Genomic DNA, 72,089 nt, shown 5'->3' with positions numbered 1-72,089 from the left:
AAAATATGGAATATCCAGTTTTCATTCATCTACCATCATAAATGTCAATATAGCATTGAGGCAATGTAGTCAGAGTGCCCATTATTTGGAGATTCTGGCACTCATAGAATGGCTCTCACTCAATCACGTTACAGAGTCAGAACTTACTCATAGTTCTCTTTTATATCTAGTTTTTCTAGCCTTTTTTAAATGAGCCATTGCTGTTTTTCTGGTACACTTTATCTATGCCAACTTTTGATTATTCAGCCCCTTTTAAAAGCTTTTAAAGGAGAATTCTGACTTTTTTTTTTAAATGTCTGTATAATTAAATCACTAAGATGGCTTAAGTTTCTGTCGGTTCCTGGTGGTGTCCAGTAGTCTGTAAGGGTATTTTCTGTTTTACTGATGAATTCATGTCATAGTGTAAAGGACTCCAATGGTTTATCAGGTGTTCTGGGACTGATAAAAGATACATATCATGGTTTCCTGATTGGATCTTAAGGTGTCCTATGGGAAACGAGTGGTCTGTAGTGGTAACCCTTAAGCCAGTTCCCATTAGAAAGCAAAAATCACCAGGTTTTAATACTAATGGTTCTAAAATCTTTTTTTCAGCAGAGTAGACAATGCTGGTGATGGTAAAGTGTTGCTGTAGCTGTGGCAATTGGACACAAAGGACACTTTAAACATTTCGCCTTTGTCTATTACCACCATTCTTGTTAGGCAATTTTAGCTCTTTTTAAACACAACCACTTCCATAACATGGGTGAACACACATAGGCTAGCAAAATGGAGGCAAAATCTTGCAATTTGTAGTACCAAAGTCCATATATTCCAACTTTACTCTGTTTAACTGAATAGAATTGCGAGGTATAGAGATTAATATGTCGAGTTTTTTCATTGTCTTTGTAAAATAGGCTGTAGAGAGAACATATCGGCCTACCCATGTAAATCAACACCTGGTTTTGGTTTCAGTGCACAGTGTGGCACAAGTTAGCAAAGGTGCTATAGCACAGTTTCTCAACATGTCTGCTCGGTACTCAAACATGCAGCATGTTGTTTGGAAGGAAACAGCTTAATTGTCCATAGACAATCCTTACAGCTGTCTGTAGGGGTTGTGTCTCCTGTGTCTGATTTGGCCTATTCAAATGTGTAGTGTGAAATGTCACCAAAGAACAAGCTTTCTAAAATCCCACAGTGTATGACTGGCTTTAGAGCTAAAGCTCAACCAGCTGAATAAAATACTCTACTAAGATGTAAAACGTCACAGGTGAACTCTTTAGATGCATTAGCCACGCATATGATTCCTCTTGTCACTGTGCTACAGATACTGTTTGATACTGTTGTTGAAAGAGACAGATGGAGATCAAAACTATGAGAGATACTTTACTTACAACAGTACAGAAGTGCTTTTCTGATGGAAAACAAAAGCCACTTTTTTGTACTATAGCACTACTCGATACAAGATGTTTAATGTCGTGTAGCTAGCTACTGCAATCCGCTTGATTTTAACTGTTAAGGTATATCACACTCATTTACACTAACAAATACAACTAACCTACTTAATTCTAAGTAGGTTACTCATTATGGTATTGGCATAAAACTTTTTTCAAAATTCATTCATGTTGAAGTGGTAATCTGTAATTGTACAGCAACAAAATACAGCTAAAACTGATGAACATAAATATGATGAAATGGGCAATGAATGTAAATACAAGGCATTACAAGGCAAAATAGAGCCCAAAATAGATTTTTTTTTACATCTATCACAAATTTACCTTTATCAACATTACACATAAAAACTCACATGCAGGTTCACTTGTCATTTTTGATAATAGATCATTTTCTTTAGACATTGTGACCCCTGGTTTGTACCACAACCTCTGTAAAGAAAACTAGTTGGTAAGTTTATCTACAATGAACAATTTCACATAAAACCCACTCTGAATGATCTTTACATCTTAATGACCGAATTGTGCAAAAAATATATGAATTGGGTGGAATTCCCCTTTGATTGCTGCTGTTATAATGCCAGCTCCTTCACTGTCTTTCAGAGGGCACACACACCATGCGCTGGTGTTTTGGTTCTAAATGTCACCTTCACTTTTGTTGACTTGCTCATGTAGATAAATGAACTGGAAGTGTGTTCTTTCCACGTTTGAAAGCACTGAGCTTTTCTCACAGAGACGCCCAGAATCATCCAGAGTTCAGGGGCGTTAAGTAATCTCCCCCTCTCTCACTGCATGGCTCACACACTTACACAAACACAGTGTCACACTCTTTTACACAGACACACCCACACGAGGATATTCCTGCTTATGATTGTGCAAGTTCACAACAGTTCACAGGAAAAAAGGAGGGTTAAAGTGTGAGTGTGTACATTACTCAGTGTGTATGTATATGTGCACGTTAGTGTGTATAACCTGTATTTCTCAACATAAAACTGTTTGAAGACAAGCCAGTGTGGCCACACAGTTGAAAGTGACAATTAAACAAAACATTAAAGGTCTCCAGCTGTGGGCAGGTACAAGTTCAAACTGCTCAAGAGCTGCTGACTCCACTTTTTTACATTAGTTATACACACTCCCCATCAAAGGTTTGAGGACAACACACCTTCTTTTAAAATGTCTTGAATAGTTATAGACTGTCACCATTGCATTTCAATTAAGAGCCCAGAATTTTCTTCACTTTTTTAAATAATAGAGTTTGATTATACACAGATCAGGCATAACATTATGACCACCTCTTTGTTTCTATGCTCATTGTCCATTTTATCAGCTCCACTTACTATATAGGTGCACTTTGTAGTTCTACAATTACAGACTGTAGTCCATCTGTTTTTCTGCGTACTTTGTTAGCCCCCTTTTACCCTGTTACATACAATGTAGGTGTATTGAATAATGTAGCCAATCAGTCTATTTCACTGGAATCATATGTTGACACCTTCACCAAGTGAAATTACTAGTACATTCTGTATATGGAAGCATCCTCAGGCCTTCTGAGATTTGCCCCACTTGTTTACATGGGTCGAAGTTGCCAAGTGTGCCGTACCCCTGGCCACAACATCTCACATTTGACCGGTAAACATGCAGAGCGTGTGGCCTGGGCGGCCACTTGTCTTCTTTTCGACTTACAACAATCCTGCTTACTAATTGTATCAGATCAGGTTTTGTCAGAATTTGTTAAGCAATAGCTAATGTGATGGTGTGGTGACAGTGGTGGTCTGCCCTGTTGAGCTGGCCACCTAGTGTCATAGATGCTATTTCATTGGCTGAAGTTTGCGTATATCACTGTGAAATGAGGTCTTATATAAAATAAGGTGCCAACCCTTTTCACAGTAGCCATACAATGCAATTTCCCCCTGTTTTGGAGGGCCCTCAGTTTTTGTACTATGCATTTTGTGTCTTCAAGAATATGTATGAAAAATATTTTGATGTAAATGTGTATGATTTACATAAACTGAAGTGAGCTAGATTTTTAAGATCTAAGGTGAGGCATCAGTGTCCTAGTTAATCTGATAAAGTTACAGGGAAAAATAATTTTATTTGATCATATTAATCCAAAATATCTGGGATCTTTTTCATTCTTCTGGCAAAATGGCCACAAGAGCACCCACAGAAATGTGTTAAATAAGCTGGCATTATATTGAGAGGCCATCACTACAGTAGCTTACGTGCGCCTAATGACATAACCTAGATTGGATGACATCAGGGCTGACCAGATCGGTGGGAGGGACCACCATGGTCAACACAATAACAATGTTCTAATTAACATTTTTAAGTTTCTAATAAACGTTTTCTTTTTCGACGCAACACCTGACTTTTTTGGTACTGAATTGTCAATACATGTTTCTCTTATTGTGAACACAAATTCTTCAGTTTGGCTGCAAGACTCATTGGCTGTCTACTGTCTACCCCTGCTTTTTGCTATGCAGCCTGAATCTACAACACTAAGGAGCTTTCCACAGGCTTTTGGCCTTGACTGGAGGTAGAAATGGTGTTCTGACGAGATAAGAACCCTCAAGAACCCTCATGGATGTGCTGGGTAACAGTGAAATCAGAAAGACACTACCAGCACTCAAAGATCTCTGCACTGCATCACGACAAAGGGTGAAACACTCCTTTATATCCATGTTTATGTCTGTTGTACCCCACACACGCACACACTCTAACCTGGCTGCCTTGCCCTTCACTGATCTTGAGAACAGTGCTGCATACAAATTTCCATGTCACTGACCTTAGAGACTCTTTCTGGCTCTCTCACGCTCACTTAAGCCAAGCCTGTGATGTACCTGATGTTATGCAGATGCCCAATAGCTTAATAAGGCAGAATTCTGAATTCATTCACTTCACTTCACTGGAGGATAAACACTATTCTCAGCTACTCTGAGACAGAAAAAAAGACTGGCTTTTTAAAAGGCTAGCAATGCAAACATAGAGACACAGCATTTATGCAACGTGATCCAATTACATTAAAAGATGAGGGGAAAAAAGAGAGGATGTCTCTTACCTTCTCTTTCTCCACCTTTGTCAGAGGGGCTGTGCTGCTGGTTGGCAATTCTTCTACGTATCACCAGACACGTCTTTTCCCCTCTCCATCCCTCCCTCTCTCTCTCTCTCTCTCTCTCTCTCTCTCTCTCCCTCACACTCTCTCACTCGCACACCACGCCATCCTCTCTGGCCATTCATAATTTCACAGACATGACAAGTGCTCCCACCCACCAGCCCAGACATACACTGACTGTGATAGCTCCCACTGGTGCATTAGGTACGTCCCCTCCTACTTTCACTTAAACTGTGCATAACAAGTCACACGTCATGTGGGACCAAAATATCTAGCATCAGTTATACTGCTAAAAAAAATGAAAGGTTAATGCTTTCTTTAACAGTCCCTTAAGTTCTAAGTGTAGTAGATGGACTAAAGTATGTGGACACCCCTCTGAATTATTGAGTTCAGGTGCTTTTATTGTGAAATGGCAGCATCTAGGAGGAGGTTTGGTGTTGAGGAATTCTAGTTGCCTGCACAGATCCCTGACTTCAACCCCCCTGAACACCTTTTGGATAAATCAGGACGTCACCTGTGGGCCAGGCCTTCACGCCCAACACCAATGCCTGACCTCATGGATGCTCTGTTGACTGATTGGCAAAAATTCCCACAAACACACTCCAAAATGTTGTGGAAAGCCCTCCAGATGAGTGGGGGAAGCGGGGTATTAATTTAATAAGTAGGTGGTGCAGACCCCACATTACTGTGTAATTATTTTGGGTACTTACATGGGTAGTACCAGGTAGAGTCGTACATAATATGTACTCGTCTATAACCTGTACACAAAACTGAATCTGGGCTAGGCAGAAAGCAATGATTCTTACTGTGGTTTTATGAGTACCTTACTGTTTACTTCAGAAAACTATCCTTGTATTTTCTCACTCACTCAGTTTTCACACTCACTCAGTTAATATGTGGAACGTGTTTAACTCAACTAAGTGTAACTTGGTTAAACTTTCTCGGAGCTAACCATCATGTTACCCAAAATAATCACCTAGTACTTTAGAGTATGCATCTCACACTTATCTGGTTAATATCTAGAACTTAAAAGACTGTAAAAGAAAGCATTACCAGTAAAGGAGGACTGGTTTGGGAACCACTGCTTTAGGGAAAAATCTACTGAAATGTTCTTTAATGTTTTAATTGCTCCAACATGTAATCACATAGTGCAGTGTGTATACAGCAACTCTGTAGCTCTCTCTGTACGTCAATTGCTGACACAGTCATTAGATTACATACACACAGTTTGTGTAATCTTCATAGAAAAGCACTGGCCAGTAGAATGGGATGCCCTGGAGCAACTGCACGAGTGGGCATGGGCGGAGTCTGTGTTGGGAGGAGTCAATATTACAGAGAGGTTACAGGACTTTGTAAGTGAGCTGATATGAGAGTGATGAGTTAAATACCCACCACTGGGCTTTTGAATGAGTTGAAGTACCTTTTTTGTGATCCAGGACTAATCAAACAACATCAGAACCTGACCTCACTAATGCCTATGTAGCTCAATACAATCAAATTCTCACAGCAATGTTCAAACGAATAGTATACAGCTTTCTCAGAAGAGTACATGTTGTTACTATAGCAAAGGGGGAACAAATTCCCTGTTAACTTTTTAGTTGTCTACAAACCTTTGGACATAAATTGTATGATGCCAAGACTACAAACATTTTAAGAGGGTTTGACCCAAACTCTATTAATTAATGTCAAGACTGGGTGTTTTGTTTAAGTCAGTTCTAGATCACCCTGATCTTAATGCCACAGATACAAGCAGTCAGTGAGGTGGAGGAAGGGGAGTGTGGGGGCTGGAACTGATATAGTGTGTTGTCAGCATAATACTGCAAAATGAGGCCATAACAGCTAATTATGTGCCAAGGGCCAGAATATAAATGAAGAAGAAAGCGCTGGGGAACACCTTGGGCAAAAGTAGTGGGGGATTTATGTTAGTATAATAGTGATTAAGTTTCGCCTGTCTGTGAGACAGGAAGTGAGCCAGCAGACAGCGCACATGAGCCTAAGGTCAGCATGCCCAATGCCAAGCTACTGTTAGAGGAGTTTAAAAAAAAAAAAACAGCGGTGGAACTGCAGTCTCCAGAGTTTAATACCCTTGATTTCAGAAACATTGTATGCTGCAGGTCATCATCATCATCATCATCATCGTTAACCGCTTAGTCCAGATAGGGTCGCGGTAGCAGTTGGGAGAGCAGAGAATCCCAGGTGACCCTGTCCTCCGCAACTTCCTCCAGCTCATTCCCGGGGACCCCAAGCCGCTCCCAGGCCAACTTGGAGATATAATCCCTCCAGCGGGTCCAAGGACGACCCCGGGGTCTTATTCCGGTAGGCCGTGCCTGGTACACCCCCACCGGGAGGCGTCCCGGGGGCATCCGAATCAGATGCCCGAACCACCTCAGCTGGCTCCTCTCAATGCGGAGGAGTAGCGGCTCTACTCCGAGCTCCTCCCGGATGGCCGAGCTCCTCACCCTATCAAATAGAGTGTAGCCCGCCACCCTGCGAAGAAAGCTCATTTCTGCCGCTTGTATTCGCAATCTCATTCTTTCGGTCATTACCCACAGCTCATGACCATAGGTGAGGGTTGGGATGTACACCGATCGGTAAACAGATACACCACTACAGTCCGGTACAGCGACCGCATTATTGCTGCCGCTTGTCCCAGCCTGCGGTCGATCTCACGATCCTTCTTCCCATCACTCGTGAACAAGACCCCGAGATACTTAAACTCCTCCACCTGGGGCAAGTCCTTTCCCCCTACCTGGAGTGGGCATACCATCCTTTTCCGGGCTAAGACCATGGACTCAGACTTGGAGGTGCTGATCCGCATACCAACCGCTTCACACTCAGCTGCAAACCGCTCCAGTGTGCGCTGGAGGCATCCATGTGATCCAGCCAAAAGAACAACATCATCTGCAAATAGCAGAGACGCCACCCTCCGGCCTCCACACATAACGCCCTCCTGACCCCGGCTACGCCTTGACACCCTGTCCATGAATATCACAAACAGGAGTGGAGACAGGGCACAACCCTGGCGGAGTCCAATGCTAACACTGAAAGAGTCCGACTTAATGCCGAGTATATGAACACAGCTCTCACTCCGGGCGTACAGAGATTGAATGGCCCGGAGTAGTAACCCCGGCACCCCATACTCCCGGAGGACCTCCCACAAGATATCTCGGGGAACACGGTCGTAAGCCTTCTCCAAATCCCTACAACAAAACACATGTAGACTGGGTTAGCAAACTCCCATGCCCCCTCAACAATCCGTGAGAGGGTGAAAAGCTGGTCCATTGTTCCACGGCCAGGACGGAATCCGCATTGTTCCTCCTCAATCTGAGGTTCAACTATCGGTCGAAGTCTCCTTTCCAGCACCTTGGCATAGACTTTCCCAGGAAGGCTGAGCAGTGTGATACCCCGATAGTTGGCACACACCCTCCGGTCCCCTTTCTTGAAAATAGGGACCACCACCCCGGTCTGCCAGTCCAAGGGTACTGTTCCCGAGGTCCATGCACTATTGCAGAGGCATGTCAGCCACGACAGCCCCACAATATCCAGAGCCTTAAGCATCTCCGGACGAATCTCATCCACCCCCGGTGCCTTGCCACTGAAGAGCTTGCCAACTACCTCAGTGACCTCCACCAGGGAAATGGAGCTTGACACGCCAGAGGCCTCTGGCCCTGACTCCCGTGAGGGAGGTATGTCACCTGGATTAAGGAGTTCCTCAAAGTGCTCTTTCCACCGACCGACAATATCCTCATTTGAAGTCAGAGTTTCTCCACCCCTGCTGAATACAGCCTGGGCGCAGTCACCCCGACCACTCCTGAGTCGCCGGACAGTTGTCCAGAACCTCCTTGAGGCCGACCGAAAGTCTTTTTCCATGGCCTCACCAAACTCCTCCCACGCCCTGGATTTTGCTTCTGCCACCGTTGCAGCTGCCACCTTTTTTGCATGTTGGTACCTATCTGCTGAATCGGGAGTCCTTCGGGCCATCCAGTCCCTAAAGGCCTCTTTCTTCAGCTTGATGGCCTCCCTCACCACCGGTGTCCACCAGGGGGTTCTTGGGTTACCGCCATGACAGGCACCAACAAGCTTTTAGCCACAGCTGCGCCTGGCAGCTTCCACAATGGAGGTTTTGAACAGGGTCCATTCAGACTCTATGTCCCCTACCTCCTCCGGGACATGAGAAAAGCTCTCCCGGAGGTGGGAGTTAAAATCATTCCGAACAGCGGCCTCCGACAGTCGTTCCCAGCACACCCTCACTATTCGCTTGGGCCTACCGGGTCTAACCCTCAGTCTTCCCTGCCATCTGATCCAACTCACCACCAGATGGTGATCAGTTGACAGCTCGGCACCTCTCTTCACCCGAGTGTCCAGAACATATGGTCCCAAGTCAGATGAAACGACAACAAAGTCGATCATTGACCTTTGACCCAAGGAGCTCTGGTACCATGTACACTTATGAACATCCTTGTGTTCGAACTTGGTGTTCGTTATGGACAATCCATGCCTGGCACAGAAGTCCAATAACAATTCACCATTCGGGTTTAGATCGGGCAGGCCGTTCTTCCCAATCACGCCTCTCCAGGTCTCCCAGTCATTGCCAACATGAGCATTGAAGTCTCCCAGTAAGACTATGGAGTCTGTAGTCGGGACCCTTTCCAGAACCCCGCCCACTTGCTCCAAGAAGGCCGAATACTCCGACCTGTTGTTTGGTGCATAAGCACACACAACAGTCAGAGTTTTCCTCTCTGCAATTTTAATACGCATTGAGGCGACCCTCTCGTCCACTGGGACAAACTCCAACTGTACTGCCGCCAGCTGGGGACTCGTGAGTATCCCTACACCCGCCCGGCGCCTCTCACCTTGTGCAACCCCGGAGTAGAAGAGGGACCAACCCCTATCCAGGAGTTTGGTTCCAGAGCCGATACTGTGGGTGGAGGTGAGCCCAACTATATCTAGTTGGTACCTCTCAACCTCCCGCACAAGCTCCGGCTCCTTCCCCCCCAGTGAGGTTACATTCCACGTACCAAGAGCCAGTTTCTGCCGCAGGGGCCTAGGCCACCAAGGGCCCCCCTGCAATCTCCCACTGCCTGTACGGCACTGCACCACTCCCCCATGCTGGACCTTGCGGGTGGTGGGCCCACATGGTCCCCCCACGTTGCCTCTTCGGGCTGAGCCCGGCCGGGTTACGTGGGCTGCCCGGCCACCAGGCGCTCGCCGAGGGACGCTACCCCCAGGCCTGGCTCCAGGGGTAGGTCCCGGTGACCCTCTCCCGGGCAGGGTACACGATGTTCTATGCCTGTTTTTCATGGAGGTTTTTGGATCGAGTTAGTCTGGGTCTTCACTCCAGACCTGTTCGCCCTGGGAGACCCTACCAGGAGCATGTTGCTCCCGACGACTTAGCTCTGAAGATCCCTAGACCACACAAGCCCTTCCGCCACGACAAGGCCCCGATCCAGGAAGGGGCCCCGATCCAGGAAGCCTCGAAAACGTTCATCGATCCCTAGCGAGAAACTACAGTCTTTTTTGTATTTACATCTGAAATATTATTATTAACATGGAAAAAATGTTAGCAAAAAAATATTTGTGCACATTTTTCTAAAAACATAAAGTTATACTCTCAGTCCGTACAGACAATATTCCAGGACAATCACACAGAGAGATCCAATCAGAGCTCGTCTATGACATAGAATTGATATAATATAATAAAGTAATAAGTAATAAATGTCTAATAATAATAAATAAAGTAATAATGTCTATTGTTATATATTTAACATCTAATATGTCTGTGACCTGCTTTTCTCAAGCCACTTGTCTTGTCTACTGCAGTGGCAGCAGCAGTGATAGATAATGAAGGCTAAGGCATTTTTTCTGCTCATATATGTGTTTTACTTTTATATATACATAAAAAAAAGATGTCTGCATTCATGAGAATTTCCAGTTCACACGTAGTGTCTAACTGTACCTGTACAATATATTCTCAATTTCTCCAATTGTGCATGCTCTGAAAACAAACCTGTTGACATTTTAGCATGAAGAAGAGTTTAAGATGGACTGTTGCATGAAGCCTCCAGTACAAACGGCCCTGAATCAGTATTACAGAATAAAGTCAGACCAATTTTATATTTGCATTAAATGGATTTAATGTGTCAGATAAGGTTCAGGATGCACCACTAATATTGAATTCCTCAGAGAAAGTTGTAGACAATTCACAAAACAGACAGTCACAGATGAGGGAAGAAGACATCTGGAGAAACTGAAGTTTGTGTTTAGCATGACTTTCACACTACCTATTAAATATAACTTGCTGTTATGCTGTAATAATAAATCTGTGAGATTAGCGATGCCAGTGGTCTGTCTGCAAGTTAGCCTCTATTCAGTGGTCTTATTCCAACCCCTACGATAAAATGATAAAATTCAAATGAATTGTTCTAACTTTTATTGCACATTATGTGAAATATTTATTACACTTACACACAGTGTGTCTAAGCAGATGAAACTTCTGGGCTAAAACTGCTCTCGAGCTGTTTACCTCTGCGGTTTCCTGCGCTTATGGTGATTGTGAAACTTAACTGGTAACCAGTGTAAGGTTGATAAAACTGGGCTGATATGGTCAAACTTTCTGGTTCTTGTGAGGACTCTGGCTGCAGCGTTCTGGACTAGCTGAAGCTTGTTAAGGCTTTTGCTGGAACATCCAGCCAGCAGGGCATTACAGTAGTCTAGCCTTGGAGTAATAAATGCATGAACTAACTTTTCTGCATCCTGTAGAGATAATTCATTTCTTAATTTAGCAATATTGCGGAGATGCAGGAAGGCTGTTCTAGTAATATTAGTTATATGTGCGTCGAAGGACAGATCAGGGTCTATAATGACACCAAGGTTTTTTACAGATGAGCTTGGTGCAACTGAGAAATTGTTAAGTCGACAGTCTGTTTCTAGCTGCTTTAGAGCCAAGAAGCAGAACCTCTGTTCTATCCGAGTTTAGAAGGAGAAAGTTACTCGACATCCAGTCCTTTATGTCTTTTATACAGTCCTCAATCTTGCTAAGTTTAATTTTATCATCCGGGTCGCTTGCTAAATATAACTGAGTGTCATCGGCATAGCAGTGGAAATTTGTGCTGTGTTTACTGATAATGGTGCCCAGTGGTAGCATATATAATGTGAATAATACAGGTCCTAAAACAGAGCCTTGCGGAACACCATACTTTACTTTTGCGAGGGCAGATGATTCACCGTTTATATTAACAAACTGATAGCGATCAGTGAGGTAGGACATGAACCAGGAAAGAGCTATTCCTGTTACCCCTACAAGGTTTTCTAGTCTAGGAAGCCCAAGCTCCAAGCAGGGACGAAGCCCAACAAGGACAACGGAAATACGAACACTGCGAGGAAGTGGGGCTCGGGGCTCGGCGTGTTCCTCTCCCAGCCAGGCTTCATCCCCGGCTTTCGCAGCCATCATCGGGGCCTGGTGGGTCGGACAGACACCACAGCCAACAATCACTGTTACAATCAAAAAAATTGAAGGGTGTAAGAGCGAGGCATTCTGAGCCAGGCATCTATCAACTCAAAAACTAAAATAGATAGCGAGCCTTGATCCAGCACCTATTGGATGAGCAAATGTCTACAAACTTTTGACGTGTGCGTCTGTTGACAGGTACAGACAAAAAAAAGAAAAAACTGTTCAAATTCCAACCCTCTCCACTGTAATGACCAAAACCCTTATTTCCTTTGTGCATCGAAGTTTCATGTGTTGCCAGTCATTCAGTTAGGTGGGAGTTATGAGTCAAATCAAGCTCCCAATTTGCCCACCCTCGGTTCTAACTAAAGAACTGTTGCACACAGCTATAGGCACGATGCTTTTGAAACACAGCCATCAGAGAAGAGGCAGAATGTTCCTCACACCTATTTAAGTGGGAGGTGTCAAGCACCAATGATGTCATCAGTGTGTGCCAAGACCTATCCGAGGGCCTGATGGAAGTCTAATAGGAAAAGCACAGAAACCATGCTGTCATTGGAGGAAGCCTAAATATAGTGAACACAATAGACAGCAATAGAACAGCGCAATTGCCCAGATATCAATGCTGTCTGACAGACAAGCCTATTGATAGTCCATAGGTGTAATGCAAGTTAGCTGAAAAATCCCCCGTACAGAAGTTCTGTTAGATAAAAAAAATGCATTGTTAGCTAGGCTTTTGTTTTTGTTGTGTTATTGCTTTACCTCCAGATGTTGAAAGAGCACATGACAGAAATTTGGAGGGGAGTTTTAGGAAGGGTTGGAGTTTAAACCAAGTTAACATATTGTAAATTAATTTAAGCTTCAGCAGAGGAACCAATAAAGGGAGCTTTGCATTAGCCAAGACCATGACTACGTTCATGACAAGCTCAAAACCATGACTAGCTCTGTCTGTTGTCAGCATAGTATTGAACAAAAAATGACCATAATAGCAAATTGTGTCAAGGGGTAGCACGTAAATTATGAAGAATAGAGGGCCAAGAACAGAATCCTGAGGAACACCTTGAGCAACAGGAGTTGTGGAAGATCTGTGTTGTCTGACAGTAAAAATGTTGACTTCTTCTCAATTACCACTTCTGTTTTTGCACAACAGGGTCAAACGTATGGAGACAGTTAAAAGAGATCCTTATCATTTGCTTTTCTTGAGAAGACAGCAGGTTCAGACAGCAGAAGTGCTGTTGTCATGGTTTGTTCATTCTGCTGCCGCTGTTACCTCATGGTTTACAGTCCCTACACAGTTTGTTTTGCATTTTGTGGCCATGTCATTTACATTTATGCATGACAGATGCTCTTATCCAGAGAAACTTACAACTTAATGTAACAGAGGTAGGCGAAAGTAGCGTTAGAAGTCTTGCCAGAGTGTGTAGCACAGCATGAAGCCTTTGTGTAGAGGGTAGCAGAGTTATCCACTAACTGCTACACATTAAGGATACACTAAGAATGTGCATAACCAGCCCTCCAAATAAATGCAGGATACATGGGGCAGCAATCTTGGTTAACGTACAACACGGCCCAGAATCAGAAGCAATAAAAATGTCATTAATGACCTGGAGGGAAGCAGTCTCAGGGCTGTGGAGTGAATGGAAACAAGACTGGAAATGTGGATGAAGATTATTTGATTCTAAGTAAACCCGAAATTGGAAGGAACAGTTAGATCTCCGTATGTCAAACAAGGCACAGAAAGCACTCGAGAGTATGTAAACTGTATTAGATCCTGAACAGCAAAGGCAAAAGTGCAGAGAGCAAAAATCACAAATTACACAATGCAATTTTTCAACAAAGTTCGTGCTTTTCAACACAACAAATTCATGCAAGTGAAACAAATTAATACAAGAACAATACGTGAAAATCATGTAAGTGTAGCAAAATGTTCTAAATAAATATAAGAGCATCTGATTCTTGATAACAGTAAAACATTCCACAGTATAGAAAAATAAATACACGACAGAAATCTCTCAAACAATAAACTTTCTCTATATGTAGTTTTCTTACCTCTATAAAAATGAAACATATACATAAAGCGCAAGATAAAGAGCTATTAAAAAACAGATCAGCATCAGTGGGCAGTTCACAGTCTTTACCAATAGATCTCTGTTGAAGGACAGTGTGTGGGAATACACTGAGTATACTATGTCGAATATTGATGACGCACTCATTTATAAATGCATCAGTGCCACACAAAGAATGCATGCCCACACATGCTCACAGAGAGGTCCCATTGTTAGAGCCTATTCTGTCCCTCTCACAGTCTTTTACAGTCTTCTCTTTACTAGGGTCTTTATTAACTCCGTTAATTTTTTGTTTCCCCCTTTCCTCTGATGACCCAGCAGAGTGTGTGTGGTTGGAAGGGCTTTCTGGTCCCTCTTCAGGCCTTTGTTCGTCCTTTTGTTCTCCTGGGAGCTGCAGGAACTGGGGCAGTTCCAGCTGCTCTTTGGTCAGTAAACCACGCTGGTCATCTGCCCTGCTGCACTGAGCGCGGTTCAGCATCTCTACCAGACCTGAGACAATAAAGAGACAAGTATTTGAGAGAACTATAAGGAAAGAACGAATGCATGATAATTTTATCTGTTATTTGATGTAAGATCAAAAGCACACTTGGCAGTTAAAAACAGTAGAAACAACCATTGTGAAACCTGAATTGTCTCTACAATCTCAGTTTTTATAGATAATGGTCTCATATAGAGGGTCAGAAACCACAAAGTCTTACACAGCACAGTTTGCGTGATAATTTAGGCTGGTTTGATGCTAAAAGGTGGCTAAAAGGTTACTTGTTAGCTACATTAGCCTTGTCGCTCCAGTGTAAAAACAAGAAATAAACTTCAGACAGCAAACAGGTCTGGGCTGTTTGAGGTAGGCTCACGGGGTCAGGCATGATTTCTCATCAAGAATATAAGAATACATGTCTTGGGGCAACTGGGTAAAATTTTGGGTGCTGGATTGTGGGAAATATGCTGCAAACAAGAGTGTGTCCCCCTCTAACCCGCCCCAAATTCCTCTAGTCCATGCTCTTTTAACATCTGGAGTACAATCAACAACAGAAGCAAAACAAGCTTACTAACAGAACACTACTGTTACCTAATGGAACAGTTTTTTTTCCCTTGCAAGAGGTAATATTTATTTTTACAGCATGTAATGTATAGGGATACGCATTCAGAGTAATTCTGATATTTAAGTATCCTCAAGCTAATGAATGGCTATCTGGTTAACCACAGCTAAGGAAACAAGTGCTTAGTATGGTATGGCCAGAGGTTTACTCTTTTAGGTAAAAGCTCTGGTGTTAAGAAGCATAAAAATATCAATACAAAAAATCAGTTGCACAAACATTTAGCAATATATTTTGAAAACATGCTATATTATTAAAAAAAGCAGGGTTTTTTTTTTGCTGGATGAGTAACAGAGGCTCTTCAAACAAGCTAAAACTACAGCCAAACGCTACAAAACACTGGATGCTGATGAGGACTCGACTTCTACACAAGGTATTTGTCCTCAGTGGATCATGTGCTAACATGTTAGTTTGTCAGAAAAATGTTTCCACTGTTTCTGGACCCAGGTAACATCTCCTAGTTAGACTAGTTAGCAAAAGAAGGTTACAGTGCTACATCTGCCTTCTTAGCCACGACCTTAATGAAGCGTCCTTTGCAATGAACTCACGTTCAAAGCACTCCTGTTTTAGAATGGCAAAATGTAATATAAACACAAATACAAGCAAAACAGTAACATTTAACAGTCTTTTCAAAGCATAAAAGTGTCGATTCATTTAACTGTAAGTTTATGCCTTCATGAGGTTTATAAATTTCACTGTTTTCAAATTTCAGTTTTTTTCCCACCCTAATAAGTTTACAGTGCTAGCCACATTTAGCCCAAAACTTCTCATGTCTGTGATCAAACATTCTTGTTATGAGACCATATCTGATCTATGTCTGGGGTAAAGGGGACATAGTGTTGATTTTTCTAGAAAACTGTCACTCATGACAAACAGACACTCATGACAAAACAGCCACATACTACTGTTAGCAGAAAGTGGCCATCAGCTCTTCCTCTCAAGCACAGTTGAGGGATGTGAACATGCCAGAGAGAAATGGACAAGATCGGTGTCTCAAGATTGCAAAGAACCTTCTGCTAAATGTTCTGGGCCTGAAAACTGCTTTGTGACTAAATCAATTGGAAAATTCAGCTCAAAATTGTAGTAGTTTGGTGAGATTTATCTGGCACAGGGAAACACTGTGTGGTTTTGTGGCCTTGTAGAACAGGAGGTACAGAGACTGTTCACAGTTGTGGTCACTATTCTATTTCATTCAGGATAAACCTTTAAAATTAGTCAGGTGCTTACAGTACGTACCATCCATGTCATGCATTCTTTTGGGTCTCAGGCTTGTTCGGCCAGTCTCTACAACTGAAGCACCTTTCACCTCACCAGCACCTGCATCAATACAAAGAACACATCCAAACAAAAACATGTGAGAAAAGCTGGGTGGCATTCTACGTTACCGCAGTAACTGAAACCACTTCTACATGTAACACCCAGGACACTCCCTCATAACGGCATGGACATAATGGTTTTCTTGAAAACATATCTGGCAATTGCTCAGATTTTCAAGTGACAGACATTCGCCCTAAGGTGCTTGATGGGTGTGGCGGAAGCTCAAATGTATTTTGGAGTTTTAACTACGCCAAATGCCAATCTTAAGAAAATGTGTCTGACTATCTATGGCAAATAGGAACATAAATCATGTCCCCGCCCCCATAGCTTTCAATACCCTCATAATAAGGAAATAAAATAGTTATTTATCTATGATACTTTGTGACCTGCATTTTCTAGCATTAACCCCAGCAATAATGAAGTCCAGAGGAGTGTCTTTTCATAGTGGAGCTCAGGACTGAACTGTGGTTAGAGGCAGAGCAGACAGAAGTAGGTGGTTACATTTGTAACTGAAATGGGCCTCCACTTCTCTAAAACAGTGTTCCATTTCAGTGGTGCAACACATGCTTTGGTTTCCAGTGCAGTCTGGAAGAGAATGCTAGGTATGTCTGCAAAGGCCATTGCCATTTGGCTTTGAGCCTTCAGCCTGTTAACGACTGACCTTTTATATGTAGTAGTGGATGATATACTAGTATTGGGAGAATGTTGCTACATAATCACAACTACTGATTCACCATTTTTTTAATACATGTTGTATGCAAGGTGTATTACAATGTGACAGTCAAAGACCGAACTGCACTATTTTAACCAAAATAGGTCACTTTTGTTGGATTATATGTGTAACTCAATTCACATCTAAACACAGAAACACTCATCTGGAGCTGTGACGAGTGAGGCTGCTCACTGCGCAGTAAAACTGATTGGTCAGAGGGCTCATTTTCATATGGCAACATTCTGGCACATCAGCATTTCAAAGGCCAAGATAATAATGATTAACAAACGATATACTGCGCAGCTTCAGTCCATAGTCCTCAGTGGAAGTTCAAAAATAGTAGTATGAGTTGTTTCCCCCTCATAGAGAGGAATAGAAGGACCCCTGAAGTGAAGGGCTCTGCAGTGAGAGCGCTGCTGAGGCAGTATTAGCACACAGTAATTGGCCAGTGAGGAGCGAAAGACTCAGAGAGATGAAAAGGTTGATGGGATGTGAAGTGGCCACAGAGGGGCTTCGTGAACAGAAACACTGACATGACTAGACAACAAGATAAACAGAGAGAGGGAGAGAGATAAAGAGGTGTGGGGAGGGGGGCAGAGAGAAAAGAACTTAAAGAGACAGAGTAAAAAAAGGCAGGAGAAAGAATAGAGTGGGGAGGAATAGACGGAGAGGTTGAGAGGGAGGGAGGGAGAGAGAGATTGAGAGGGACAGATGGAGGGATAGATGGAGGGAGGGAGGGAGAGTGAGCGAGAGAGAGGAAAAGAAAAAAGAAAGAAAAAAGAGACAGGAAAAAGCAAAAAGAAAAAGAAAGAGAAAGAGAGGGAAAAAAGACAACATGGCAGGAAAAAGCAGAGAGAAAAGAAAAGAGCGAGAAAGAGCAAAAAGAAAAAAGAAACCTAAAGAAAAAAGCAGGGATAGAGAGAAAGGAATATAAAGGAAGGAAGAAAGAAGTAAAGACAAAAGGAAAGGAATGAAGGAAGGAAGGAAGGAAGGAAGGAAAGAGAAAGAAAAAAAGAAAGAAAGAAAGAAAAAGAAAGAAAGAAAGAGAACAGTAGATGGAAGGAAGGAAAGAAAGAAAAAGGAAAGAAAGAAAGAAAGATGTAAGGAAGGAGAGGGAAGGACGGAAAGAAAGAAAAAGGAAAGAAAGAAAGAAAGATGGAAGGAAGGAAAGGGAAGGAAGGGAAGGGAAGGGAAGGAAAGACAGAATGAAAGACTGAAAGAAAGATGGAAGGAAGGAAAGGGAAGGATGGAAAGAAAGAAAAAGAAAGAAAGAAAGAAAGAAAGAAAAAAAGAAAGAAAGAAAGAAACAGAAGGAAAGAAAGGGAAGGACGGAAAGAAAGAAAGAGAAAAAAAGAAAAAGAAAGAAAGATGGAAGGAAGGAAAGGGAAGGGAAGGACGGAAAGAAAGAAAAAGGAAAGAAAGAAAGATGGAAGGAAGGAAAGGGAAGGACGGAAAGAAAGAAAAAGGAAAGAAAGAAAGACAGAAGCAAGGAAAGGGAAGGACGGAAAGAAAGAAAAAGGAAAGAAAGAAAGACAGAAGGAAGGAAAGAAAGAAAAAGAAGGGAAGAAAACAAAAGAAAAAGAAAGACGGGAAGGAAAGAAAGAAAGAAAAAGACAGACAGACAGACAGACAGACAGACAGACAGACAACCAGCTTGGTCATTCTCTGCTGACTCACTTTTGGCTCTGTCCAGACTGAGGGTCTTGTTGGCCAGACTGAGGGTCTTGTTGGCCAGACTGAAGACGCTGGTATTCATGTTCAAAGGTTCTTTTGTTCCACTCTGATATGAACACAGAACAGCAGAACAGAGTCACCCAGTTTCACAAGAAAAATTACTACAAAATACTACAAAAATGATACAGAACTGTTATCAACATATTACAGCCACACAGTAAATACAGGATGATTTCAAACACGCACCACGGTGACGACGACATCCTGCAGCCGGAGGCTGTGCTTCTGTAGAACAGAGGAGAGGGCCTCTCCCAGAGTTTTACTGGACTTCGCCACTATTACTGACGCCTTCCCGGCAAACACTATCTCCAAACTACATGCACATATACAACAAACAAACAAACAAACAAGCAAATGATGACTGGTGGCCATTTGAGGGCTGTTTTAATAACCTACATGATTAAAAATAAAGAGAATAAGAGAGCCTCTACTTAATCTAAAGGTTTTACACAAAGTTTTTCCCCTAGAACTGTCCATATGAGTCAAGAAACATAATTGAACCTTGTGGAGAAAAAAAAAAATAAAAAGAAAAATATGACTTAGGCCAATTTACAAGGCTAACACTAATTGTAATAGTTTTCTGTTTTTAATCCAGTAAATACTGGGTGCTGATCAGCTTTTATTCTACAATATCATTTCATTATTAGGTGTTGTGATGATCCTGCACTTAATATCAAAATCAAAGTTCTGTGACAAAGTGAAAATAAATTTCTTTTTAATGTAAAGGGTTCAATAAACTAACCAACTGCAGAGCAAACATACTTGTGTATATGTGAGACCAACTCACGTAAATGTCACTCTAAGTTCCAGGTGGACCTGCTGGTCCCGCAATACAGAGCTGTCCTGGTCCAAAGAGAGAGGCTGCTGTAGAAGAAAACCCACAACATTACACAAACACACACAACGCCTGCCATAACTCAACATCTGCCCATGATTTAATCTCATAAAATAGCCCATTAGCTGCTGACTAGTAGGGCTATCGCAATACCCACAATATTGCAATACTGTACTATCGAGAAGCCAACCGCAGGGCACCTTCGACCACCATGACCACGATGTTCACGTTTTTTTTTCATGAGGCAAGGCTCTTCTTATTTGACACTTCAGTGCATGTGTAATGAATGTTAAATAAAATCATAAAGTAAACAAGAGTTTAGGGAGTACTTTTTCCTGCCAACTGTCTGTTCGCACCTGACGCTGCTTTCGATCTTCATTTTTTAAGATGGAAAGGTATGGAAATGGCAACGGCTCTGAAAACACATAAGGCGAACATGTTGGTTTTTCTAGCACGCAACAAGGACGTTAAAACCCGTGTCTAAATCTTATGTTCTTTATTCTTTATGATCAAGGAAAGGTTTTATTCATTTTTTTATTTTCATTTTTTTTTTTTTTTTACACATCTTGTTCAGATTCACAGTGTACATCTAGCATAGGCTGTAGACTAGGCTTAATGCTTTTGTCATAAAGGAGAAAAGGCATGCGTTCTTATCGGGCCTCATTGCCCATCTGTGTTCTGCATTTAACAATAAACAAGTATTTAATTTGTCTTAAAACTGTGCTCTTTGTCATTTAAAAAGCAACAATATACCTATATACAATAAATATACAATAAAGCTTATCATAAATCATAAATTGCTTAATTACTTAATCATAAATTGCTTAATTCCTAAAAATAACACAAAATGGCACTATTGTGTCATATTGCAGCGTTGAGCCACCCTAAATCACTGCAGGGCAAATTTTCATCGCGACATCAGCCCGACTGACAAGGGTTACAATTACATAAGCCATTACACAACCACTGCTAAACAGCAGTAACATAAAGACCTATGTAGGTATCCGTTATGTCAACTGTGTGTTGACAAAACAAGTATTGTGTAAAAAAACAAAAAAAAACAAAAAAAAACACTGTAATCAATATTTCCATGATTATATGAAGAGTTTCACCCCAAAAAGCTGTATATCCAGTAGTAACAATTTTGGATATGACAAGCTTTGAAAAGATTAACATCTGACGGATAAACGCAGACAGATTTTTATTTCTGTAATAAAGGCCTATTCACACAGAGTCTGGTATTACAGACAAAAAAAAACACGTCAAGTTTTGTAAACAAACTAAATAGAGAAGTAATTTCAGCTAAATTTTCTGCACTGTGAAGACGCATTAAAAAGCAGGCTGATCAATCAGAGCGCAGTGGTCATGGCTGCCCTCCTAACAAATGGCGGCAGCTTATCTTGTTCATAGCTGGGCATTAAAACACATCTGACAAGCAACAAGTTGACTATAAAAATTCAGAGGTTAAAGAAAGCTGAAAGGCTGGGACTGGCAGTGAGTACATCAGTGCAACACACAGCGATAAACAGTCACTATTTGTTTATCTAGATATCCTAATCTTTTCATGATCTGTCTTTATCGTAGATTGTGTGAGCACTTTTGGTTGCAGTGCTTAAATGACAAATCCATATTTGCCACTACTCCAGGAACCCATTCAGTCTTCTTCCCATTTTCTCCAGAGTGTTAAAAACACAAAATCATCAGACAAGGTGTGAAGGTTACAGTACGTTTAAAAATTGCATTGTTTTTTTTTTTCATCTGAAAAAGATGTACCTGGTGTGAATCTTAAGGTCTTATGTATTTATCATAATATATCATTGATATTTCTTGTATGTGTAAAAGGTCACTCCCAACACAGTATATAATTGGGAGAAAAAAGGTGAAATTGCTTTATAATGCATTTTGGAATGAAACCCTTCATACATTAAATTCTAAGTACCTTGCATCTACATCAGATTTTTAACGTATATTGATTTTATACCCTTTTTATTTAGACTTATTTATGCATCAGTGAGTAGGTCAGCATGTGTCCGACCTTGTCCTTGCCGTGGAGGTAGATGATGACGTCTTTCAGAGGGAATCCTCTCTTCTCACAGAGGCCGCTCAGCATGTCCCGCAGAGGCAGACCGGGCCGTGCCGGAGCCAGACTCGCTGTGCCGTCTGGCAGATACACACAGCAGTATTTATCCGCTCGCATAGGACCGGAGCCCGAGTCCGCATCCAAACCTACAGGGCTCGAACAGCCATTCTGAAAGAGGCACAATGAGGAGAGAGGAGGTCTGTTTAGTACTGTTTACAGTCTGTTTAGTCAACCTGAAACGAACAGTGAGTTTTAGACATTTTCACTTTGACAGTTTATGTCCCTGATCATGTTAAGCACAATTCTTCATAACATTTAATAGACAAATGTGTACCAGTGGGTGGGGAAAAATGATGATCAATAATATGTTTTACATCCCCCTCCCACCACCCATTATCCTGAGATAATGTTCAACTAGCTCAGACACCCTCCCTGATACCACGTGTCACTCAAAAATGCCACATTAAAAAGGAAAATGTAGTATTTCCAATTCCTACTTACTTTAAAGGAATAGCTCTAATCTAATTTACATAATTTCTCCTACACCCCAAAAGTTGCTCAAGACAAGCAATGCTTGTTGACTGCAGCTTGCACAATGCTAATGCTAAAAAAAAAAACTGAACAATTTCTTTAATACCACATCTTACTTAGTAAGTACTTAGAATAGGTGTAACTCATATCACAGTCACAGACTAAACTTGAAGGTACTAAGATCATCTTAAATCTCTGACCCAAACCTCAAATACTCAATCTGTATTTCTCAGTAGGATGCATTAATATTGGGTTACAGTGTTGCCAGCTCTTCCTCAAACATAGCTAGACTTGTGGACCCACCTCAGACCTGCCAGACAGGGAGCCCAGCTCCACGCTGCTGCTGGACTTCACTGAAATCTGAGATTCCTGTCTGGACACTGTCACCCGCCGGTATGACACATCCGCTGAAACAGCACACATGCAAACAAGAGAGTAGAGTTAGCCCAGCAGACAGACTACAAGTACTTATAAAAACATGCAAGTACACACAGATCTACGGGTGTTTTCATGTTACTTCAAAACCATTATTTAAACTTGGAATACAGTGAAGAAGAGCCCTCATTAACAATGCAGCCTAGTGCAACATTACAACCTCAGTTAAGCTTTAGAATGCATTTAGAAGGCCTGCCTATCTCCTGCCTAAGGCCTGAGTCAAAGCATGCACAGAATTTGGTAACACCTTACTGAAGCGCAGCATTCGTCAGGATACATGACACCTAAATAAGCCTCTCATGATAATTTGTACCTAAATAAACATTTATAAAGGCAGTTATTCCAACAAATGTCAGTTGTCATAAAGGCTGCTGTCTTTTTTTTGCGATTTCACCTCAGAAAGTCTTTTAACAACTGACACTTATCTATAAACAGTTGTTGTCATGAAAGGCTTATGTAAATGTTGTGTAGCCTTATGAACGATGCACAGACCCAGAGCATCCAGTTATAGGCTCAAATGCTTTGTGGGACACTTTTACAATATCACAGCCTGGTGGCAGCATGCCAACTGCAGTGTTAGTCATGTCACCAGCATAAACACCATAAACACATCTGATGAGACACATTTTATTCAGGAGAGAATCAATAGGAAACCCGCACTTACAGCAAATCAGCAAACACATTCAGAAAATCTACCTTCCCGTAAAATAGAGTACATCCCTATAATGCAGCCAACTGCTCCAATAACTGAGCCCCAGTGCTGGACCTGAGGGGCCCCTAGCGGCTTTGGCCCATGTACATGCACCCCAAGACCCATGAGATGATCTGGGCTGATGCTGCCTTTCAGTAATTTTTTAGTTACACAGAGCGGCTCTGCTAGTGTGCTATGAAGACTATAATTAAACTACACAGCACTTATGAAGTCCAATAACGCCTGAAATGTTTGTGTAATCACTGCAAACAGTGTATTGTGCTGCAGTTAGCAACTACTGCATTATTCATGCCCTGCACCACTCTTCCATAGCACCCCAGTGCCTTTTTTTGCTCCTGATAATCCCTCCACAACAAACGCCAGCCATGCATTTCATTATACTTTATCTACCACTTTCCCAGAGTTTGGTTATATTCCTTTACTTCCAAGGCACCCTCAGTGATTATGCTCTGGAACTACACCTTATTAGAAAGAGTACTGTATCATAATTTCATTACCAAACCAATAAATAAAACAAGAAAATCAAATGACTCAATGAAGCAAATCAACTTTCAAACACAAACTGTACACAGCTCAGTACCTCCCCACGATCCTCTCTTCTCTATCTTCTTCTTCTTGCCTGCTTTGCTATCCGACAGTGGCATCTTCACTTCCATGCTCTATTTCAGACACACACACACATACTTTTAGGTCTTTAGGGTACACATTAAAGGGCCAGTATCCTACATTTTTTGTATTTGAATTTTCCACTGAGGTCCACTTATGATGTCTGGAGGTCTTGTGTACCAAAAACAGTCATAATCCATTTTTACATTAACCTCTTTTCATCCTTTAGAGTTAAATAGGCTGTTTGTAACTGAGCCTTTAAGACTGATATGTAACTGACGTGTTGGCTGCTCTGCAGTGTTCATCATTTAAAAAGCATTTAAAAATGAAGCAATGTGTGCCAGGGCAAAACTGCTGAAGGCTGAACGCAGATACACAGTAATTCACAAAATGTCAGAGACCACCCTTTCTGCCAATTTCCAGTCAAAATGACTGGATCATTTTTCAGGAAAACTGCGGAAACATCAACAGAAAATCAGACAGAAGCCTTGTGGATGTATTCAGATCTGAAGCAAGACTGGAACTTGTTTTTCTTCTCTCTCTCTCTCAAAGATGAAAGCTGACAGGGACAGTTTTGCTGGTTTACCAGTCTATTGTTAGGAGTCACATTTTCTCTATAATATTTTTTTTAATTCTAGTTTTTGGAAGCTTGTTTTTTATTTATTTGACTTTCTTCTTTCTTTTCCACGTGGATTATCTTATATCTAATCTTTTTATATCTGACTTTTGCCCAGTATTGTATGGAACAATTAATTCCAAACAGGCTGTGTATACACATAAACATTTTATATATATGACATTGGCCCTTTAAAGCCAAAAATAATTTGTAACCTTATATTGCCGTACATTTCGGCCTGAATCATCATGACTCTTCTGCACTGTTAGTCAGCCAGTATACACCTACACTGGAAGGAAAGCCTTAACCTTTCACTGCCCACAGTATGGCCTTTCCCATTGGTTCACTTCAGAAATGCCAGAAATCTCACCCTTAAGGGTGTTACAGTAAATTTGCTACTAGTTATGGGTACAAAAACCCCATAAGCATTAAGAAATTCTGACTGCATGTCATCGCAGCATTTTATCAATGTCCATGGAGTCCTATCTCCAAGCTTTGACTAGGTTTTGGCAAAGACTGCAGATTCTAGTCTGCAGTTTCAAATGCAAGCCAGTTATTTTTGAATCAGATGTCCAGTCTTAATGAAGAGATTTACTTCCTTCATGCATGGTATGCGCAGTGAATCAGCATATTACCCTTCTTAATTGTAGTGAAAATCAAGAATCCAGATGTTATAGTGAAACTCTTAACAGCTCAGACCTGCTGAGATTAGATGATATGAAAAGCCATGTTCAAAAGAGCTTTTAAATCTGACCGTCATCTAACTGTGCTTCCCCCTGTGCATATCATTTACCTAACAAAAAAGTTTACCCAAAATATTTACGCTATTTGGCCCATAGCATTAAAGGAGCGGTTTGGCGAAAAATCAAATTTACAACAGATGTAGTCAATCGCCTGAGATACATTTGCAGTCTAAATTTTGCTTCTTTAGTTTAGAACCAGAGTGACAAGACTAATATTGCTTATATGCACTACAACACAATAGTCAACAGTCACTCATATAGCCCAAATTATTTCTGCAAAAATAAATCCCCAAAACTTTTCAACCGGCTCAAATCGCATCCAGGTCTTCATTAAGGTACAGCAGACTTGCCAATGTGGTTAGTATGACTTACTGTGAACTATAAAAATAAACAAGACAAAACTGTGACAGCGACCATCATAAATATGGAGGAAACTGATCCAAGATCAGTCTTGCTTTGTGAATACCAGCCCTGGTGTTGTTTTGTTTATTTTTATAGCTCACAGTGCTCTAAACCTCATCGGCAGGTCTGTGCAACCTTTATGAGGACCTGAATGTGGTTTGGGCGAGTAGAGAAATTGGAGTATTGTTCCAAGAACAAGTTCTATTGTTCATGCCTTGTAGCTTCAGTTGGAGAAATTGGAGAAATTTGATATTTTTTTCTATACTGTTCCTTTAAGGAGTGAAAGAAGCCTAACAGAGTTTGAAGAAATGAATAATCGAATGAACTGAGAACACTTACCTTCCGGTCACCAGCAGGCATGACGCACTCTCTAGAACCCTTGCTCTGGGGCTGGAGGTCAGGCAGTGGCCGTCCCTCCACACTGGCCAGCATGCAATTCTGATAGAGCGGTGAGCGCACAAAACGTGCATAGCTATCAAACTTCATCAGCTTAAAGATCTGACCATGGGAGGAAAGAAAACGTAGGACACAAAGGCATAAGATGACGCACATAACACAGTCTGTTATATTAACTGTGCACGTGTGTGCATTCTGCACCTGTTGCTGTGCTTTGCTGAACATGTCTGGTGTGGGTTTCTCTAGGTCGCTCTCTTCAGTGCGGGCCGTGTCGTCTATATTGACAGCATGGAAGGAAGTATCAGACAGATATAGATCATAGATGGTGCGTGCCTCCTTCTTCAGCTGAACAGAACACAGAGACAAAGAACAGACTCAAAGACAAAGGCCAGATGTCAGAGCACTGAAGGCTTCTGCTACTGCCCCAATTCTGAATGAATTTTCATGTCAGACATGAGAAAAAGAAATGCAGTCCAGAAGTACCACTACTTATGTTGCAGTTCCTACTTATATTTCAAATTTTGAGTATTCTTCTCTTAAGATTAACAGGAAGACTGATTATATCCAAAGGGTTAAAGGGCCCATTTTATGGCAAACTAAATTTTCCTCATTTTTGTGAAATTAAAATATATATAATTATTTATATATATATATATATATATATATATATATATATATATATATATATTTTTTTTATTATATATGTCATGTGCAGCATATGTAAATGCAAATGTTTCAAAAGGTACAGTTTGTTCCCCAGCCCACATATGGCAACTAAGCACTAATTTGTAATGTCACAAAATCCAGCTGATGAACATATATCTATCCATTCAGTCTATACACACATTTAGCCCACCCATTCATGCTGAAGTTAAAAGAAGGGCTTCAGCCTGGTCTGCATTTGGAATGAGATAATAGGTCAGCCAATCAACACATATTTCAAGTATTCAAGACAAGAAATCAACAAATGGACAACACGGATACATTTCAAGCGATGTTAAATAAGTTTTGGGGACATGGAGACAGCTCTGGTGGAACTGTGTAATTGCACACAATGCACAGAAAATGTGTAATGTGGGTTGGGCTTCAGAGCACTTCCCTGAGTGCATGAATTCTGATGAATCGCAACTACTTTTAAATCCACTACAAATAAGGAAGCCGTCCTCAAAAAGATTACAACACATACATGTCAAAGCATTTGGTTAGACAGTTGATTATCCCTCTCTAACCATTGTCAACCTACAGTCAAATGCCAGGGCCAAGTTTTTGTTTTTTTTTATTTAGAAATCGTTCTTCTTTCAGCCGTGCTGCCAAAATCACTCTGGTTCAGATGACTATTTTTCCTCTGAAAGATTACGGTGATGCAGCTCACAGACTGGCATGCAGACATGCACTTCAGAAGCTTGATGTTTATCATTCTGCCATCCGTTTTGTTGAAAATGCCTACACATTATTGCTCTCTTTACTTTCTGCTTAATTGTTATTTCTTATACACTCTGCAAAATATACAATGGTTTATATTAATTTATAAGACTCTTCTAGGCCAGACTTACAAACCCTGATACTATTAGTGTCTCCTAAGTATAACAGGTCATCCTTTCACATTCAATAGAAAGTCCCTAAAACACACTTCTTAGGGCTCCTCGTCAGTTCAGTCTGCTGCTGCATATGATTGGAACACTACAAAAACACTGAAACTGGAGTCATTTATTTCATTTTTTTTTAAAAAGTATTGTCTCACTGGGTTTGTCTGTCCTTCTTTTCTACTTCCCTTTTCTCAACTGGCTTTTGCTACTTGCCAGGCCACCACTGTAAATAAGAATATGTTCTCAGTGATTTGCCTGGTTAAACTGAAGGTTAAAAAAATTAAATAAATAAAAAAAGAGCTCTTGCTGTGAGGAAACTGTAGCACACATTTCCCCCCAGTTAATCAGAATGACAGCCAAGGTGAGAGCGTTTCTAAAAACATCAAGCCAGACTCAGAGCAGCCCTCAATGTCTGCACAAACTGCCCAACTGCAGATCTAAAATCTGTTTTCTTGTTCCAAACTGATGTAGTACCAGCTCTTCTTACTCACATTTTTAGTATGTTCTCCGAACAAATTACAGACTCAATTCTGATGCAGAATCAAGTAATTGTCAAAATAACTCAACAAGGATGGAACCCAACCTTTATCAAAATGACAACAGGAATTTCTACAGGATTCCTCTAACATTTACGGTTTGTGGCATATACAGAGGGAGGCGAATGTAGCATAAGTAGTCTTGCCCAAGGACTCATCAGTATAGCTTGGTGTGCTTGCCTGGGCACAGAATTGAAGCCCAGTCTGTCACATAGAGGGCAGAGGTGTTAACTGTATTTATAGTTGTATGCAAAAGTTAACCACTCCTGGTGAAATGACGTGTTTTGTTGGTTTTCTAAGTGAAAATGCAGAGAACACACTTCTGCGCAACTACTGTTTATTTGCTGAATTTAAAACATTATAGCAAATTGTGGCCTGTGCAAGAGTTAGGGCACATTTTACATTTTTTGTCCAATATGTTAAGCTCATTAGGTAAACAGAAATTGTGCACCAAATTTGGCACAAAACATACCATATTTTTGTTCATTCTCTGTAGACAATGCATTAATCTTATTTTCACACGCAAAATCAGCAAGACATCATTCGACCGGTGTGTTCAAATGTTTGCATGCAACGGTGTATAGATAGTAAATAACATATTACAGGATCCTACAAAAGAAGTATCCTAAGACTGGAATGCAGGGATATTATACAATGGTAAAAAAAAAATGAAAGACTATAGATCTTATCAGATTAAAGGAACTGTAAATCACTTTTACACTTCCTTTGAACTGTTCAAGTAACTGGTCACCAAGGGTGCTACCTAGTGATTACAAAATCCAGAACCTGAACCTGGTCCTTCAAGATCCAGGGTTTAAGAATTTCATTATAGATCTTTTTTTTTTCTGCGGAGGGAAGGGAGCAGTGCCAACAACGCCACTACCATCTGTGGCCGGAAGTCCAAGAGACCACAGTCAGCCCTGCTGCTCTCTGGGTGGGAACGAAGGCTTAGTTCCTCTCCTGTACATCTACAGCGGTGTTGGCCTATTTCATATACGTGTCAGTTCTCACATACAGATATGGGTAGTCAGCAACCTCCTCAAAGTGTTCAATGTCCTGCCATGATGCACAAGCAGCAGATCAAAAAGATAAGTCATAGAGGAAGCATATGCATGTCTTCATGTAGCTAACATTGGGGAGATAACCTTGGACTTCTATTCTATACTTTAAAAGGGCCTGTCTCCTACATTTTTCATACTTCTTTTTTTAAATAACCATTTTCCAAACTCTCTATGCCTTGTATTCAAACAGACTGTATCTGTTACTGTGCCTTTACGACAGATATATGTAAATAACCTCTGCTCTGACTGTGCCTTATTCAAAAAGTAGTCCAGGCTAAAACACTCCTTATTACTTCAGTGTTGAGTGGGGCTAAACTGCTTTAGGCTGTATAGATGCACATATATATACACACCTGTATATATATATATATATATATAATATATATATATATACTATATATATATATATATATATATACATATATATATATATATATAACATCATAAACAGTGATATCAAAATAAGCTGATTTTGCAGTGCAATTTCCATAAAATGATTGTATAAACTGTTAATGTTAAAAGTCCTGTAACTTGTAGGTCCCCAGTTTTGTTCCACTTTGAGTAGTAATGTCAAATGTTTGCACTGGAATTGTCCTTCACTTCTGACCATCGAAAGAATGCTGGTTAGCTTGAACTGGCGCAGGATATAACACAAGAAGAAAACACTGAGGCAGCAATGTTGGCTACTGTCATACAGATTCAACCAAATAAATAAAAATAATGCCTAGAGTGGGGCAGAATGAATGGTCTCTGTACAGCAACTGGTCACCTATGGTAACAGAGCAAGGAGTACAGACTGTAAATAGTTCCACTATCATTTTTTTTTTTTGCTGAAACTAACACTCACACATCTGTGTTTCTCTGTTTTACGTCGGCTGCTTTTACTGGATGTGAGACGGAGAAACTTATTTTAAACCTGAAGCATTAATCGTGCTGCACTGCTTGTGTTATACGTTCCTCACAGCCTTCATACCAATGTTCTGACAAATTGTGCTACCTTGTCGAAATGTTCTATAGGACATTATATATATATATATATATATATATATATACACACACACACTGGTATCTCCGCAAAATAATACTGCAGGTAGGATATTTTGATAGGCTAAATCACTATCAGAGAATGCTACCAGCATCAAAACTACAGGTAGGACATTTTTAAGGCCTTTTCACCCACATTAAAATAGTAATTAGGATATTTTGATAGCCTAAATCACCTTTGTAGAGGGTATGTAGGAATACTAAGCTGAGTCTGTACTGAATTAACATTAAAACATAATAAAACATTTACAAACATTTACCACGCTACACCGATAATACATGAACATATTTTAATATTTTAGGATATTTAACCCACATTGAGGTCCACAAGTCTTACTAGTCAGGGTTAACTTTAAAAAGAGCAAAGATAGTTAGCAACATTTCATTTAGCTGGTTTTGTTCGTAAGGGTGATGCTCCCTTTTTTTAGTGAAGTGTTGCTGTTTCCCCAGAGAGTTACAGTATTCACATTCATTGTGATCATGTTTTTCACAGAAAGAGCCAACACTGGTGTCTGACTGAGCCAAACGTGAGGCTTTCTACCTTGGTCAGAATTTCACAGTCGCACACTGCGGAGCCCTTGGTGTTTCTAAATACATTACTGCTATACCTCTAGTTCTTCTTTAAAGCTTTTTTTTTTTCTTCACTTGGCTTTTTTCCCTCTGTGTCTGTGTTCTGCACTGAGTAAATTAAACTTAATTAATCTAAGAGCTAAAGTTATGATAAGACCTCATCTTTTAACAGATGATTAAATCTCCATATAAATAATTGCAACAACATCTTTTCTTGTTTATTGTAAGCAACTATTAAAGTACGAGCTTAAAGTGGCCAAACTGGCAAATCTATCTATCTACACTAGATAGTAAAAAGGGTTTCTATAAAGTACCAAATACAGGATCTTTGGCTTGTAACAATAGAGGAACCCTTTTTGGTGTTCTGTATAGATCCACCTACAGCACATTCTCCATCAATCTAAAGAACCGTTTCACGATGCAAAAAAACCCTTTAATCATGCAAAGGGTTCTTTGAGTGTTCATGGTTCTATACTGAACCATTTTCTTTACTAAAGAAACCTTGAAAAAACATCTTTAAGAGTGTAGCTATTGATATTTAGTACCTCAGAACTGACAATGTAGACTACTCAAGCTCACATAAACACGCACTACTCACCGCTGCCCCTGAAAGGTGTTATAGCACCAGTCAATGATCTATCAAGACCAATCAAACTCAAATCCCTTTTTTTCTTCTTTCTTATATTTAAATGTACTTATTTCAACCAAATGAATGATAAGGAACCCAATTCACATTCTGTTTGTTGCACAGGAAACATATCGCTGCTGTTGGAACAAAACCTTGTTTATCCAAAATGGTAACTTTACACCAGAAAGAAAAATGTAAGTCAATGGAACCAGACTTTTTTTTTATTAATTATGGGGCATTTCCTTTGGTCCTTTCATCATGAAATGTATACACAATGTAAAGAGCAACAGGCATTTTCAAATTATGTCAAAAACTGAAAGACGACAAAAATGGAGATTTTGTTCTGACAGCAGAAAAATGTGAAAGGTAACAACTCTGGAAAATAGTAATCTGCTCAGATAATCAGCCAATTATTACATAATTGTTGCAGGCATAGTTATGATGATTGCACTGCCCAGTGGTCATATTTGATTGGTTCCATGCTAAATTACCGACCAACTGTTTTAAAAGGGGAATTCCTCCGAATTTTAAAAGTTTTAGTCTTTCAGGTTTCAGTTTAGTCTTTCAGATGTAAACAAACTCATTGAGAGTGCTTTGATGTAAAATGTTGCATTGTAGAGAAATGGACCAACTCAGATTTCTTTACAGTGGTTGTTAGAGGAACCTGTCTATAATGAAAATATCTTTTTTTGCTATACAAAATTGGCAAAAACCTACTCGTCTACTTTTATATGTTGTTGATAAAACATCACGCACACATACACACACATACACATTTAAGGACAAAACCTTCTCACAACGATCATTCAGCATATTCATAGCCATTTCATGTAATAATTTTCTATGAGGGAGCTTTTAGAGGCATTAAACTCTGTACATCCGGTTCCTATCACCACCGTTTTCTCTATAATTAACCGGTTCATTTATATATTGACAATGAAAAATCAGTGGGCTTCCTGTTTAACACATCAAGTCATTTCTTTTGGACTCTAGTGAGACTGGACGCAGTAGTAGGAAACACTGCCCTATACAAGTGTTTCAACAGGAAACCATTATTGACAACACAGCGCAAGACTAAGTCTGGGAAACTGGCCTATTGACTCCTGTGGTTCATGAAAGCCAGTCTGCTGGGTCACAAGACCAGCAAAAAGCAGCCATTAGAGCAGTTAAAGGCACCGGGCGTGATGGATTTTTTAGAAATCAATAGAAAACTTTTTCACCACGGAATGTCCCAGGTAACCATTAACAACGTCATTTAGGTCAGGACTTGACTTAGTCTGAGTGGGAAAGGATCCAGCATTCAAAAGTACAAATCTCTCTTACCTCATCCAGATTAGTAGGTGGAATCTTCCGGAACTTCTCACAGGCCTGCCAAAAGAGTATGTTCTCAGCACTCACTTCTGATTTGAGAAAAGCCTGAGGATCATCACACACAAAGAGATTTTACACAAACTGAGCCAAACATGAAATATTTATGAAAAAATGAAGCAGCAAAATCAGCTATTTACAACTACAGAACATCAAAAAACACTGTTTACAACAAATAATTTGTATTTTTGTTGTTAAAAAGCTACTTCCACACTGTCAACCTTTTTAAAATGGCTAAAATAATATACGAACAATTACACTTCTATGAGTCATGCAAAATGCTGATCTACACTTTATGAAAAAAGCCTGGGTTGTGCAACATTTCATGAGTCAAACCACAGATACACTGCAGACAAGACCAACTCCTACCAAACTGCCATCTGTCTTCCTATTCAAAGAGGCACGAATACACGTTTCTCTCTTTCTAACAAAATCACCACTGCTTAAAATACACAGAGGGCACAGCACTGTCAGGCAGGATTTCTTTATAGGCATATCAGCAAGAGCCAATCAGTTTGCTCCCCACATGTTCACACAGTGAAACTGAACTGGATCCAAACAGCATGTCAAGTCAAGTCAAAGTTTATTTATATAGCGCTTTTTACAACAGGCGCTGTCACAAAGCAGCTTTACAGAAAAATCCAGGTCCAAGCCCCCATGAACAGGCAAATGGCAACAGTAGCAAGGTAAACTCCCTCAGAGCAAGAGGAAGAAACCTTGAGAGGAACCAAGACTCAAAAGGGGAACCCATCCTCCTCTGGTCGACACAGGATAGAAAACAATAACACAACATGTGGTCATGTGGAGGGTACAACTCACAAACGTCAAGCTTCTGTTGAAGCATGATCTGGCAGATGAGTAATTCATTTAGTCATTTATGGACTGACAACATGAACAAGCACAAACCCATCTCTGAGCAGCTAGTGTCTGCTGTTTGACGCACATGATGTATGAACCGTACAAAAACACACAGAAATCTGCCATTTGAGAGACAGACAGTACATATTTACAAAGGATTCTGGGATACAGTATCTTACTGACTTCACTGAAGCCATCACTCAAAGTGATGGTTCGGTCAAAATTCAAAATTCATTCATTCATTCATTCATTCATTCATTTCTCAAATGTAGTCAATCAGCCAAAACATTTGGTGCCTGAAGTCTGCATGTTTAGTTTTGTACTGGAGCTACAAGGCTAATAACTAACGAGTCAGCAAGTAATGGAAGCTTATACCTACTAATTAGCACTGCGCAAACTGTACACGTAAATCATCACACACTTGCCTGAAACTTCAAATCAAGTAGTTAAAAGGGAATTCCACTGTTTTCTCCACATTTCTACATAATTAATTAGTTAAGATGTAAACACAGTCATTCATAGTGGTTTGATGTGAAATGCCCAGTTCATATTGAGTCAGGATTTTTCACAGTGGTGGTGATGGGAACCAGATGTCTGAAAAGTGCAATGCTTCTAAAAGCTACATCACAGAAAGTTATTACATGCAATGCTTATGAATGTGCTGCCTGATGCCTGAAACATTGTTTTATGATAGTTTTGAGATAAGCTTTTGGCTTATGCATGGAGGTACATCCAAGGCACTGTAAGGCAAAACTGCTCCCAAAGGACATGCGTTTTCAAATCTTCCACTATTTTACTGTCAAACTACATATAAAAACTCAGATGTGTGTAGGTTCACTGGTCATTTTGGATAGTAAATAAAATGTCTATATTTGCATGAACCATTTCACATCAAACCACTCAGTTTACATCTCAGTGGTTTCGTTAATTATGCTGAAATCTTTAAGTAATCTTAAGTATTCTTAAATAAACTTGCTTATGTGATTTCTGACACTGTGTGTCATACTGCTATCTACAACAATGTACAAATGTATGTTGCATAACTAAAAGTTCTATACTTTGGTGCAGTTTTAATATAGGCTGCCTTTACTTGTTAGCTACATTAGCTCCAGTGCAAAACTAAAGAAGCAAACTCCAGACACCAATCAGGTCTTGGCTGATTGGGCATATTTAGGCCCAGGGTGAAACTCTGTAGATCTGATTTCAGGTCGAAATATCACTTTAAGGGAAAAGGCACATTAAGCGTCTCTTAGCTCAGTGGTTCTCAGACTGGTACTTGGGGACCCCAAACAGTCCACATTTTTGCTTCAACCTGAGTTGCAAAGTTTTCAAAGTTCAGAGGTCAGTTGGAGGTTCTTACTGTAAAGTAGCGGACTCCAACTGGGTCCTCCAGCAGCCGCTCGAAGCACACCGCCCAGCTGACCACTCTGCTGGCTGGACCGTCCGCTCCAGGAGGACCTGCATTTCCAGAGGTGCCGCCATTCAGACTGGGGCTGCTACCTGTGCCTGATAACCTGGACATGTTCAGCTCTTAACAGAGAGAGAGAGAGAGAGAGAGAGAGAGGAGGGAAGTGAAAAAAACAACAAACAACAACAGTAATACTAATACTACTAAATCACAGTTTCACAAACCCACGACTTGTTCATATCAAGGAAAGAGAACTAAGACGGAGAAAGAAGAACAGAACAAAGTAAAGAGGACGGTCTTAAAGGGGAATTCCACCAAAGACTTCCTACATAATTAAATAGTTAAGATGTAAACAGTTATTTACAGTGATCTGATGTGAAATGCTGCATTCTAGAAAAACTTGCTGAGTCAGAATCAACAGTGGTGGTGACAGAAACCAAATATCTGATAAGCTTAATGCCTCTAAGAGCTCGCTCACAAATGTTACATGAAATATTACATGACATAGTTTTGAACAGGCTGGCTGATGCCTGAAACATTGTTTTACAAAGTGTGTGTGTTGAAATTCGATTTTGGCCTTAAATGTATTTTTAAAATAAAAAAAAGGATTTTTTTTTATTTACCACTATTTTACCATCAAACTTCACGTATAAAACCTCTGAAGTGTAGGTTCACTGGTGGATTTGGATAGTAAATAAAATGGCTACACTTGTGTCGCCACCACTGTAAATGAAAATTTTCTACAATTAAACTTATCAAACAATTACAATTAAACTCATATCAAAACACTAAATTAATTATGCAGGAATATAGAAAAATCAATGGAATGTTCCAGCATTTTTTTCTCCATCAACTAAATCTGTCACACAGCACACAGTTGGTTGGCACAGACAATGCTGATGCGATTTCTTACACTTAGAAAATAACCTGTTCCCTTGAACCAGACTTAATACAAGTTATAATACAAGTAATACAAGTTAAGTGGCAGACGTATCAGAAACACACTGAAAGGACTGTCAATGGTAACTGGCCATATGCTACAGATGTGGCAGATGGAGATTAGGTTGAAAAAGCTGGAGTATCCCTTTAAAGCTGCACTATGTATGATTTCGTGATTTGGAGACCACTCTGGTGAAAACATGTGTGTGTAAGCACCCTGCAGAGGAACACTTTGTAGCGTGGGTTGTTTTTCAGAATGCTTCCAAGCAGAACCTCATGCGTGTTAAAAGAGCATTCAAAGAGAATTCAGTCAAAACTTGGTGAAGAATGTGTCTTCTGAGGATGTAAGTGAATTATTTAGCACCGACGTCATGTCTTCATCAGCATAATGTTGATTTTGCACTTGAGACCTAAACATCGAACTGGAACCTCTTTTTGAGCCTGTGTGTGTTTCAAAACGTCAATATGTTAAGATGTATAACATGGTCTGGAAAACTACCGCGAAATCTGATACTCCACTTTTGACTTTAAAACGATTATTTCAGGCTTTACAGGGTGACTTGCACATGCACACATCACATTTTAGCATGTATTAGCAAAAAAAGAAAACATAGTGCAGCTTTAAGATGACTTTAAAAAGAACAGAAATGCAATCACACAGAGACTGTGGTAGAGAATTCCCAGAGTTTGCAGTCTATCCATTAATCACAGTGAACTTTCTCCCTCCATTTAGCATCCTCTATACTATCTGTCTGCTGCTAAAGGACTTGATGCAGTCCACCAAGACTAAACTTTTACGAGCAAAATACTCGGTGGACTTTTTTTCAACTGATTTTACATCCATCATTCCAGCCATCCATCATTCTCTCTGTTATGGTACAAATGCAGCAGAGTGAAATGTAAACAAACCCTGCTCATTTTCTCCATTCAGGCTGAAAGGAAAGTGTCATGAACCTTTTCACTTTTCACTGCCAGATTCCAGAACTCAAAGATTAAACATGTCAATCACCAGGGAAAAGAGAGAGATCAACAACAGAAATCACACTTACCCCCATCAGAAACCGCCTGCGTCTGCAAGAAGAGCCAACAAACAGACAAAAAAAAGTCAAACAGTGAAAAAACCTAAAAGGCCTATAAGACAGAGTGTGTCTATGGAGTCGTTCTGGGGGCGGGGAGGTAAGACGACAACAGCTGAACAGTTTGTTTTTGAACGTTGTTTTTGCACGGTCTGTTCTTGAATGCTGTTTTTGCACTTTGCTCACTGGAGAGTGGCAGCTGTCACACAGGAAACGGGTGTTTCATCTTCTCACTCTCATGACTTTGCCATATCTGACACTACTCTCATCACGGGTCTTGCACACACCTTCCTTCAGTCACATAAAATCTGTCACACTCTCAGCTCTCCAGCAGTCATTCATCCAAAAACACTGGTGGGCGTTCGATCCTAAAACTAGCATTTCGAAGAACGGCTCGGCGAGAAACCTAATTTAACCTTAACCCGGATGTAGTCGATCAACCAAGACATGTTTTGTGCCCAAATTTTGCTTTTTAGTTTAGTGTTGGAGCTACAAGGCTAACACTGTAAACACTAGAAGCCAGTAGTCACCCCGATCTTTTCTATAAACCTATTCCAAAGCTTGTCAAACCGCATCCAGCTAACCATGAAGCTCACACGGACGTGCTGACGTGTTTTACAAGCATAGTATTATTTAATGTAAACAATAAAAACAAAACTTCACTGAGTAGCTGGATGCTGCACTTATACATTGTAGACAACATGTGTTGCGTAGAATTCCGATTTCTCCACAGAATCCGATTCACCTTTACTCGCATACACATTACACAGGAACATGGCTGTTAGATTACTTGTACAATTTCTACTGTTTCTATTTATAAACATATCTTCAGTCTAACTGAAGATTAACAGTTATTTATAAAATTAAACAACAGAAAGAGCAACATAATCTGTAGCGTCCATATGACTGTGTGATGTGCTGCATGTGACAAGCAGGCACATTTCCTCATACCACCTGCCTAAAGTGGCTGCCCATATTGTTCGTTTCTGTGTCCAAAACCACAGCAATAAGTCAGCATGACCTTAATGAAGACCTGGATGCAGTTTCAGCAGCTTGAGAGAAGTTGTGGAGAAGTATTTACAGAAAAGATTTAGGTGACTACTGACTTTTAGTGTTCATTAGCAATCTTAGTCCCAGAGCTCAACCACTAAAAAAAAGAAAAAGCAAAATTTTTCTTTCCAAACACATCTTAGGTGACGAACTTCATCAAGGGGGGAAACTGGAATTTTCCTTGAGCCATTCATTGAATGTTGTTTATCATGTTATGTAATGTTCTATAGCTCAGCACTGTATTACTGAATTATAGCCTGATCAGTTTTACAGAATCACAATCTTTTTGGGTTTTGTTCATCAATGTTCTCTTCCTACAATACCCATCATGTATAACACAAATATGTCACACATAAACAACGGAAATACTGTCCACAGTGACAAAAATCCTGACTGATGTAGAAGGTAATACGTAAAAGCTGTTGAACACAGACGTGTAACATTAGCTATCTGATAATAAAAACACACATTTTAAACCACCTACCCTCAAATATTCACCCCAAAGTGCCTGTATTTTTTCAAAACTTCCTTTTACCCTCAAGATATCATCAGAAGGGGGTTTTGTAGTTTTTAAACCGGAAAGTCTCACTCTAGAGATTATTACAGCACCACTGTATGAGGCGAGTATACATGTTTACAACAGACGTAGCGATGGATCAACTAACTAAAAAAAAACGTACAATACAGCGTCAATACTTACAACTGGCTTATGTTGTCATAAAGGCACCTGCAATGTGATTAGGTTATCAATGACTGAGTCTTTTAACAACTTTGTGCTATGCCAGTTTTTATGGAGAGTCAACTTGCAGTTGATCATCTTTATTACAGCAATGCTAGCTGAGCTGGTCAAAGTAATTTCACAAATGACCACTGACAACCATATCAGTCAGTTAAGCTTGGTTTATTTAAAACTACTTAGTGAGTCAACAGTACTGTGCAAATGTCTTAGACTTTTGTTTGATTAATTTTGAGTCATAACAGCCATCAGAGGAAAAAGGTATGTGTCATAATATATCATAACATATATCACATCCTTCATTAATTTGTGTGTCCAGGGACACCTACAAAGTTCAGTCTTACAAGTTGACTGCATTTTCTGCTTCTCATAATCCAAGTAATTCCAACTACAAATTTAGACTCATCAGTATATAAAACCTCACTCCCCATCTCAGACGCCCAGTTGAGATCACTACTGTTGACGAAAATCAACTGGGCCTTGGGGTGAAATGGTACACACCGAGCCGTGACATTACAGATCGATGAAAGTAAACTTTACAGCCGCAAATTCCACCTGGAAACTTTAAGCTGTCTGAAAGCAAGTTAGCAACATGCCATGCTAAGCTTAGCTCATGCTGATTGGTGTCTGAATCAGTCACACTGTGGCGAGAGCAAACTTGCCTGCTTCCTTCAAATCAGCTGCCCGAACGATGTTACCACAGTTGTCAATTGGCAAAACGCTACCTGGCTGTATCTGCTGTCCTTCCCTGCTAGTGTTTTCCTCTGTCTTTTCTTTGTAAGGGTTGGGTTTAAGTTTTGAATATTTAAATATAGCCTAAGTAGAACCAATTAAAACACTCCTCCTAATGCACAAGTTTTATTTTTTTATTATTCTATTGCTTATGTACTTTTATAACATTGTCTTTTTTATTAGCCCTTCTTAAAAATATGACCTATGCAGGGGGTGTATGTTCACAGTTTACATTGCATGTTTTACTGCTTAACACACTACAGGCAGTACCAGCTGCCTCAGGACGACTACAAGACTCTAGGTGGAACAAACTGCAACCTGCACTACTGTCTGTTCAAAATAAATGAAATCCTAGCCTTATGCATTTGGGGGTTTCTGTTGTGTTTTACCCTGTTGTACTAAACTCGTACCGAACCGTGATGTGATCCGAACCGTGACTTCTGTGCACCGTAACATCCCTATTTGGGCAATACTCTGAGGCACAAAAGTTACTGGCCAATCCAGATTATCCTACAACCATTCATCTCTGCAGAGTTTCCTGGAACTTTTCCTGTACCTGTCCAGACAACTACGGAACAGGGATGCTCAGATTTCTAATAACCATAGCAACAAAGAGAGAAGTTTACTGTTCACTCTGTTCATGCCTACCTCCATCAGACTCCACCCGACACGCACGCAAGGTTTCTGAAGCATGATGTATCAGCGGCCCTAGAGACAACCCACATCTCTTCTCACACTCTGTGAGCATTACAACTGGGGCACAGAGGCTAAAAATCAGCAAGCAGGCCACAGGTATCTTATCAATCATCACAAGCCTCACTGCACCAGCTGTGGCTTTATGAGGAGAGTCTATCTGCAAAAGACCTTCCATATGAACAAGCAGTTTCAGTGCACAATTAACTGATAACTACAGATGCGCGATATGGACGAAATACTAGCATAAACATAGCAATATGATCGATATACTAGATAACACTACTACACACAGCTCTGTGCAAAGCTCTGAAGCAGCTATGAAGATTGTAGTAAGCGTGGTTTTTTACAGTAGAATAAACAGAAATGATATGGATATTTGTTCAATTCCATCAGCTGATTTTATTTAATGAAGGACTGACTAGATTAGCTACCACACCTCACATCACAACGTATTGTATGTTTGAATTTATTACAGACGTACATTGATCACAATCACATTGTTATGGGTATAAAATTGCTTTAAAAAAGGGGAGGGCTTCGAACAGATGTTATTTGATGATTTGGTTGGTTGGTATAGTGAAGTGTGTAACACCTCTGCCTTCTATGCTGTAGACTGGGGTTCAATCCCCGCCTGGGTAAGCACTCTACACTATACCAATAGGAGTTCTTGGGCAAGACTCCTAACACTACCTTCACCTACCTGTGTAAAATGATCAAATTGTAAGTCACTCTGGATAAGAGCGTCTGCCAAATGCTGTGAATGTAGTGTAATGATTTGTTTATTGTACTCCAGAAGAGCAGAATATTTAGGTGACACTGGGCCACTTCTTTAAAAGGCCTACACTGTACTACTATATTTGTCACCGGGGGTGGAAACAGCCAGGTTTTACTAAAAAGGTTATCTAGAACTATCTAGGTTATCCTAAAATATCTGTTTCTGTACATTTCCACATGGTAAAACACTAAGTGCTTCACAGATTTTTATATAAATCAACCAATAAATGCTTAAATCTGGTGCATTTCCTGTGTTAAAAACAATAGGACATTTCAAGAGCTGAAAGCTTGACTCCTTTTCTATATAAGCTTAACCTTAAATCAGAAGTCTTTGGACTTAACGGTATAAAAACACTCAAATTCTGCATGTCGTAAACAGTACTTCTGACTGATTACTGCAAATAAATCTAGGTCTATCTAGCCTAGGCATTTTCATTGAAGACCTTATTATCATTAACTAATTAAACACTGTGGACTGTCCCATACAAAACAGTATCAAGCCTGTTTAACATTATCTTTCTTCAGTACAGATGAGACCACTTGCAAAACAGAACAAAATCATCTGGCTGAAGGTTTAACAATATCACTGAATTTGTTTATAAGCTAAGAGGTACATATGTTTTCTAAAAAGTAAATTAACACCGTCACAGGAAAAACATCTACTAAAACTTAATGGCACAACTGCTGAGTTTCCTGTTATCTAGCAACATAAACAAGAATCCAAATAATTATTATTACTACCACTTTCATCATGTGATCTAGACCAGTGTTTAGTGCTTTTCCTGCTCTAACACAGCCACTTTAACCCAATAATGGGCTGTTAATGAGCTGATCCGTTGGATCAGGTGTGATGGGAGCAGGGAAAACAGTAAAAAGTGCAGGGCAGTGGGCCTCCAGGAACACGGTTGAGAAACACTGCTCTAAACTGTCCAAAACGTTCAGTAGATGTGTTCATATTTAGATATCTAGCTCACACTGAATGAATGATATCTGCAGGCCAGCTAGCTGGATATCAGTCATTACGCTACCTTGAGTTTCATTAACTAACATGCTAAATTATAGTGGACATTATAAACTGAGCCCACTGACAAACTTTCAGCAATAAACACACAAATCATCAAATAATATTAGTTACATTAAGTAGATTGGACATCCACTTGAACGCCTTATTGTGGAGGTTCTTGGCTGCCTTTACGTTCCAAACACACAGCATACTCACAGAGGTTACCATGGAAACCGGGTGGGCAGATCCTGCTACAGCACCGTAACTTTCAATTGGCTGAACAGGGCTGAACTTGAGGTGCTTTCAGTGACACTTCACCTCATGCACACACTTTAGAACAGAGTAAAACAACTATCCGCAGTTTCCCTATAAAAAGTTTCCTATGTTTTCGAGATCTGAGCTGGAACACTGTTCCATCTTGACTTTTATTCCCAGATCGATATTCCGGTGAATAAATGTTTTTTTAATGCTAATCCAGGATGATCCATTCCCAATCTATAATTTTTATAAATGGTTATGTATAAGCATCGGCAGACGTGTACATAAAAACTTGATATCTGCATTATTTCGCAATTCGCTTATTAGTGCATCCTGAGGACGGATTCTACAAATTTTTTGTTGTGTTTTTTAAACAAATGAATGCTTACTACCCAGATAATTAGCTTGACTTATTTTCTGATGCACTCTAGTATATTGCAAAGCACTAGTAGTGGTATGTAGAGTTATAATCTATAGAACACATATTTCATTATTCCAGTACACCTTGCAATTTTACAAATGCACTGTTGAATAAATAATGTAACTGTTAAAACTTGGCTTGGATTATTTTGACCACAACAATCCTCAAAACATACACAGAACCATGCATCCGGAACTGTGGTTGGTCAGGATGCTCACAGCACACAGTCAGACTGTTGCGATTGCTTTAGTGGGCTCATTTGTGCACTGATGTTTTCTGAGATATCACTATCACTATCACTAAGGCGAGCATCACAATAATCATAATAATAATAAACAAACAATACTGTGCAACCCTGCTGTTCACTGAAATCATGATTTGGCTTCTGCAGTTCATTGTAAAGAGATCTAATTTCTGCATTTAGTTGAGTAGTATGAGCTCTGTCACAAACCACTCTTCATTAGATGAGTGTTCTAACAAATCCCAGGTGTTTTTATGTCTGCTGTGACTGAATATTTTGACTAATCACTCGTGCAAGCAGAGTGAAAGCAATAGTGTTGGCACGCAGTGGGATGTAGCTGAGTAATGTCAAATCAACATTACGCGCTAGTTAACAATTATATTTTCTTTTTTTTAATCATGCAGTCCTTACAGGCAAAATTCTTCAACATAACACTATTCGACATACATAAAACATGACCAAAGAAAGCCAAAGCCAGGTGTCAACCTCCTCATCCAGACCACAACACTGGACCATGGTTTACCCTCTCCAGCCACCCAATTCACCTCATGAGGGCTTTTTTAATCAGCTAACGGGCAGCTATTACCACCTATGCTTGAGGTGATTCAACCTAGGCAGTGGTCCATCGTGAATGGAGCTGTTACCACACAGCCTTTTCACACCAACAAACCAAACCTTAAACCGACAGTTAGACTGTCATCACTCTAAACCAAACCTGTTCAGACCTTCACTAACTGCAGCTGATTAAAGCCACCATCCAGTAAACCTTACAGACAGCCACCTTACAAAAAACCTCAACAGAGCTCAAAAGAAAAGTTCAGACTCACCAGCTGACAGGCCGGCACTGCCAGAGTTTTCATTTTGCTCGACATGGCTACATCGGTGTGACTTCGATCCAGCCGAGAGTGAGGATGTCACGCCTGAAGCACGCATACCCTATGGCAATATTACTTCACGCCCCATTACTTAGCACTCCGTGTCATTTCCTGTTTCAAAGGGAAGTCTTACCATAGCAACACACCACAAGGGGAAGTGGTTACTCTGACTAAAAAAACCTCTTCTTCTTGACCTTGTTGAGCAACTCCGCTACATGAGCTGAACAATGGGCCTCCTCTACACCCCTCCAATCACACTGCACCTGGCCTACATCAAGAGAATCTACCCTGTCAACCACAAGCCAGGGCAGAGCCCTCCATTCAAATTAGAAATCACAGTGCACACATCCACACATACCTTACTACTAGTTCTGACATGAACAGCAGTGGCTTTGAAGAAATGTTTGGGGGAAATGACACAGTGGTCACATGGCGTCGCTGTCGACGAAAGATGTAACTTTACAGGAGAACATGAATTGCTAGCTAGTGATTTAGGATCGTTTATATCGGTCTGTTCATTACGACATCTGACCACAATGTTAAGTTGGCATATTTCATTTCTGTTTAGAAAAAAAAAAAAAAATGACAAAAATGGAGACATAAGGTTTTGTTTCAGCAGTGGCACCTCTGTCTTTTGGCAACTTCTAGAGCTGCAAAACTACAGAGGTGTAATCATGAATATTTTCAAGATCAATACAATTTTAATTCAATATTTTATGTGTTAAAAAAGACAGAGCTCTTATTATATCACTGCTGTCTGAACAAAACTTGTATCTCCATTTTTGTTTTTGTTTGTTTTTTAAACAGAAATTAAAAATGCCAGCTGCCCTTTACACGGAGTTAAACTGTACTGGAGAACAGAGCTTTATAAATGTTCCAAAATTATTCATTACAAAATAATTCACAGAGCATATGCAACACCTTACAGGAGATATCAAATGAAACGTATTCCTAGTTACACCTGTAATATTTGTAACTCGGCACTGGGTACAATTATGTATGTGTTCTGCGAATGTTCTAAAGTAGCAGATATATGGACCTCTACAGTAGATACATTATCTAAAGTACTTGATCTCAGTATTCCACTGTCACCACATTTATGCCTTTTAAATGAAGACTCAGCTCCTGATGGCAGGTTTTACAGCCACCAAGAAGACTGTCTTGCAACTTTGGATTGCCCCACATTGTTCAGATACAAAATTCTGGATATCTAGTTTTTAAAATATAGCTCGGATGGAAAATCTTACAGCTAAGCTTAACAAGGCAAAACAGTCAATAAAAGGAAACTAGGAGAATTTATATGACTCTATTCAAGAACTTTAGTTTTCAATTAAATTATGTGATGTTGTTTAGTGTGTAGTTGTTTATATATTGTATCTTGTATTATTTATATATGTACATATATATAAAATACAAGACACAACACACACACACACACACACACACACACACACACACACACACACATGTATATATATATATATATTTGCTTATATATATTTGCTTTATTTCTGCCTACCCCTCCCCACCCTTGCTGTAAAACATGAAGAAAAGTGCAACAAAAAGTTGATCACAAAAAAAAAAAATAATAAATGTTTCAAAATTACCTGGTAAAAATCTGGTCCCACTAATTTCCATTCAAAATTATAAAGGTTTTTTCTTTCTCCTGTAAAGTTACCCTTCTGGAGATGCAAGGTTTTGTTCCAACAGTGACAATATACTACAGTTTGGCTCAGAAAAATCCCAATTTTATTTCAAAACAAAAGATTGTAAAGTAGCAATAGGGTAATATCCTCGCACCGAATAAAGATCTTATAAAACATGCAACGGAGTTACAGACAATACAAAAATAAACTGGACGCACCCAGTTGTCTAGTTTAGAAGGCTGTGTCCCTAAAAGGCAAATGAGAGGCTGTTTATACCTTGTTTCAACATGCATTCTTAGTGATCAGATCATGTTCAGTTTCCACTTAACCTCATGAAAAGCCAAGCATAAACACACCCAGGACACAGCCACTCATATCTCATTCGGTCAGACACGTGGTTCTTACCATTTCTCCTACTTATCGAGCAGGCCTACTGTACATGCACAGATCATTAGTATAGTAACAGTTTTTCTAATGTTTTATTGTGTTTATAATGTTAATTTGGCCTTAATTGCTACCACATTTAAACCACAGGAACAGTTATAAGCAAAAGTTTGTGGACCCCTGGCCAAATTACATGTTCTGTTAATTTTCAGAGTGAAAACAAGTTACTGTGCCTTTAAGGTACATGTAAATGAGATTTGTTCTGATTAGCTATTGTGCCTCATTCAAAAACCAGTTCAGGCTGAAACTGATGTCAGTGGGAGTGGGCAGGGCTATACTTGAGTAGGCTGAACATGTGGATATACAGTCATATGCAAAAGTTTGAAGATAGTTATAGTTTTAAAACATAGCTTATAGTTTTAATGCTAATGGTAGTATTTTCTGATAAGATCATTTAGGTTATCCAAACATCTTTCCTATAGCTTTATGATGGGAGCTCTGTGTAAATGTGTTATTTAAGGACACAAGGGCGAGATAATATGTCAGAACAAAGATCTTAATGACTTTCAATACAAACATAAACAAAATGTATTTTCTGTTTCAGTTATGTTGGTGGAAATGCGTCTGCTGACTCGCAGATGAGAGGATAAACAGGGAAACACAAGACGACATGCCTGAAAACAAGTGCCATCATGCTCTCTGGCCAGACTGAAAGCATCCAAAAGATTACAGGTGGTGACAGGTGAGACACCATATGTACAGAAGGTTACCAGAAGAAAAAAGTGAAGTCAAGTCTTGTCTGTTTACACTGAGGAGACATTTTAGTGAACAGCGTAAAAGGAATTCTGCCAAAGCACATACAGATATGATCCATACATAAAATACTGGATGTGTTAAAGCAAAGTGTAAACAAGCTCTAAGAGACATTTCCAATACATTGTTTTTTATTTTTCTATTCTGTATCCATTTCATTACACACTTACATAGTTGTTACTGCCAGTAAACATATGGCAACTGTAATACGACAAAAACATAAATATGAACAAATGTATAACTGCTTCTTAACCCTAAACTTACCGTTACTACTTTCAAGATTAAATATGAATAAAATAGTACATTATTATAAGTGAACAACTAAAGCGTGGACACCCATAAGGGCCCTTTGTGCCTTAAAAGGGCAATTCCACCATTTTTCCATTTTTTTTGCATAATTCAATCATTGTAAACAGTCATTCAGTGATTTGATATGAAATGCTCCATTCTAGAGACACTTAGAGCCAGAATTGTTCACAGTGGTGGTGATAGGAACCAGACAGACGTCTGAAGAGTTTAACACCTCTAAAAGGTCCCTCAAGGAAAGTTATTACATTAAATGGTTAGCAATACACAGAGTGACGCCTGAAACATCGCTTTACAATTGTTTTGAGATTAGATTTCAGCCTTATTATTGTATTTTTTAAAATCCATTCATGTCAGCGACATATATGTAGGGCGTTGTAAGGTAAAATAGTACCCAAAGGAAGTATTTTTCCCAATATACCACTATTTTGTCATCAATAGAACATATAAACACTCAGAAGAGGTGCAGGTTTACTGGTGGTTCTGGATTGTGAACAAAATGGCTAGACTTACATTGGAGACAGAGCAACCCCTGGTTCCTCTCACCAGAAATCAGTGGGTGAAAACTGTGAGCTTCTCTAAAATGAAGCTTTTGACATCTGAATGGCTTTGTTTACATCTCAGTGACTGTGCAGAAATTTTGAAAAAGCGGTGGAACTGCCCTTTCAAACAAGCAAAGGCACGTTCCATCACCAAAATGCCTAAGAAATTGACTTTGCTTTGTTTTGTGTGGGGAGGGCCAGTCATTTTGTCTCCATCTTGTAAGTTTCAAAGAGATTAGCCTGGAAGCTAATTAAATAAACCTATATAACTTACTTGTACTCACCTTACGCTGAGTAGGAAGCATTTTAGGGGTCAACCTCGTGCTGACCTTTTTCTGGAAAGATCCTCCCAAGGCCCAGCGAGAAGCCAAGGCCTTAGCTAAACCTCTGACCGCCACCATTCTCTGTGTGGAGAAAGACTGAAAGGGCGGTTGAAATGAAGCAGTTTGTGCTACTAAGATGAAGGAGCTCTCTCTGACTGTGTCTCCAGATTGAACAGGCCACTTGTCTCGGCAGCAGGTGGTTCGATAAACGCTAATTAGCGAGAGCGGACCGCTAATGGGTTTTCCTGAAGGTTCTAGCGGCCTCTGGTGGACAAGTAGGGAAATTACAGTGTCGCCCTTTCAAATAGCTCCACACTTTTCCACAGAAAGGACTGGAGTTCGTTGCCTGAGGAACCTATGTCCTGTTGGAAAGAACACATGAAGAGCCACGTGTATGTGGTAAATAATTAGCATAGAGCTACAATAATAAGCCACAGCCCCTAGCGTTATTTTGTTTGCCCAGTTCCTCACTTTCATTCCATGTTAGTTTTACATAAATAGGAGTGCCACCATATCGCGGTCAGTGTGTAATAAAGGCCCATGAAAGTGATATAAGGTAAATTTAAATGCATCTGCTGAACATTTGTATGTCCCAAAGCAGGCAGGTTGTTAAGCTGTTTGCTATTGCAAAAAATGACCGAAACCTCTAGTTATGTCTTGATTTGCATATGTGCATGTATCACTAACAGTAACTGGCTGGACTGAGGTCCAAACAGCCTTCATCTGTTTAAACTGCCTCACTTCTTCTGTAGCATCAGCATCATAGGACCGTAGATTCTGAAGGTGGGTTTATAGCTAACCTTTCACTTTTCTCACTTTTGTTTCTTGCATGTGGCTGTTTGTCTCCTTTTTGTGGGTCAGTCGGCTGATACTCCTAAGGAGGAAAGGCTTTTAGAGAAAATGCAGCTTTTAGGTTTATTAAAAAAGCTAAAAGGCCCACCTGACTTTTCTAGCTTTCTGCATCGTTCTGTGGTTGAGATGTAAACAAAGTCGTTCAGATTTGTTTGGTGTGAAATGGTTCATTGTAGAGAAACACACCGACTCAGATGTCTTTACCGTGGTGCTGATAGAAACCTAGGGTAACCATGTCTACAGCACAAATACAGCCATTTTATTCACTATCTAAAACCACCAGTGAACCTATACACGTGTGAGGTTCTATGTGTGTTGGTGATGATGGTAAAATAGCGATATATCTGAAAAAAACATGTTTTCTTTTTAAACTATTGTGTCTTGCTTGTACCACTCCGCCATTCATTTATTTAAAAAAAAGTTTTAGACTAAAACATTATTGAAAATATTGTGAAACAATGTCATCTAGCAGCGTATTCATAATTTCATGTACTTATTTTCTGTAAGGGGGGTTTAAGAAGTGGATGTGGGTGTCCTATCATCACCACTGTGAACAATTCTGACTGGGTAAGTTTCTCTAGAACAGACTGTTTCACACTAAACCACTCTGAATGACTTTGTGGATGTGATTAAGCTTTTAGTGCTTTGTCTGATACATTTTGCCTCCTCAGAATAAATTATAAAAGCTCACGCTGACCCATGATAGTGGTGGTAGGCTGTTGTTGGAGTACTGTTCAGTTGTTATATATCTGTGTGTATATTGTGATTCACCATTAGCAATGCAGTTCAGTCCAAGACTGTCTGGGAAACTGGCCACTGTGTCTATTTAAATCTGAGTGATTAAATCATGATAAATGTAACGACAGAAATGGTCCAAAATTACTTGGAATAAATACATTAATTTACAGGGAAGTTAAAGGAGTTCTAACCTTCAGCTATAAAGTTATCAGTTACAAAATGTTATAAAAGAGATAAAAGGTTTTATTATGACAGTCATGATTTATCAATATAAATCAAATGATCATCATTCTGCTGTTCTAAGCTTTCCAACATGCTTGTTCTCAGTCCGTGTAATTGTTTCTAATTTGTTCTCTATTGTTGCACCTTTTGTGTTTGTTGTTTTGTTTTTCAAAATGGTGCATGACGTCCTGCAGTTATTCTTACAATGAAGACGATAATCAGAACGATGTAGCGTAAAATACAACATTTTGCTTGAGAAAGAAAATAAAGTGTGTTTTCATTTTTGCATGTTAGTTTCTTAAAGGAGTACTTCTAATGCCATTTTCTTTTTTTTAGCAATGTATGTTTTAATAAAACCAACATAATTAAGGCATAGGGTCATTCAAGCAAAAGGATTTTAGTCCAAGTCAGTTAAAAGTCTGAGTGTTTTGAACTCTGACTTGAAACTATTTGTTAGAATCATCCATATAATACAGATGCACTGTTATGGAATATCTACGCCAACAATTATCACTTTGTTCTGGCTGATTCTGATACCAACAATCATTCATTCATTCATTTAGCATTGTAAAACAAGTTCACACTAAAATACATACAGAAAGTGCAGTGAGAATAATATGGGTTGAAGATGGATAACTGATTAAAGTTAACTAGTCGTCATATAGATATTTATTATTGTAGATACTTATAATAAAGGTATATTTTGTATAAAAAAGTATAATTACTGTCAACATTTACATTATCTAGCAGACTTCCAGAGCCACTTACAATGGCATGTGTATGTAATACTAAGAGTTTCTTATTGGTACAACAGTGTATGTATGTATGCTCTTATTGCTTAACATTGGTGAGCAGTAATGATGTACATTTGCTTTATTACTGTACTTAAGTGCTTCAAATATCTATACTTGCATAAAATATTTACTTTTTTACACTTTTGCTTTCACTTCTGTACATTTCAAAGAAAACTATCCAACTTTTTACTCCACTACTTTTTTCAAGTGGCTTAAAATAAAAACTAGACTTTCCATAAAATGTGACAGTATATGATGCACTTTCACAAATAAATCAAACCAATCATAGTGCACCTTTCACTAAACCCCTAAATACTAAATGTCTAACGGCGAATCAAACCTCCAGTACTCTGCATGCAGGCATGTGCTGCTGTTTACTGTGCTCTGTTGAGTGAGTTTAAGTGAATGGAAATGCTCATTAAGTTAATATCAGGACGCTAACTTTTCTGTTGTAATTGCAGACCAGAATTTACATTTTCCTATTTGTCTGCAAATAATATGTTGTTTGCTGCTATATTGTACACACGTTTAAACACTGTGTCCACTCACTGTCCACTCTATTAGACACTCCTACCTTGTCAGTCCACCTTGTAGATGTAAAGTCAGAGACGATAGCTCATCTGCTGCTGCACAGTTTGTGTTGGTTGTCCTCTAGTCCTTCATCAGTGGTCACAGGACGCTGTTGACTGGATATTTTTGGTTGGTGGACTATTCTCAGTCCAGCAGTGACACTGAGGTGTTTAAAAACTCCAACGGCACTGCTGTGTCTGATCCACTCAGACCAGCGCAACACACACTAACACACCACCACCACCACATCAGTGTTACTGCAGTGCTGAGAATGATCCACCACCCAAATAGTACCTGCTCTGTGAGGGTCCATGGGGGTCCTGACCACTGAAGAACAGGGTAAAAGGGGGCTAACAAAGTATGCAGAGAAACAGATGGACTACAGTCTGTAATTGTGGAACTACAAAGTGCACCTATATAGTAAGTGGAGCTGATAAAATGGACAATGAGCGTAGAAACAAGGAGGTGGTCATAAAGTTATGCCTGATCGGTGTAAGTAATATACAGTTTAAATCAAACTCTGTGTGGCTATTCTAAACAAGGATTTTCTTATTTTTGAATTTACTTATCTAAGTTACTTCAGTAAACCATGCCAGACCAAACCAGTACATGTTGTAGATGTTTGTGGTTACAGAATTTGTTATAAAACCTCAATGTGCCCCAGTAGATAACTCTATTTTCTATCTCTTGCAGAAGAATGGCAGTGGTTGGTGTAGGCCTAACTTCCTTCCTTGTCTCTACACTGCTCTGTGAGTATCCACTGACCCTCATAATGCTTTCCTGTGTGAAGACTGTGTGATATTTTCATATCTACAGCTTATGAGCTTCTTTCGTCTCTTTAGACCACGTGCGAGCTAACTCTACCTGCATGCCATCGGAGTGTCTAAATTGTTCCTCGTCTAATGCAGGTAAAGCCGTACGTGTATGTAAGCATTTGTGACTGCAACAAGGAAGAGCATTTGCTAAAAGCATGACCACTGTTGAGTTCTTCTAGTTTAAAATGCTACACTAACAAGCTGCGCTATGTTGTTGTAGCTAATTGAAAGTTCAAAATGACAAAGAATTTACACACAAATACAAAATAAATATCTATTAAAGTTATAAATGTGCTCTACTTATGTTATGAAGTCAGAGCCACAGTTTCTCATTACGGTGAATGGGGTGTTTGCTAAAGTGTTGTCTAATCTAGCAGCTGTTGCTACAAAAAAATGTTTGTGGGCAGAGCATGGACAGGGCAGTTGACTTTGGTTTCTGCTCCACATGACCTGTGACTGATTTGTGTTACTTCTCTGTGATAACGGAAGGAAATTGCCTGCTGTGCTCGGGAAACAGTACCAGCTTTTGTGGTCAGTACCAAAGTCTTTTTTTCATTAGAAATGAAAATAAATAATATTCTGTGCACTGTAAAAAAAGTATTTAACTGTCAACATACCACAAGCATTTCAATGCATGAATGTCCTGACATGTTGTGCAAATGACAAAAAGAGTTGAAACTTGAACTTGAACTTGAAACTACTGTAAGATTTAGTTGTCTATACTCGTTTTTTTATGATGGTTACTGTTCTTATTATTTTGCTATAATACTGTATGTCATAATAACTGGTTGAACTAGTGAAACTTCTGAATAACTGTAAAAGACAGTATTTCTAAGAAATGAAATGACTGTAATTAACAGCTTTTGTCTGGCTCCCCTGTTGCTGACTAAATTTTCTTCTCTTCTAGATGTTCCCATGACCTGCAGTAAAGGTACCTCTGTTTTTCTCACATTGTCTTCTGTGGCTGAAAATATATAAGGTAGCACTTTTACCGTGTTTTTATGACCAGTCAGACCAGGCATCATTTTTCAGGGATTCATTTTTCAGGGATTCATTTTCTGCGTCTCATAATCTAAATAATCCCAAACACATTCAGTGGTGTTGAGGTCTGGACTCTGTGGGGTGGTCAAAGAACACCAGTAGCTTCTTGGTTTGATTTGCAGATTTTCTCATCCTTTCAGATTCATAGTGTTGAGTTATCTTCTCACAGTGGAAGGATGGACAGAAACAACTGTTGTTTTTTTCAGATCTGAAGCAGCTTGATTTTCTCCTCTCTCTCAAAGATGAAAGCTTTAAATGTTGTTTATCTGATAGGGACAGGTTTGTTGGTCTACCAGGTTGTTGGGAGTCCCAGTTTCTCTGTATCTATTAATCCTTTTTTTAAGTATTTCCTGATAAATGAAGTTGTACTTAATAGCTGTTTCGACTGGAAACTAAATAAATAAAGAGCAGTCAAGCAACCTATTTATTTATTTATTTATGTATTTATTTATTTATTTATTTACGCACTTACTTACTTATTTACTTACTTACATACAAACCCAAAAAATGTAGGGAAAAAAAGGGGATGCACATGGAAAGTTAAATAAAATCCCAAAGTACTTTACCTGGTGCACTGAACGTGTGAGTAAAGAATTAAAAAGCACAAAACATGAGAAGAAAAGAAAAGAAACAACATCTATATTGCTTAGAAGACCTGCTGTGTCACCTTTGGCCTTTTGTTTGCCCCCATTTCAGACTTCAAGGTACAGTTGATTGCCACCTCCTTCACAGTCGACGAAGGAACTCAACTGAACTTAACCTGTGTTCAAGATCTGCCTCAAAACCTGACTATTGCCTTTGAGTGGTCAAAGAATAATCAGTTGATTAAGGGTGAGAACAGAAGCATTTTGGTTATGAAGATAAAGGAGACGATTACACTATCATGTACTGTACGGAGTCCATGTGGGGATTTCAGCTCTGCCCCTCAGGGTGTGACTGTAAACGGTAATTATAATGACATCTTTTAGCTTTGGAGAGACATCAGATCAGATACACACTGAGTTGCCAGTTTGTTAGGAAATGCCTACAGTGTTGGCCATTTTATCAGAAACACTTGGCATTTAGGTGCACTGTTCAGGTTTATTAGCCCCCTGTCCATCAGTGGAGAGGGACCACCTTTTCCAGATATTATTTGAGTTGTGGATTATTCTCAGCACAGTGGTTACACTGACATGGTAGTGTGTGTGGCATTCAAATGCATGTATCAGACACAGCAGTGTTACTGGGCTATGAGCTCCACTTTCCTAGACACATGTACACTTTGTGTCCAGAAGTACATGGACACATGAAAAGCCTCTTGACTTGACTTGACGTGACCATCACACCTATGTGAGCTTGATTGACAACCCATTTCAAAACCGTGGGCATCTGCCCTTTTGGACCTACAATGACACACATCCACCTTTGCATACTTTTGTGTTTTGCATATATATTATATATACATACACACCCCTGTTCAATAAGTATTTCTACATATTATATTTGTGAATTAGCCCATAAAACCTCAATAGCACAAAAAAACAAGCTAACTTTTTTTTGCAGTTTTTATTCGTATCTCCAGAGAGACATCCACCACCACTTTGTGGGTATAACAGCTTTCACTCTTCTGGGAAAGCTTTTCACAAGATTTTGGAGTGTGTTTGTGGGAAATTGTGCACATGAGAGGATTTGGGAAAGGGTCTTCCCCAAACTGTTGCCACAAAGTTGGAAGCATATAATTGTCTAAAATGTCTTTGTATGCAGTAGCATTAGCATTACTTCTCACTGTAACTAAGGGGCCCAAACCCTGAAAAACAGCCCCAGACCATTATCCCTCCTCCACCAAACTTTACTGGTGGCACTATGCATTCCAGTAGGTAGTGTTCTCCTGGTGTCTCCCAAAAGCAGCCGTATTCATCAGACTGCCAGATACTGAAACTTGATTCATCATTCCAGAGAACACACTTCCACTGCTCCAGAGTCCAGTGGTGACGTGTTTTACACCACTCCTGTCGATGCTAGGTATTGTGAACAGTGATCTTAGGCTTGTGTGCAGCTGCTCAGCCATAGAAACCCATATCATAAAGTGGTGGATGTCGGTTCCAGAGACAGTCTGGAACTCCATTGTGAGTGATGTTTAGGCAATTTTTACTGTCTACGCACTTCAGCACTTGGCAGCCCACTGTTTGTCTGTGTAGATTACATGGCTGTGTGCTTGGTTTTTTACACTTGTTAGAAATGAGTGTGGCTGAAACATCTGAACTCAATAATTAGGAGGGACGTCTGCATACTTTTGGCTATATAGTGGGCCTTGTAGCTCAACCAGGGGTGCGGTGTTGTCTGGGTAGGTGGATACATTGTGCCTTCTAAGGCACTGGTTTTCAAACCGATTCTCAGGGACCGCCAGATGGTCCTCCACACACACTACCATGACAGTGTCACCACCCAAATCAGATCTGGTCAACAGCGATGGTCCTCTGCTCATCCCTTTCCACTGATGGACGGTGAAGAGGGGAGCCAATAAACAGATGGGCTAAAGGGTCCGGGGTCCAAGAAGTCTAAGACCAGTAATGAAAATGCTTCTACTTCGCATTCCTTTCTAATTTAATAGAAAGATTTTTATTACAAATAATATTGCCAGAATTACAGTTTGATTGAGAATCTTTGAATCTTTGAACTTTTTGACCCCACCCATATGGAAAAAATATATTCCAAATGTATTTATCAAATATATTTTTGGAATGTATGAAAATGGTCAAATATTTATTTGTTAAATTTATTTTTAAATGCGTTTATTTGTATTTGTTATTATATTTTTCAAGTGTATGTAGTTTAAACAAAGGTTACAGATATGATTACATATACACAAACTAAATGAATGGTACTGACGTCTGTGTTTTGCATTGTACTTTGCATAAAGATAGTGTATGTATAAGACAGTGTTTACACTAAATGTATCTCAAATAAACCGGACATCAAATCATTGAACCACATTTTCACAGTGTATCAACACCTACAACACCTGCTTTTGCCATATTAAAGGTTAATTTGCAAATGTTTAAAATGAAGATACTGGAATACAAATTCATTTCAATTTTCATACATTTTCAAATATATTTGATAAATACATTTACTTACATTTATTTTTATATAGTGCATTTCTATGTGTAATATTTCCCCATACATTTAATACATGAAATACATGTATTTTAAAATATATTTGGTTAATATGCCAATATATTCTAATATTGGCATTTTAACCAAATATATTTTAAAATGTATTCCGCATGGACTGCAATGTATTTGACATGTATTTCAAATATATAAAAATATGTGTTCATATATATATTTTTTTCTATATGTTCACTGTATATGGTAGGTGTTTCTAATAAAATGGCCAATAAGTAGGTGTACATATTAAACTGGCAATTTGGTGTAATTCAATAGGTTTACAAAAATGCAAGTACTCTGACCCTGATTGATTCATTTGGAGTGTTTTCTCTGTGCTCTTGCAGATCAAGCAGGGATCATTCTGCTAATCTGTGGGGTATCAGCTGTGGTCATCATTATCCTGCTCGCTGTCATTATGAAAGTTTTGATAAAGAGAAACGAAGGTGAGCTCAGCCTGTTTCCTTTCTCAACTCATTCAACTAAAAGATGAATCACATAGCTGTTTGTGAGAACATGCTGGTACATTCCAAGCCTGTACAACTTTGTCTATCTCTGACTGCTTGTCGGTCTCTCTCTCTCTCTCTCTCTCTCTCTCTCTCTCTCTCTCTCTTCCTCTCTCTAGTCCAAAGAGAGGCCAGGAAACGCCACAGGCAAACACACATGCAAAACATCTCCAGCACCACCACCACCGTCCCACGCTACTGGTGAAAAAGGAGAGAGAGAGAGAAAGAGAGAGTGGTTGCATCCAAAGTCGCATGCTACCATACATAGTACGTCAAAAATGGTACACCTGTAGAAGTCCATTTATTAGTAGTATGTGTGGACGCAGCTAGAGTGTTATTATACAGAGCCATTAGCCATTTAATCAGTCCCAGGTCTACCTGGATGGCTGTGGAGTAAACAACCAAAGAAATATTAATGTACTACTCTTTGAAAACTCTTTCCTTTCTCTGCTGTATAATAATCGCTTCATGCAATTGATTAACTTATCTATGCTCGGCCCACAAATATGTTGTTTTATAGCAGCTGTTAGAGGTCTGATAAGCTTTACAGAACCTTGGCAAAAATCAAGAAAGGAGAAATTGTGCTGCACAGCCCAGTTTAGTCAGAATGCCTACATTCGGAGTAAGTTATAAATGTAAAATGAAATTTATTTTGTGTCTGGGTGAAAGGTCACACTGTTAGAATAGACTGGATGTAATCATTTTTTGTGTGATTGAGGTTTATAGGGATAAACATCTGATTGGTAGGCTAAGCAGGACGTTCAGTGGCTTCAGTTGATTTTTAAAGGTGTAATTTCAAAATTTCTGCATAATTCAATCATTAGAACTGATACAAAGTCATTCAGAGTGGGTTTGGGGTGAAATGGTTCATTGTAGAGAAACTTACTGGCTCTGATTTCTTTATAGTGGTGGTGATAAGAACGAGGGGTCACTTACTGTAGAACAAAATCTTGCTGTAGAACAATGTCTTAGATATCAGGCAGTGCATTCGTAACCATTTCATGTAATAACTTTAAGTGAGGGAACTTTTAAGACATCAGATAATTCTGATGTCTCGTGCCTATCACCACTGATTCTGTAAGAACAGAACTTTTCACATCAGCATGATTTTGTTTATATCATAACCATTTAATCATGCAGACGTGTTGGAGAATCAGTGGAGTTCTTCTTTAAAATTGCATGCTAGCTACGTTAATGGTTGTATAAAGACCTTGTTGCTTCTACTACTAGCAGTAACACTAATGGCTCCACAGAAGTTGTGCACTACAGTTTCTCATTAGGGTGAATGGAACTTTTGTCTGTGTTCTGTGAAGTTTGTCCAACCTCACAGCAGTAGCTTTAAAAGAAGTGGCTGGATGGATAAGTAGACTTTAGTGCACAGTTTTTATGTATTTTGCTGAGTTTAACATACTGGCAAAAAATAAAGCATAAAATGTGCCATAACCTTTGCACAGGCCACATTTTATGTTTTATTTCCAGCCTGTGAAATTCAGCAAATACACTGTACATTAAAATGTCCAGGACTGTGTTCTCTGTATAGGATGTGTTAACTTATTTTCAAATAAACAAAATATGTAATTTGATTGGGGCCCCAAAATTTTTGCATATGACTGCATGTGTACTCAAGATTACAAGTCAGATACGAATAATGGTCGCAGACTAACTAGCAGTGCAGATAAATATCTCTCTGCCTGGGGAAGTTTATTCAGAGGTTTTTACTATATGGTAATTTGTCAGCTCAATAAAGAGTCATAGTTAAAGCCATTTTTATTCCCGGTTCCATTATTGGCAAAAAAATCTTTCTCACCACTGCAGAAGAAAACAACAGGAAACAAACAAATAGCCTCCGCTTAGCTGAAGTGTATTAGCTGCAGAAACTGACAGCAGTGTTTATGGCTGTAGCTGCTGTAGGTGCACTGCACAACCCACACTAAAGCACACCTAACCTACATTGCCATGGCAGGAGCTCACAGGTTCGCATAGGTCACCCGGAAACACTTAATCCCTAAACAGGTCAAGTCTGCTCAAAATAGTCACAGCAACAACATGATTACACTGATCTCTGAAAGAAGCTGCAATATTACATGCAGTTACTGTAAAAAGGGATCAATAAATACTATGAAAAAGAACAAGATTAGAGAAAAGGTTCTAAAACCTGGACACTAAACATGTGAATACTGTAAAGGTAATGTAGTATTAGGGGACCAAAACTTGTTTAAATTGAGAATAGAATAGAATAGAATAGAATAGAATAGAATGGGTTGTACCTCCTTGTACTTCCTCTCACTGGCCACTTTATTAGAAATGCCCACCTTGTATTTCCTCTCACTGGCCACTTTATTAGAAAGACCTACTTTGTATGTCCACTCACTGGCCACTTTATTAGAAACACCTTGTACTTTCACTCTCTGGCCACTTTATTAGAAATACCTACCTTGTTCCTCCAATCACTGGCCACCTTGTTAGAAACACCCACTTTGTACTTCCACTTACTTGCCACTTTACTAGAGGAACAGCTCTGTGGTCAGACACTGATTATTGATAAAAGGATAATACAAACTATACATCAGCAGATGGTCTCTAATTGCACGGCAACAGGGTGGGGCTGCAGTCTAGGGGTCTCTGATACAGTAATGAGTTCATTAGGTTAAAATGTGGCAGAAATGCCTAGATTACAATAGAGTGGCGCATAGCACAGTAGATTAGCATAGTCTGTAAAATTACTATAGTGAGCAGTGCTGGTCAGTCAGGGTGATTCCACACAGTAGCAGCTGGTAGAGAGATAATCCAGGTAAATCTTCAACACATACAGAGACAGAGAGAGAAAGACAGAGACAGAGAGAGAGAGAGAGAGAGATGAAGGCTAATTCCATCCTCCTAATCCCCTCACTGCCCCCCTCCACGCTTCACAATTCATCAACACTGGCTGACCAACACTCAACACAAACCACAGGCTACATAGACACATATACTCACATATACGCTCAAAAAACATAATTCAGTGCGTCTGTAAGTAAGCAGCAGAACTCCTAAAGGACTGTACTGGACTCATCTTTGGTGGAGCCACATTGGCCTGTGGAGTAAAGCAGGGAAGGTAGATGCACCTGGGACAGAAGGCAAGATGGGAGAAGCTCAAAAGGTATGTGTGAGAGAGTGTCTACCAACGCCAACATGAACTCGGTCAGATCCAATCAGTGTTTATACTGATACTTTACCCTTTACAGGCCAGAGATGACAGCTGGCTATGATTATATCATACTGTACATATATGGTACAGATGGCACATCAGTATCAATGGGTATTACTATCCACTATTGGGTATCAGATATTAGAGGAGATAAAAGAATGAATCCTGATCTAATCCTGTTACATTTCTAGTCGTTAGCTGGGTAGTTCTTCCTGTGGGGTAGTGGTTTGAGCATGAGAGTCTACTTTGAGCATGAGAGTCTAAGTAAATAGCTTTAAATTAAAATATATTTTTACTGACCGGTATCAGTCGATACTCAAGGGTTCAGTATTGACATTGGTATCAGAAAAGAAAAAGTGGTATTGTGCCACTGCTAATCTATGACTACTACAAAACTTCTTACTGAATTTATGACTGATTACCAGGATCTTCATTTGAATAAATGTTTATTAATCAAAGCTGTGTTGGTCGAAAATGCTTCACAGTATAAGAAACATCCTTTATAGCATCAGCGTAATACTATTTCTGCCATATATATTGTGCATTTAATATCATAATAGTTGTTTTACATGTGACAGCACTTTTGGTAATCTAAGCTGTGGACAGCCTGCTCACTGGATTAATTTTAATCCACTGCATTTAGCTTCATGGTTAAGTCTCCTTTCGGCTAGCAAGCTAGGAGCCGTTGTGAAATGTGATGTTTTCCTTTCCTTCTCTTATGCAAAGAACGAGGCTGGGCTGGGAGCCCATGTTAATCTAATAATGCTAAGATGCTAGCCATTACATGAATCTTTTAGCTAAATTAGCATTTTTACACAAACAGTGTTGACACTTAAATGTTCCAATTAGCCTAGAGGTTCACTTTACGTTCACCACAACCTTAAATCACCTGATATCTATGATAGTTATTCTTCTCTGTGAATGCTTGTGATAGTAAGTGGAAGGCAACAGTGTGCCGTTGGTATATAGGTAATTGATTTAGCTCAGGTTTAGGTCAGGTTTTGGATAAGACAATGAGAATGGGAACAAGGAGCAGAAGTAAGTAGTGCTAATAGTGATGTAATGTGGAAAGGAGTAACCTTTTGTGATATTTTTGACAATTTTGGATAAAAATGTAACAATAACTTTGTCATTCTACCATTGAGGTGGCAAACCAAGTACGCATATTGATATGTAATAAGTGTAAATGTAGTGTGATACATTGAACGTGGGTAAAGTTATAACACCCCACAACATGACTAAAATCACTAAAATACAAATGTTTAAAGTAGAAAATACAGCAAAGAACACATAGACATCAGATTTCTGTGTGTTAGTCTGATTTTGAACTCTCTTTGTGGGAATTTCCCTCAGGGCTTGCTCTCAGTTATTGAGAAACTGAAGGGTTCATCAGAGCAAGAGGTGAGGATACTTCTGCTTGGGCTGGACAATGCAGGAAAAACCACCATCCTGAAGAGCTTGGCCTCAGAGGACGTCAGCACTATCACACCTACACAGGTAACATATAAACACACACGAGCTTTAGAGGTAAAAGGTGTGAAGTAATCACTCCGATCCAGAATCAAAGGACCAGCTCACTCTTACACAAGAACACAGACACACTTTTACACAGAAGACAAGCAAATGGGTGATATTAGGGGTGGGTGATGTTGCAAAAATACTATATCAAGATACTAGAAGATATTTTATGATGATTTGTATCTGGATATTTAGTGTGACTTTAAATAAAGCAGCTAAATAACTTTTGTTCATAGGATGAAATTTAAAAAAAAAATTGCTTAATTTCTCTATTTTGACATGGACATGGAATAAGCCTAGTCTTGGACTTAACTGCAGCACCAATGGTGAGTCACCATTGGAAATGCTTGTGGTCTAGACCTAAACCCTATTCTGGTTTAGTTTTACTGGGGAGGTGTTGTAGTTTGAGTGATTATCAATGAGATCCATTATTTTAATTCAGTACAAATCTGCAACGTCTATAGTTTTTACAAGTGAGAAATCATTTAAGTAATTAATCTGGAGAGAATAATTTGTCAGACTCAGAGCAGTAATAGTATCTCTGTTCGAATTAACCTTTAGGTTTAATGTGGGTGTGGGAAACTGGCCTCTATTGTCCGAAGTATTGCAAACACTTCCTCTAATTATCTATGTAACTGGGTTGAGTTCACTGAAGAGAAAAATGCATTAAGAAGTTTATAGACACCTGTTCATCCAGTCTTCATTGCAGTAACAGTCTCTAGTCTACTGGGAAGGCTTTACACTAGATGTTGGAACATTGCTGTGAGGATTTGATTGTATTTAGCCCCAAGAGCATTAGTGAGGTCAGGTATTGATTGGATATTTGGTTCTGGATCATTCCAACTCATCCCAAAGGTATTGGATGGAGCTCCATCACTCTAGAGAACTCAGTTGCACTGCTCCACAGCCCAATGCTGGGGGTCTTTACACCCCTAACCAATGAATCGCTTTATACATTATGACCTTAGCCTCTGAATGTCTGAATGCTCCACAATATCCCATTCTACTGGGCTATGTTTTTCTATGGAGATTATACTAGATGGACTCCTGAACTGTGCCAGTCATGGGTGCACCTTAAAGTAGCTGAATTCACTAATTCAAAGGGGTGTCTGGATATTTTTGGACATATAATGTGTCATATTTGATGTTTACCTGCCTTTATGTGTAATAACTGAGTAATAGATTTTTTTGTGGACACATATACTACAGCTTATCTTAATGCTGACGGATTACAGAGAGCTGTTTTCCCAACAGCATAATATTTTTTAAAATTCACTTTAACTACAGTTTTATTGATTGTAGTGCTGTATTTGTAGGGTTTTAATGTAAAGAGTGTGGCCTCTCATGGGATGAAGCTGAACGTGTGGGACATCGGTGGACAGAGGAAGATCAGGCCTTTCTGGAAGAAATACTTAGAAAACACAGATTTGCTGGTGAGGAGAGGATTCAGCCTCTGTCTCTATGCCTTTTTCTTTGTGTCAACTAATAATGGTTCGCCTGTAATCAGCCAACTGTCTGGTTTTGAATAAAGGAGTTTACCTTTGCTGCTGACTCAAAGGCTCCATTGTTTTTAGCAGGAGACATTTGCATGTTATTTCTGCCATTGGACGTCACACAGTCTCTCTCTCTCTCTCTTTCTCTCTCTCTTTCTCTCTCTCTCTCTCTGTCTCTCTCTCCCCCCTCCCCCATCCCTCCTCCCTCTCTGCACCTCTCTGCCATATGTCCTATGTACAACATTCAGTCTGATGGCTTAATAGTTTATCTGTGATTTTTCTCCCAAATGTAGTAACATTACTGTGTTCAGCTTGTCTATACAGTAGATATCTTACACAATTACCATTGTGCTGACCTTATTCTCCAGCTCTGGACACTAAATTGCAGTTGTTCATCTGTTTGTTTCCAGATCTATGTAATAGACAGTGCAGATAAGAAGAGGTTTGAGGAAACAGGAATGGTAAGGCTCAAAATTGCAGTGCTGTGCAAAAGTCAGAGACCACCCTTTCATTTATTGAATTTCCACTTAAAATGACCATTAAGTACAAGTTATTCGTTTTCAGCCTCAGAAAAAAACGCAAAACTTATATAACAGAGAAGCCTTCGACACTAAGTATAATATCAAATCTATCAGTATTTACTTTGTCCACTCTTCACTGTCACTTGAACTTCTCCATCCTTCCAATATTAAAACCAACCAGTTACAGCTGAGCTGTTAAGAAGCCGTTACTGAGAAAGGAAAACACACAAAAAAAAACATTTGCACTAGAATAATGATCCGCTCATTTTAATATAAGATAAAGACAAAATGAGTAAACACAAAATGCTTTTAAATGATCATTCCATTTATTGAAGATAACGATTTATTCCAAACGTAAATCACTGGTGTGAAAAAGTAATCGCCCCTAAACCTATGGAAGATTTAAATGACTTTGTTTCACATGTGTATTTGAATCTCTTTAGAACGTGGCATCATGTGCTGCTTTTTGAGACCTTCTAGCCTGCTTCATGTTGCCAGACAGGTTCTATTTAGGTGATGTTTAGATTCAACAGGTCTGGCATTAATCCTGCCTGGGTGTGGCCAGTGAAACTGAACCCAATAGTCAATTCAATTTAGTTAACTGGTCGATTTAGTAGCTTTTTCACATAGGGCCATGTAGGGCTGAACGGCATTATTTGTTTGCTTGGGTTATCTTTGCCTAATATTAAAAGTAGTTTGATGATCTGAAACATTGAAGCGTGACAGATATGCAAAAAAAAAAAGAAGAAATTGGGAAGGGGCAAATACTTTTTCACAGCAGTGTAATTATCTGTTACATGTATGTTCTCTGCTTTTTTCTGATGCTGGAAAATGAATAACTTTTACTTAATAACCAGTTTGACTGGAAATTAAACAGGAAGTAAATGAAATTTGCATGGCACCAGGAAACTCCCTCTGATATTCCATCATACAAACAAAATTACCACAGAGGCCCTGCTGTGCTAGACAGACCACAAACACTGCATTATGAGGATAATTTACATGGCTGTGATTACAATCAAAAAGAAAACACTGACATTATGGTATCATGATAGTATCTGGATCATTGCAAAATGCCCTGCAGACCTTTATCTGTTTACGTATGTTCTAAGAAAGACATTTAGTGTGAATATTACAGTAGAACAGGTCTGTATTCCTAAAAGACAAAAATAATTTACAGTTTTTCAAACATTAGTGGTTAAAATAACACTAACTTGTTTTCCATGTATGTGTGTTTGTGTATGTAGGAGCTGTCTGAGCTGATAGATGAGGAGAACCTGAAAGGTGTGCCTGTGCTGATCTTTGCGAATAAGCAGGATTTGGCCACGGCGTCTCCGGCCAGCGAGATTGCAGAGGGTCTGAACCTGCACACCTACAGAGACCGAGTGTGGCAGATCCAGGCCTGCTCAGCTGTGAGCGGAGAGGGAGTACAGGTGACTGACACCAGGGGGCACCAAAGGCCTAACTCTGTCTATATTCAGCTCTATACTCACACATACTACTTTGTAATCATTTAATAATGTTATTAAGTAAGCACATCCTCTACAGGAAACAAACTTAAATATTACACCTACGTTTTGGAAAAAAAACAAAACATACTGTATAAAATGTGCCATTTGCACAGATTTTCTCTGAGACTCAATGGTAAATTCCATAAAAGAACAGTAATTGTGCATTAAAATGTGCAGAAGTGTGCTCTCTGTAGAGGACATGTAACTTATTTTCACTTAGAAAATCAACAAATCATGTCGTTTGACCAGCAGTGCCCATATGTAGTGGTACCATAATGTCAGGGTTTTCTTTTTCATTGTTATCACAGGGATGTAAATTATCTTCATAACGCTGTTTTTGTATCTATCCACAGCACTAAATATAGTGCCCTCTGCGAAAATTGGCAGCCCTGGTAACATGAAACAAAAAGCAAAACAAAAACCTTTTTTGAAGCACAAAGATTGAAAAAAAAAAATCTTATCTTGAAATAAATATTTTTATTAAATCTGCAGGCACCGTAGTTGTTGGCACCCGTTCATTTAATACTTTGTGCAGCCTCCCTTGCGAAGATAACAGCTCTAAGTCTTCTCCTATAAAGCTTAATGAGACTGGAGAACACATGGAAAAGGATCTGAGACCATTCCTCCATACAGAACCTCTCCAGATCCTTAAAATTCCATGCTTGTAGACTCTCCTCTTCAGCTTATCCCACAGTTTTCTATGGGGTTTAGGTCAGGGGACTGGGATGGTCATTGCAAAACTTTGATTCTGCGATCAATGAACCATTTATTGTGTTGATTTTGAGGTGTGCTTTGGATCATTCCCCTGCTGGATAATCTGCTGGAAGAGCTTGACTTTTTTCACTGAGGTGTTTTCTGAGCTCATATCCTAGAAAAGTGCCTTTGATTTAATATGTAAACACTGTTAAAGATTCATAGCATACTCTTTACTCCCCAGTCCATACAGCCCACATATAGAAACTAAGCTGAAAAAAGAACTGCTGCGTTTAAATATACTGTTGTGATGTCATGAAAATGAGTGTATTTACATATTTCTACATATTCAGCCTACAACTCCACCCATTCATCCTAATGTTATAAGGAAGATTACAGCTCATACTGCTTTCCTAGCAGGGCACCCAATCAGAACAGAACTCTTTTACATTTATCAGTCATAAAGCCAAAGTAACATCATATTTAATTCTAAATGATAAAAAAAGAGGTTGGAAAATGGTCATGTACAAATGAATTATGACTGTTTTTGGTAAATAAACCCACACAAATGTCAAAAAATTAAAATAAAATAAAAATAAGGGCTCTTTAATATATACAAACTCACCTTGCACAAGGTATCTCAGAACACGCTGAAGTTGATCACATTATAGGATAAGACAGACTATAAATAGAGTAGTAATAAGGTGGCCCACACTTATCATTCAGATCAGTATATGTGTTTGTTTCTGTTTTTAATTCCTTTGCTTATATATATGTATATATATTTTCACAGGATGGAATGAACTGGATCTGCAACAACATTGTGAACAGGAAGAAATGAAGATGCCTGCTCTTCCACCCTCAAACAAACAGCGGTCTGATCCAGTCCAGATCAATGAGGCATGGTTATGTCCAAAACACTGTGTCTCTGTATGTAGCCTTTCAGTGACGATTGTTATGATTAACAACATTGGTTGTGTTTTAAAGCCACCAAACCTCTAATACACCACAAATTAGCACTCTCTTCTGAAAAAAAGAAGAATCCCTGCTGGAAAATAATCCGACTGACTGGATATTTACCCTTTTGAATTGAGTTTAACAGGATTGGTACCACACACACTATAATCCAGTGAAATGTTCAGCAGCTTTGTCTGCCAGTGCTGTGAGTTAAGTGAAATGGGGTGATCATGGCCTCAACTTTTGATTGAGACTCAGGAAACAAAGTGTTCTCCTTTAGTTCTGTTGTCTGTGCTGTATCAACTAGCCAATCATAATCTGAGTGAGTGTGACTGTGAACTGCAGAACTGTTATCAGTGTAATTGGACTTTGTCATTAAAAATGTTAGCAATTCTTTATAACTCATCCTGTTTCAGTATTTCAATTCCTCTCAAAATATCTATGAAATGCATGTCCATCTATCTATCTATCTATCTATCTATCTATCTATCTATCTATCTATTTAATCACACTCGTTCTCAGTATGTTTACACCCTCCCCAGCCTGTTGGATTGTTTTTTTGAGCTCATTCTATGCTAAACATTATGTTAATTCTGTTTGTGCTGACAAAGCACAACAAAAGAGTAAAAATGGAATCATAAAAAGTAAAAACAAACAACATGGCCAGCAATTTGGCATTTCTTTGCAATGCTCCATGCATGTGATGTGCAGCAAACAATACACTAAACAATACCCATTACTGTGCTCCAGGGGTGTGGCCATGGGTAGACGTGGGCGGGACTGGGCCTACCCAAATCAATCACAGGCCTATCCAATCAAATGGGGAAAAATATTTATTAGGCCAACATTTGTAAGATAATGAAATTTCATTTGCTTTCTGTGAGTGCTGTGTTGAGTGAATGTTCTCCAGCCGCTCCACCTAGTTTTCCCCAGCCCTCCAGTCACTGGTTAGCAACTGTTGAAGCAAGCCTTCAGTCTGTTCACCTTTCAGTGTGGCAGTGTTTGAAAGTGAAGCTCTGGTCGTGGTTAAAAGATCTAACTGGGGACATTTCAAGGTGAGATTCTGGAAGGTTTGTTCAATGAAGTATGTCATTTTCTACCTATCCAAAAGTTTACATAGGCTTGCTGAAAATGCCAAATGTTACTCAAAACACCATCAAAGGTAAGACATAAGTGGTACATAAGCAAATGTGCCTGTAGTGAGTGGACACAGTCCAAAGAAATCATAAAATATAAAATGTGCCATAACTTTTGGATCATGCCAAAATGTTTTATTTTTTCCCACTACACTAAATATATCAAATAAGCAGTTATTATCCATGAAAATATGCAGAAGTGTGTTTTCCATATAGGATGTGTTAATTTAGTTTTTTTTTCCTGTTAGTATTGTCTGGACATCTCTGAAGAGAAAAAAATCACTGTTATAAATAGCTGATGAATTATGTTAGCAGAGCGCATGTTTCCATCTTGCACCCACTGAATGAATATTCAAATCTGATGCTAATCAGCAGAAACTGCATGCAAACTACCCTTAATGGCAAATTTGAGACTAAAAGATGAGCCAGAGGACACAAAGAGTAGCCGGTTTTGTTAAAAACCCATGTCATCTTAGCAGGTGGATTACTTTATTTTACATACTTTATTGTGACTTAGTGTAGTTTACACTAAAGTTTATGCTGAAACTGTTGACACACTATGTGATGAATCATAATTAGGATTAGGTCCAGTGTTGGGATTAGGTTTTGGGTTGAGGGTAAGGTTAAAGTGAAAATGTGAGATTTAGGGTTCAGCATAGGTTCAGCTGTAGGCAAAAGTTTAGGTACCCCTGTTCAAATGACATGTTGTTAATAAGTAACACGTTTTCTAAAGAGAACACACTTCTGCACTTGTTAACGTACTAATATTGTGTATTTGCTGAATTTAACTTTCTGTAAGAAAATAAAACAAAGCGTGTCCTATGCAAATGTTTTGGCGCATTTTATGTTGTATGCGTTTGTACACTAAAATTTGACCAGGGGTATTCAAACTTTTGCATAAAGACTAAAATCATTTTGTTTTGAATGATCCTATCCTTTAATTGTGTTTAATGTATTAAAATAAATGATTGAACATTACATGTTGTCATTACAAAAATAATCATAACACTACCGAAACACTGCCAATATTTCAGTAGTGACTGTTTTAGCAGAGACAAAGTAACTGAAAATCTCTAGCCAGTACATGACTAGCAAACACAGCTTTGAACAGATGTACACACATAAAATCATAATATTTTATTAAAACACAAAAATATTGACTTAATTGTAGAAAATGTGTGTTTCAGTTGTGACAATTCTTAATATAACACACTAATTTTCAAACTTTGGGCTCACCATGTGGTCATGACGGGACAGGGATGCAGATTCACTCCGTGCTGTCAAGTTATTTCTGACACCTGGCCACCATATGGATAGTGTTCCTCCACCATATCCTGCCTTCTATTTGGGTCACAAGCTTCTCGATTCTATCCATCCATCTTCTTGCTGGTCATCCTCTTGCAGCATAATCATTCCAGCGTAAATCTTTCAACTTCTCTTTGAAAAGAAATCAAAAAGATCTTTAAAAAACAACATTAAACATACAAAAATGTAAATATTATTTTCACAAGTGTTTTAAATAGATGACATAGTGCTTGTAAATATCTAAGATCTAAATATTTGATTGTTTTTTTTCAAATTTTTTTCAATTTGCTGCGGGGCCACAGTTTGACCTGATTCGGTAGGATGGTCCATGTAGAATCTAGAGTGAATTCACAGCTGTGATTATAGAAACCTTCATAAATTACTGTTTTACTGCTTTATTCTGTTCTCTGCCCATCTGGAAATACAGAAAACCTGTCTGACTTTATTCCCCAAGGTCCAGTTTGTGTTCTCCTGTGTTGGTCACTGCATAAGATGGGTCAGATATGATGTGTGCTCGCTCTTCCTTCCTCTCTCTCTTTCTCTCTCCATCTCATCGTCATCCTAAACTGATGTCATGTTCGAGCTCTCAGCCCCTCTTCAAATGTCGCTATGGCAACGTTGCCGGAGAGAACAGCTTCTTCATCTGTGTCTCCCGCTCTCCCCTTTTCTGTCCTCTCCTCTTCCCATTCCCTCCTTTCGCAGTGAAGCATTCAGCATCTCTAGCTGCCACTGCAGGTTGTGTGTGGCAGTGATTTAGCAGTGTGCTGAATTCCAGGTGAGTACCTCTGTCTCTGGCATGTGGTTTAAGTGTTGCCAATAGAGGAATTACTATGTTTGTCATATGTTTCAAAGCTAAACTGAGATGCTCCATTTCATTTTTTGCTCAAATTTGTAATTTCTGGATCAGGCTGATCTTATCTTGCTTAAAGAACTCCTGATTAATGAATTTGTTATTTATCTTGGTCTGCACATATAAGACGCTTGACTAATTCATCTTCCAGATATTTCTTATTTATGTATGTATTTATTTATTTATTTAACTTTTTTAATGAAGTCATACGGAGTATTTCATTCTTGCTCACAGGGCACCTTGTAGATGTCCATGAAACAAATAAGAAAAAAACTTTTATTTAGTTCATATATCCAAGCAAAAATTCAGTACTCTGCTCCAAAAGAGAAAGAGAGAGAGAAAGAGAGCGAGAGTGAGAGAGTTGTTTTTTAAAGCTATTCTGAGCTGATTGTGTAGCTTTAAAATTGCCTGCGGAAATTTTACAGGTGTGATAGAGATATGAGAATACTCCATAAAACATATAAAAAATTGGCTGAATGGTTACAATTTCAAATATGAAAGATTTCTTTCTTGGACATAAAAAAGCACACCCTGAAAAATGAACCTGTTGTGTAAATGTGTTAATATGAAACCATGTAATTTTAAATGAATTTTTAGTAATTTACTATGTGTGTGTATATATATATATATATATATATATATATATATGTATGTATATATAAAGCACAGTACTGAAATTGCTGGTTGCAAGTTGCATAAATTAAATTTGTAAAATGTTTTATACTTGATTTCTTAAGTGGAAATCAATGACATGACCAATCATGCCCTAGATGAATTTGCATGAAATAACCCTTAAATTATACAATGTAAAATATGTAAGCAAAATGTAATAAGATTACAAGATTGTCCGGACATAATGAGAGTGATAGAAAGTGAGTTTCTTTGAATGATCATGATGTCTACAGTGCAATTATAGCCATTTTAGTTACTATCCAAAATGATCAGTTAACCTACACCTGTCTGAGTTTTATATGTAGTGTGGAAAAGGGAAAAATCATGTTAAATCTAAAAAAAATATATTTTCTTTGAATGCTGTTTTGCCCTGCATGTACCTTTCATAACATAAAATGTAAAACTGTTTTAGGCCAAATCATTATCACAAAACTACTGCAACATGTTCATAACAATTTCATATAAAGGCTGTGAGGCAGTTTTAAGAGTCATTGAACGCTTCAGACATCTGGTTCATATCACCACTATTATAAATAATTCTGACTCCATATATTTCTCTAGAATTGATCATGTAACATCAGTCAAATCAAATCAGACTGAATGACTTTGTTTGTGTCTTTACCATTTAATTCTTTAAAATTTTGGTAAAATTTTTGGTTCCCCCTTAAAGTTCCAGTCAAAAAGTTGAACATAGTGTATTGTGTCTTCATGGGTGCTGGCTTCCAACACTGCTTTTCTTCAGTGGCTTCTGTTGTGGCAAATTCCTAACTGGAGCTTAGCCTGACAAGTCTGATACGTCTGTCTTTTATAAAGTCATAACGGTGGGCTAGAACCATTAATGAAAAACCACACATTATTTTCTGTGCAGCTGCTAAAGGGTCTCTACATTGCAGAAGTTGGCACGGACCATACGGGCCACTGACATGTCCAGTTCATCTCTCTCCATGCCGAGTTTAGTGCTCCCCATCTCCAGCAGCTCAGCGTACGGAGAGGGGGACATGACCACCACCCCTGCTATCCTACCCAGCCTTCCGTCTGGGGAAGATTACATGAACGTTCACAACATCATCATCGTCATCATCTTCTGCGTGGTGTGCTTCCTCTTGCTGGTGGCCTTTTTCTACGCTTTCTGTTTCCGCTGCACGCTGCAATCATCAGCCAAAGATAGCCACACCAACGCGGGCTGCAGTGTGGATAGAGAGGACGCCACCTACAGACGCAGCTCTTCCAGCCCTTCTCTTGGAAATACCATCTGAAATGAGTCCTATCATACGTCACTGCTCTTTCTTACTGTCCACGGAGAACATTAGCATTTGCCACCACCACTTATTTGTCCTCTAGAAAGGTGATATGCAGTTACATATCAGCTGGACTACATCTCCCATCATGCAACAGAGCTGTTTCTATGGCTGATCTCATCGG

At 39.3% G+C, this 72,089-nt stretch overlaps 3 protein-coding genes and 1 long non-coding RNA gene across 11 annotated transcripts in view; 2 read left to right on the top strand and 2 right to left on the bottom strand.

Moving 5' to 3' along the window:
• The window catches only part of LOC118811413, a 12,435-nt gene extending 7,690 nt beyond the window's left edge, over positions 1-4,745 (bottom strand). For both annotated transcript variants that reach the window (XR_005007479.1, XR_005007478.1), the window contains exon 1: positions 4,486-4,745. This is a non-coding gene — a long non-coding RNA (uncharacterized LOC118811413). The remainder of the gene's footprint in view (positions 1-4,485) is intronic.
• Positions 4,746-13,732: 8,987 nt separating this feature from the next.
• Positions 13,733-44,472, bottom strand: rgs14a (regulator of G protein signaling 14a). Of its 4 annotated transcripts, none has more exons than XM_036575594.1 (15): positions 44,259-44,472; positions 44,078-44,186; positions 37,313-37,334; positions 35,277-35,446; positions 33,014-33,106; positions 26,467-26,610; positions 26,209-26,367; positions 24,083-24,161; positions 22,659-22,762; positions 21,780-21,992; positions 19,697-19,773; positions 19,096-19,222; positions 18,853-18,955; positions 16,383-16,463; positions 13,733-14,541 (listed from the first exon to the last, which is right to left on the bottom strand). In XM_036575594.1, exons 2-15 carry the CDS (start codon positions 44,120-44,122, stop codon positions 14,246-14,248), a joined length of 1,713 nt encoding a protein of 570 aa, XP_036431487.1. In that variant the 5' UTR covers positions 44,123-44,186; positions 44,259-44,472; the 3' UTR covers positions 13,733-14,245. The 4 variants fall into 4 exon arrangements, with proteins under 4 accessions (XP_036431487.1, XP_036431488.1, XP_036431489.1 ...); XM_036575595.1 differs by having other exon boundaries at positions 44,078-44,170; XM_036575596.1 differs by having other exon boundaries at positions 19,697-19,770; positions 44,078-44,472.
• Positions 44,473-48,676: 4,204 nt separating this feature from the next.
• LOC118811269 lies at positions 48,677-58,294 on the top strand. 4 transcript variants are annotated; one of them, XM_036575428.1, is made up of 9 exons: positions 48,677-48,695; positions 48,892-48,922; positions 52,009-52,064; positions 52,158-52,223; positions 52,620-52,661; positions 53,038-53,061; positions 53,868-54,116; positions 56,666-56,764; positions 56,944-58,294. In XM_036575428.1, exons 3-9 carry the CDS (start codon positions 52,013-52,015, stop codon positions 57,027-57,029), a joined length of 618 nt encoding a protein of 205 aa, XP_036431321.1. In that variant the 5' UTR covers positions 48,677-48,695; positions 48,892-48,922; positions 52,009-52,012; the 3' UTR covers positions 57,030-58,294. The 4 variants fall into 4 exon arrangements, with proteins under 4 accessions (XP_036431321.1, XP_036431320.1, XP_036431318.1 ...); XM_036575427.1 differs by having other exon boundaries at positions 48,680-48,695; positions 48,829-48,922; XM_036575425.1 differs by adding an exon at positions 49,499-49,558 and having other exon boundaries at positions 48,681-48,922.
• Positions 58,295-59,637: 1,343 nt separating this feature from the next.
• Positions 59,638-66,618, top strand: arl3l2 (ADP ribosylation factor like GTPase 3, like 2). Its single transcript, XM_036575424.1, has 6 exons — positions 59,638-59,963; positions 61,365-61,508; positions 62,846-62,962; positions 63,433-63,483; positions 64,791-64,976; positions 66,541-66,618. Exons 1-6 carry the CDS (start codon positions 59,946-59,948, stop codon positions 66,586-66,588), a joined length of 564 nt encoding a protein of 187 aa, XP_036431317.1. The 5' UTR covers positions 59,638-59,945; the 3' UTR covers positions 66,589-66,618.
• Positions 66,619-72,089: the final 5,471 nt, after the last annotated feature.

Source organism: Colossoma macropomum, unplaced genomic scaffold (genome assembly GCF_904425465.1).
Source record: "Colossoma macropomum unplaced genomic scaffold, Colossoma_macropomum, whole genome shotgun sequence".
Lineage (NCBI taxonomy): Eukaryota > Metazoa > Chordata > Actinopteri > Characiformes > Serrasalmidae > Colossoma > Colossoma macropomum.
The sequence above is the reverse complement of the archived record's forward strand: the minus strand, read 5'-3'. Positions and strand labels throughout refer to the sequence as shown.

What these genes read in the sequence shown, in the direction of transcription:
- LOC118811269 (XM_036575428.1), top strand. Translation starts at nt 52,013, where the DNA reads ATGGCAGTGGTTGGTGTAGGCCTAACTTCCTTCCTTGTCTCTACACTG. An exon ending in TCCCATGACCTGCAGTAAAG is followed by an intron (nt 53,062 to 53,867) that starts GTACCTCTGTTT and finishes CCCCCATTTCAG; the next exon opens with ACTTCAAGGTACAGTTGATT. An exon ending in TTTGATAAAGAGAAACGAAG is followed by an intron (nt 56,765 to 56,943) that starts GTGAGCTCAGCC and finishes TCCTCTCTCTAG; the next exon opens with TCCAAAGAGAGGCCAGGAAA.
- rgs14a (XM_036575594.1), bottom strand. Translation starts at nt 44,122, where the DNA reads ATGTCGAGCAAAATGAAAACTCTGGCAGTGCCGGCCTGTCAGCTG. An exon ending in ACCTCCACGGCAAGGACAAG is followed by an intron (nt 19,774 to 21,779) that starts GTCGGACACATG and finishes TTTCTTCTACAG; the next exon opens with CAGCCTCTCTCTTTGGACCA. An exon ending in CAGTCTGGACAGAGCCAAAA is followed by an intron (nt 16,464 to 18,852) that starts GTGAGTCAGCAG and finishes GTATTGATGCAG; the next exon opens with GTGCTGGTGAGGTGAAAGGT.
- arl3l2 (XM_036575424.1), top strand. An exon ending in GCACTATCACACCTACACAG is followed by an intron (nt 61,509 to 62,845) that starts GTAACATATAAA and finishes CTGTATTTGTAG; the next exon opens with GGTTTTAATGTAAAGAGTGT. An exon ending in GGTTTGAGGAAACAGGAATG is followed by an intron (nt 63,484 to 64,790) that starts GTAAGGCTCAAA and finishes TTGTGTATGTAG; the next exon opens with GAGCTGTCTGAGCTGATAGA.